This window comes from Malania oleifera, chromosome 8 (genome assembly GCF_029873635.1).
Source record: "Malania oleifera isolate guangnan ecotype guangnan chromosome 8, ASM2987363v1, whole genome shotgun sequence".
Classification (NCBI taxonomy): domain Eukaryota; kingdom Viridiplantae; phylum Streptophyta; class Magnoliopsida; order Santalales; family Ximeniaceae; genus Malania; species Malania oleifera.
The window spans coordinates 12,097,518-12,169,606 of NC_080424.1; the positions used below are offsets into that span (position 1 = coordinate 12,097,518).

Genomic DNA, 72,089 nt, shown 5'->3' on the forward strand with positions numbered 1-72,089 from the left:
CCCCGTTATCCACGAGTTCGAGTTAACCGATTATATGTGATTAATTATGTAGCAAGTTAAGCTGGTCGTTACAATAATAAAGTAATAATAATAATATTTAAAACTAATAATAATAATAATAATAATAATAATAATAATAATAATAATAATAATAATAATAATAATAAAACTTTTGTTATATTGGTCTCGAGCAAAAATAGGGTGTCTATGTTGTAGGAACTCTCCTACGTTATTTGTAGCAATAAGTCTGCAAAGAAAAAAGACACCTATTTTAACCAGACCAAACAACTGCCTAAAGCTTTTAGATCAACTAGATGCAGTTTGCTTTTGCCAACTAGGGATGAGAAAATTTAAACTAGAAAAATGAGAATGTGGCACAATTCTCTAGGAAGTTAGTGGATAGAATCTCTAAAATATGGTTACTCCATTGAGGATGATCAATCAGGTGTAAGATCCCGAGTATTCAGGTGTAGGGTCTTGAGTCTTTGAAAAATGGTTACTCCATTGGGAATGATCAATCGGGTGTAGGGTCCCAAGATCCTTTGAATGTTTGACTGCTCAGGTGTAAGATCTTGAATCTCTGGAAAAATAGTCACTTCATTGGGGAAGATCAATTGGGTGTAGGGTCCCAAGATCCTTTGAATGTTTGACTATTCAGGTGTAAGATCCTGAGAGTCTGTTGATTGCTCAAGTGTAGGATCTCAAGGACTCATCAGATGTTGGATTCTAAGAGTCTGCTAGTTGCTTGAGTGTAGAATATTGAGGACTTATCAAATGTAGGATTCTAAGATTCTGTTGGTTGCACGAGTGTAGGATCTCAAGGAATTCTTAGATGTAGGATTCTGAGAGTATGCTAATTTCTCGAGTGTAGGGTCTCGAGGACTTCTCAGATGTAGGATTTTGAGAGTCTGATGATTACTCGAGTGTAAAATCTCAAGAATTTCTCAGATGTAGGATTCTGAGAGTCTGTTGATTGCTCGAGTGTATGATCTCAAAGACATCTCAGATGTAGGATTCTAAGAATCTACTAATTGCTCGAGTGTAGGATCTCGAGGACTTCTTATATGTAGGATTCCGAGAGTTTACCGATTGCTTGAGTGTAGGATCTCGAGGACTTCTCAGATGTAAGATTCTGAGAGTCTGCTGATTGTTCGAGTGTAGGATCTCAAGGACTTCTCAGATGTAGGATTCTGAAAGTCTGATGACTATTCGATGGGAATTTTGGGCCAATGGTTAATGATGGCTCGAGTGTAGAATCCCGGTTAGCAAGGCTTTTGAGGAGGACTTGTGCCGAGTGTTGGATCCCGATGACTTAGGAAGTGACTACTCAGGTGTAGGATCTTGAGAGTCTAACGACTACTCGAGCGTAGGATCTTGAGAGCCTGATGAATTGTCTAATTGAAGAAGAATGCTCGGGTATAGGATCCCAAGAGCCAGATGAATTGTCGAATTGACGATGAATGCTTGGGTATAGGATCTCGAGAGCCTGATGAATTGTTGAATTGAAGATGAATCCTCGGGTATAGGATCCCAAGAGCCTGATGAATTGTCGAATTGGAGATGAATGCTCGGGTATAAGATCCCGAGAGTCAAATGAATTATCGAATTGAAGATGAATGTTCGGGTATAGGATCCCAAGAACTTCATGAATTGTCGAATTGAAGATGAAGGTTCGGGTATAGGATCCCAAGAGCCTGATGAATTGTCAAATTGAAGATGAATGCCCGGGTATAGGATCCTGAAAGCCTAATGAATTGTAGAATTGAAGATGAATGCTCGGGTATAGGATCTCGAGAGCCAGATTACCTAATTTGGTCTTAAAGACTGGTGCCCCAGTTTCAAAGTGGATGCTAAAATTTGGACTAGGTTTCATTGCCCCAGCTTCGGAGTGGATGGCTTGACTAAGACCTGGGCCAGTTGCTTAGTCTCGCAGTAAATGGATCGATTTGTACCTGGGTCAGTTGCCCTAATTTTTTTAGCGAGACATGGATTGCTTAGTCAAGGATGACAAGACAAGCATGAACGAATGATGCTATGTGGTGTATGCATGTTGCTACTTATGATGCTAGAATGCAGGGATGCACACATGCTATTTGATATGATACCAGAACATGGGGACATGTATGCGTGTTGCATGATATGACATGTATGCATTATTTTTCCTCTTTTTTTTAATGCAATGGAAATGCATGAAATGTAAAATGATGCATCAACTTTATCTAACATGCCTGTAATTAACAACCCAATCTCTGATCTTGACCAGATTTTTAAATTCCAAATCCAATATTAATGTCCCTAAATTGGCCCTCTTGAAACTCAGCCTGACATGTACCCCAATCACTTTTATTTGTCATGTTTTCAATTTTTACTTTTGATAGGAAAGCACCTAAACTGGCCCCACCGGAACTCGACATGGGATCTGCCCCTGTTGCATTTATTTAACACTGATCTTGGCCCTATTTTCAGTTTACACTCTGATATGAGGGTACCTGAACATGGAATTTGCCCAAGTTAAATGCATCTATAACCGTTTACTACCATGTTGTTAAATTCCTCTTGAAGAAACAAATCTCTGAATCAGTTCACGTGAAACTTATCATGACATTTGCCCCAAGTAGACTATCTAATTCTACCTACATCGTACATTCCCAATGAGAACCTTTCTCCACAATAAGCATACTGGTGATTCCGAAACTCTTCAACTATCCGTTCTCTTTTCAAGTTTGGAAGAGTAAGAAGGTTTTTTTTTTTTTTTCTTAAATGAGGAATTATTATGCAATTATGACATCAACTTGTTAAATCAAAAGGTCACCCGCACAAAATAAATGTTTTACTATGTTCCAATGCTATTACAAGGAAAATTCATATTAGTATGCAAAAGCCATATGACATTGATGTTAATTTACCACACTGAATGACTTATCTTCGACTGCCCTAGTTTTATCGAGGGCTACTTCTCCCCTTTTCGTCTCACTCTGCTGTGAAACCATTGGAAATCTCTCGTTTAACTGTTGCCTTTAGTTTAGTCAAGTTCAGTCCATGTTTTGATCACAAGATAGTCTTTAAGAATCAAGACGAAATGTAGGCTTGGGGATATAGGTTTTTAAAAGAAAAAAGGAAACTAAGGCTCAAAAATCCCATCTCATAATAACATTTTCTGCTCTAGTTTGAGGTGAGGCGCTTTGTGAGTACCTTTTTAGGATCAGGTTATTACGTAGTTTAGACTCAAGATTGAGTCTGACAAATCATTAGAGACAACAATATATACCAATCTGGTCAGGACTACCATAATATAGGTTGGGGGTATAGGCTAAAGAAGAAAAGGGTTAAATAAGGCTAAAAATTATCGATCTTATCAAGGGTAAATTGGCCTAAGATCACATATGAAATATGTCCCTTATTTCTTTCTTTCTCTTTCCTTCTTTTTCCCTTTTTTTTTTTTCGCATCTTCTTCTTTTACTACACTTTTTGCTTGTCCTTTCATGAAGGACTTTTTAGTATTTTATTTGGACCTCATTTGGGTCTGGTTTTTTAAAATTGCCCCAGTGTGGGGTGTGATCTTTTGACAGGTTAATCAAGAATTGAACTTTTCAGGCTCAAAAGGGCTTGCAAATTATTTCTTCTTTGACTTTCTTTTGGGTAGCAGAAAAATGGTTTACCATCCTTTTGATAATGATTATTGTCTCAAATGACTTGTCAAGCGCTAAGAGACCCAAACTCAGGTTAAATTTTCGATGAACTGACTTTTAAGGAAAAATGGTTTAACAATCAGGCTCAAATGGGTTAACAAATGGTAAATCAATATTTGGTTCTTTTTAGGGATACTGGTCGGCCAAGGATGGCCATCTATCATTTGATCAAAACATGAGTAACGAATTGACATGAAATTCTTAGCACAACATAAATATTTTACTGAATTCCTTCGAGATTCTTTATTTCTTCGTAACATCTAAGTTCATAGGGTAAGCAAAATTGTTTCATCTTCCTCTACTTCCACCTCCCGTGTTTTGCTTTTAAAATTAACATCACTTTCTGGCTTATGAATAATGATATTATTATTTTCCTTATCTTTGCACGAAACATCAGCAAACAAATTTTTGGCAACTAAACTCATGACACAAGTGATATGAGAAAATGCATAATTCATTGAATTGATGAAAGGGAAATTGTCCGAGACAATAGTGTGGACAGACTACTAGAAGAAAGGGAATTAAAATGACATCATTACATGAAATAGACTAGATAATCAAAAACTTGCCCCTTGTGTACTTTTGTTCCTGCGGTCAAAGAGTAAATCTATCCATTCAAGCTTCTTACGAGAACTCCAGGATCCATAAATGACATATTCTTTTGCCTGACCTTGGCTCCCAAATCTTCTTACAACATATTAACCATTTCTTTCCCCATGATTGGGTAGAGGATCATTCTGGATCCCTGACTGCTTATCATCAAAGACCAACCAACCGACATCCCTCAACAATTGTGCCTTGTGCTTAAATGTCCAACAACGGTAAACGGTGTGACTCGGAGAATTGAAGTGATATGCGCACCTAGCATTTGGGTCATACCATTGTGGTAGGGGATGTCCTACGACTACTCCAGGGATAGTTGAAATGAGCCTTTGTTAATTTAGGTGTAATCCCAAGAGGGGGGGTAAATTGGGTATTTTTAAAATTCTTTAAACTTATTTACCAATTAATCCCTATTTCTATGTTCAACAAATTAATTGTAAGGATTTGAAACCGATTCAACTTATTGTATCAATGAATTCTATTTTATCCAATTGATTATTAAGTGCGTTTGGGGTTATTCAATATACACAAATGCAAGATAAGTAATGAATTGTGTTGCATAAATTAAAGGAGTAAAGGAAGACAGAAGGCAAATACAACTTTTACGAGGTTCAGCCAACCCGGCCTACGTCCTCGCCTTGAGCAACCAACTGAAGGATTCCACTAAATCTCTGCTCCTTTAACTGGGACAGAACTTCCCTTACATCCGCTGCTTACAAGAGATATAACTTTCTCCTCACCCAGTTCACAACTTGAACCGTGATTACAATTAGAATTTCAAACCTGCAAACACAACTCAATATTGCTTCTAATAAAGCTAGTGAGTACAATTGAAAACCTAACACATATCCATATGATGAAGCTTGAAGTTGAGTATGTATGTAACGATATAATCGTTATATGAATCAATATGCTTCACCAAATTTTCCCTTTTATCAAATCTCCAAAAATAATTGTATAAGTAAATGCTTTGGAGAACTTAGAGTTCAATTTACTAGATGCACGAATACCAAATGTGATCTTATTAAAAGATTTGTCTTGAATATTATAAAGATCTAAATTAGTAAGCTTTATTCCAAATATCCAAAACACAACATGATTTTTGTATATGAATATGTATATATATATATATATATATATATATATATATATATATATATATATATATATGATATGTGTTCCAAAGATCAAAACCCAATATAACATTTTTCAAAAAATATCCCACAATAATATATATATATATATATATATATTTATATATTTATGAACTCTATGGGTATTTAATGAAGTGGTTTTGTAATATTGAAAATATCGAATCTTTAAATGAATACACACTGGAATCAATGAATAATGAACCAATGGCAAAACTTTTCTCAAGTAGTGATCTTGTCAAAACAATCTATATATGTATATTAACACTTAAGATCAATCTCTTAAAAAAATATGCAATAATATTTTTTGAGATGAAAAGCTCTTTGGGAAAAAGGTATTGACAAACAAACCGCTTTACCAAACCTCAATACCAAGTTGAATGCACAACAATCAAAAGAATGCCTTTTGAAGATCAATATAGCCTTAGCTCAAATCTGAAGTATAAGCTTTGAAATCCCAAGCAAAAGGTTCAGTAGTGTGTTTCCCAAAGTTGTGCTAATCGTTCAATATGCTCAAATGTATGCCAAATGTTATTTTTCTCTCTTTTCTCTTTTTTTCTTCTCTTTTTGTTCTCTTAGGGGAACAAGGGTTTAGATGTTGATTATATAGGTAACCCTGCCCTTAGGATGAGTTCTAACCATCAGATCAACTTGATGTAAAAAATAGCTTGCGTGTTCTCTCATTAAAAATCAAAATTTTAACTTTCCTGCAGGTTCAGACGATTGAGGGTTAGAGCTTCGATGACTGAAGTTCCTTAGAGTTTCAAAAAATTAACCTAGACACAGGGTTAGATAACTAAAGTTGGGATTCAGTCTTCTGAAGTGTCAGGTTCAGACGACGGAAGTTTGAGTTCCGTCTTCTGATGTGCTTCTGTTAGTTTCTTTGTTTCACCAATAATTTTTCAGACGACTGAACTAAATCTTCGGTCTTTAGAAGAAATTCTTCAGACGACTAAGCTTAACTTCGGTCTTCTGAAGTTAAATCTTCAGACGACTGAATGTGGAGTTCGGTCTTCTGAACTGATCATTTTCTAGATTTTTCCTTTTTAGTTTCAAAAATATCCTTTGCTTTCTTTGTTTGCTTTTTTATAAAATATTTTTTGGGGTTCTAAAAATATCTCTAAGTCCATAAATATCCTCTAAAGATGTTCATGAGATGCATGAGCCCTAAGGTCAATCTAGGGTATATTTTGAGTTTCGAATTAAATCATATGAAATGAAATTAGGATAGCTTCTCAAGAAAAGGGGGGGGGGGTGAATTGGATTTTTAAAAATATTTCAATTTTAATACTTTGTTTTTCAACAATCACAACAAGTAAATACAAAATCAATTCAACCACAACCAATCAACAAGACAATCAAAATCTTGATCTTTATATCAATAGCCTTGTATTAAATTGTAAAGCTCGCTGAATTTATGTAAGCCTTGTGTTTATTCCAAACTCACAATTCTTCTTTGTGTTTAGTTTTTAAACAAACTTTCAGATTAATAAGTTTAGAATGATCAACCAACGTAGTCCCTTTCTGTTCTCGCAATCAATGTCGATCAAGCCAAAATAAATTATCCTCTGGTCTATTTAACAACCATACACTCAAAATTAAATAATTTAAAGCATACACGCACGTTGTAAGTATTGCTGAAAAATAAAGAGTAAGGAAGAAGAAAGAGAGACACATAAGATTTTACGAGGTTTGTCTTATAACCAGTGAAATTAGGAATAGCTTCCCAAGAGGGGGGTGAATTAGATTCTTTTGAATTTTAATATTTTTTTTAAGATTTGCTTAAGACACCAAGAAAAACACAATAAATAACTAATAATCACACTTAAAAATACTGAAATTTAAATTCACAAGCCAATCGATTAAATTTAAACAATTTAACCACTCAAGCAAGAATCTTAGTACTTTTGTCAATTTCCCTATAGATGTTCACAACCTTCTTTAGATAACCTCTTTGTATGCAAATCTCTTGATCAAGATTTCCGCATATTAACCAACGTACTCCCTTTTGGGTTTCTCAAAGGTTAATCAAAACGTACTTTCTAAATATCAAGAGCCTTTATTTATTTCTCACTTTAGAACCTGCAACCTACACTTTAAATCACACATCAACAGCTTGTACAGAAAATAGAAAGTAAAGAAGAGAGAAAGACACAAGGTTTTTATGAGGTTTGACTTCAACACAACCTACATCCTCGCCCTTGGCAAAATACTGAAGGGTTCCACTATAGCAGTTCCATTACCGGGTGGAACAACGCCTATTTACAATCACTCATTTGCTAAGGTTAGAGTCCGCTTTCTCCAAACAATATACCCTTGTTTGGTCAACGATCCAACAACCTGGAATCGTCTAAAATCTACAAGAGAAATAACAAGAAGCTGGTGTACAAGAGATGCTCACACAAAGAGCAGGTTACTACAAATTGAAACTATATAGTTCAAAAGATAAATATCAAGAAAGAAATACACTTTTGAAGCTTAACAAGGATTTCACCAAATTTCTTTTCTCCAGATGAGAAATCAGCAATCTAACTTCAGGAATTGATGATCAAGAATATAAGAATCACAACACTTTCAACTAGCAAAAGATTGATCAAGGTAAGACTTTGAAAGCAAGAGAGCTTATGAGAGATTTTCAATGCTTGGTGTATTTTGATTCACAAAAACCATGTATTTATAGGCTTTCAAACAAGTTTCCTTGTTGCAAAAGTTTCCTTAGAGAGTTTCCCAAGTTATTAGAAAATTTGGAGCTCAAATGGCTATATTTTAAAAAATTTGTCTGTTGAACAGTGTTCAGATGACCGAAGAGTCGAGTTCAGTCATCTGAAGTTCTTGAAACCCTTTAAAAAATAAACTGGACACAGGGTCTGAGGACTGGAGAGTGGGTTCAGACATTTGAAGTGTCGAGTTCAGATGTCTGAAGTGTTGTGTTCAGATGTCTGAACAGCTACTGCCTGTTTCAATTTTGTCCCAGAAAATCTTCAGACATCTGAGCTTATTCTTTAGACGTCAGAAGTAATTCTTCAAACATCTGAACATGAAGTTCAGCCATCTGAAGTTACCACTTCAGTCATTAGAACTAAAAGTTCAGTCATCTGGATAGACAAAAAAGCAATTTTTTAAAAATATTTTCCATTAAAAATGATTTGCTCTCTTATTCTGATTTTTACAAAACTTGTTTCAATAATCTTAAATAGGTCTTTAGGCCCTCATAATCTCTTGGAAAAGCTTCAAAACATATTTCAAATGATATTTAACTTTTGAAATACTTACAATATGTTTCCTAAGACTTTATATGTCATGCTTGATATAATTCTCAATCTTTGCTCTTGAAAATCTTTGGATATTTTCTTGAGCTAGCTTTATCTGCAAATGCCTTAATTTCTCTTTGGATCATTTGTTAGTTTATCTCCCTGGATGACCCACACTTGATCCATACTTGATCTTCACTTGATCCATACTTAAACTTCACTTGATCCATACTTGATCCATATTTCTTGAAACACAAAAACTCAACCTTTCCTAATTAAATTGTCCTTTGTTTGTTATCACCAAAACCGATTGAAAGACCTTGTTAGGCCAACAATCTCCCCCTTTTTGCTGATGACAAATAAGGAGTAAAGATAAAGGTTTTACGTGAAATGAAGTACTCCCCCCTTACTATAAGCATTAATAAGCAAACCAAGGAAAGTACATCAAATATCCATGTTAAGTTCATCATATATCCATGTCAGTTTACATCAAATATCCATGTTAAGTTCATAATATATACATGTTAGTTTAAATTCACATGTGTGTTAGTTTACATCATTATATATCCATGTCAGTTTAAGTTCATGTGTGTCCATGTTAAGGTAATCATTACATATTTTATCTTCACTGAGCTTTCTCTCCCCCTTTGTCATTAGTCAAAAAGAGTAACAAGATTATGAAAATCCATCAAGATTCTTATAACAAGATGTAGTCAGTACAAAGAGTCATATAGAGATGTTTCAAAAATTCAAGTTCCCTTACAAATAGTAGAAATGTAACACAAAAAGCTGCATAACATCAGACATTTAAGGTACATAAGTTCTGATACTTTATTACAGACAAAAAGTTTCATAGTGACCTAGGGTAGGTAGTTTCTAACTATCTTAATCTTCTTCTTCAGAGCATCTGCTTGCTCTTCTTCTTCAATATTGGCTTCATCACCTTCTTCTTTAGAATCTCCTTCTTTTTCTGCAGAGTCATCATCATCATCTCCACTTTAAGGAGTGGAGCTAATATCCATGGGATCACTTCCCTTAGAAGATTTGGTCTGATATTGTTCTATATGAGTGACCCGCTTATCAAGTGATGTGACTTTTTCTTTAATGTTCTGAAGTTCAGTGAGTACTTCAGATGAAAAGCTGGAGAAATCCCTTTGAAAGGATATGAACCATGAAGGTGTGTCATGAGATGAATCAAGGTCCTGTGTAGAAGAAGATTGTGCTGCTGTTGATACTGGTGCTGAGGTTGAGGCTAAGGCTGATCCTGAGGCTGCTGCTGAGGTTGGTGTTGTATGTTGAGTCCTTCCTGATTTCAAGTACCATCTTGAACTCCCCTTGTCATACCCCATTTGCTTTAGGGAAGTCTCATTGAAAAGATCATATTGGGTTCCTTTTATGAAGAATTCAGAACTATTGGTAACATGAAGATGGTTAAAGAGAAAAGTAAGAATTCCTCCATAAGGAAGAACAACTCGAGAAGATTCTAGTTTGGTCCACATCCATCTAATGATTAAACTAGCCAAGTCTAGTTTCTTTCCTTTAAGAAGACACCAAAGAACAAAACATTCAATATAGGAAAGATGATCAAAGAACCTTGTTTAGGTAGGATATTGTTTGAAACGAGTTTGTGTAGAATCTGGCCTTTTAAGCTTAATTGTTTGTATAACGGAGGATGCCCAAAATAGATAGGTTCATTCCCCATGATCATTGGAAGAAAAGCTTCAGGAGTGAATCCTTGTTCTAGAATCTAGGATTGAGTAAACATGGGACAGTTAAAATCACCTGGAGTAATTTTAAAAATAGGAGACAATATTTTAGAATTTAGAAAAATTTTATTTCCTTTAACTTCCAAAGAAATAATCCCATTTTCATTTGTCATATTAGCATAGAAAATTTTGACAAGATGGGGAAAACAACCTTTGGGTTGTTGGGTAATGAAATCAAACCAACCAATGGCATGAAATAATGAAAGGATATCTGGAAACTTAGTATTGAAGAATGAAGCATCCAGAATTTTACCTAAGATTGGTTCTACTATACTTAGCGAAATGCGATAACAAATTCAAGCTCGAGGAGCCACTAGCCACTTGTCAAGATTTTGAGCATCTTTCCCCGATGGAGAACTGTTCTTGGCAGTTTGCTTGATTCGAGGCATGGAGATACTCGATTTTGGATGTCCTAGGTTTCGTGGGGTGAATCTTTGAAGAGTAGAAGCTTCAAATTGAAGTGAAGATGAGAAAATATGGAGAGGGAGGCGTTCGGATAAGTAGAGCAATCAACTTCAAAAGTATGAAATTAGGGTTTTGCCTGTTAGTTATATTTAAACCCCGCGACTTTAGATGACTGAAGATAACCTTAGTCGTCTGAAGATTTTAAAGTTCAGAATTTGAAGAGGTAGTAGCCTCCCAGACGTATGAAGTTCTAGGTTCAGTCATCTGAACCTATTTGCTACAATGTTCAGTCATCTAGGGTGTGAAGTTCAGACGTCTGAAGTTCTAATAAATGTTGTATTTTATTTTTTTTAATAAATCTATCTGCTATGGATTAGCCCAAGTTCTCTCCTAATATGTATAAACCTTTCCTCACTTAGGGGTTTTGTGAATATGTTAGCCCATTGGTCATTTGTATTTATAAACTCAAGAATTATATCCTCGTTCTGAACATGATCTCTTAAAAAATGATGCCTTACGTCTATATGTTTAGTTCTTGAGTGTGAAATTGAGTTTTTAGATATATTTATAGCACTTGTGTTATTACACTTTATTGGTATTGTTTTATACTCTGGATCGAAGTCTTTTAATTGTTGTTTCATGTATAAGATTTGTGCACAACAACTTCCAGCTGCCACATATTCAGCTTCGGCGGTTGATAAGGCTATAGAATTTTGTTTCTTTGAGAACCATGATACTAAGGATTGTCTTAGAAAGTGACATGTGCCACTTGTACTTTTTCTATCAATCTTACATATGGCATAATTAACATCAGAGTAACTTATCATATTAAAATCAGTGTCTTTTGGATACCATAAATCTAGATCAAGTGATCCTACCAAGTACCTAAGAATTCTCTTAACGGCTGTTAGGTGGGATTCCTTGGGTGCTGATTGAAATCTAGCATACATACACACACTAAATATAATATCAGGCTTACTAGCAGTTAAATATAGTAAACTATCAGTAATTCCTTTATAGTGTATTATGTCTACTTGTTTTCCTTTTTCATCTCTATCAAGGCTTGTGGATGTACTCATAGGGGTTCCTATGGGTTTACTTTGATCCATATCAAATTTTTTAAGCATGTCTTTGATGTATTTAGTTTGATTTATAAATGTTCTGTTTTTAGCTTGTTTAATTTGTAATCCTAGAAAATAATTTAGCTCCCCCATCTTACTCATTTCAAATTCTTTTTGCATACATGTGGCAAAGTCCTTGCATAGATCTTCATTTGTAGCTCCAAATATATTATCATCCACATATATTTGAACTATTAGCATATCTTTGTTTTTGAATTTAATGAATAAAGTACTATCAACCATTCCTCTTGTGAATTCATTTTGAAGTAGAAATTTACTTAACCTCTTATACCAAGCTCTTGGAGCTTGTTTCAAAACATAAAGAGCTTTTGTTAATTTAAATACATGGTTTGGACTTTTAGAATTTTCAAAACTAGGAGGTTGTTTGACATACACTTCTTCATTTATATATCCATTTAAGAATGCACTCTTTACATCCATTTGATATAACTTAAAATCCTTATGGGTTGCATAAGCTAAAAACATTCTTATTGCTTCCATTCTTGCTACTGGAGCAAAGGTTTCATCGTAATCAATTTCTTCTTCTTGATTATAACCTTGTGCTATTAACCTAACTTTATTTCTTACAACTAACTTTATTTCTTACAACTACTCCATTTTCATCCTTTTTATTTCTAAACACCCATTTAGTTCTTATAACTGATTTATATTTGGGTTTAGGTATAAGTTCCCACACTTGACTCCTTTCAAATTGATTTAGTTCCTCCTGCATAGCTATAATCCAAGAATCATCATTTAAGGCTTCTTCAATATTTTTGAGTTCATCTTGAGATAAAAAAAGCATAATGGTTGTAAATATTCCTTAATAAGGCTCTAGTGGTTATTCCTTTTGATATTTCATCAAGAATTTGTTCTTTTGGGTGATATTTATCATATTTCCATTCTTTAGGAAGTTTCATATTTTTTGTAAGGTTTTCATTTGGAGCATCATTATTAATTTCTTCTTTTATTTCAAGGTCTTCTACTTTTTGTGGAGTATCTTTTTTTCATCATTCTTATCTTTAATGTCATCATTATTTGATTCATCAAATGTCATGTGTATTGATTCCATAATGGTAAAAGTTCTTTTATTATAAACCCTATAAGCTTTACTATTTGTAGAGTAACCTAGGAAGATACCTTCATCTGACTTTGCATCAAACTTTCCTAAATCATCTTTAGTGTTAAGGATAAAACATTTGCATCCGAATACATGAAAGTAGGAAATATTAGGTTTTCTACCTTTCCAACGTTCATAAGGTGTTTTTCTATTTTTGATCTTATTAATACCTTATTTACAATGTAGCATGCTGTATTTACAGCTTCTGTCCAAAAGTATTTTGGTAGATTATTTTCATTAAGCATTGTTTTTTCCCATTTCTTGTAGAGTTCTATTTTTCCTTTCTACAACTCCATTTTGTTGTGGAGTTCTAGGTGCTCAAAAATTATGAGTTATTTCATGTTCATTACAAAATTTATCAACTTCCTTGTTTTTAAACTCTCTTCCTTGGTCACTTTTAAAACTTGTTGCATTATAACCTTTCTCATTTTGTAATTTCTTGCATAAAATTATTAATAGGTTACAAGTTTCATCTTTGTTTGTTATAAAAGCATATTGTTTACCTCCTAAGCTTAAAGTTCTAATTGGACCAAATAAGTCTAGGTGCAAGAGTTCTAGGGGTCTTTTAGTGGATATGTTTTTTTTTTTTTTTTGAAACTTGTTTTTACTTGTTTTCCCTTTTGACATGCATCACACATCTTGTCTTTTATGAATTTAGTATTTGGTAGTCATTTTACAAGATTTTTCTTTAATAATTTGGATAGTAGGTCCATGCTTGCATGTCCTAGTTTCCTATGCCATAACCAACTTACTTCATTCATTATTGTCAAACAAATTATGTTTTGATTAGCTAATTTCTCAAAACATATGTAATAGACATTATTTATTCTATGGGCTATAAACAGAGTTTCTTTGTTTTGAGGATTTTGGATAACACATTTTTCTTTCATAAAAATCATTTCGAACCCTTTGTCACTTAATTGACCAATGCTTAAAAGGTTATGTTTTAATCCTTCTACCAATAGCACATTATCTATTGTGAGTGAAGGTTTTTTCCCAAATTTTCCAATGCCAATGATTTTACCTTTGGCATTGTCGCCGAAGGTGACGTATCCCCCATCCTTTTATTTTAATGTAGTGAACTTGGTCTTGTCACCAGTCATGTGCCTTGAGCACCCGCTGTCCAAGTACCATTTGTCGGTTGACGTTGTTGTCCTAAGGCAAACCTACAATAAGGGATACTATGTGTTAGTTTTTGGAACCTAAATTCTTTTGAATTTCTTTGTTTTGTTGTTAGTTCCACTATTGACTTTCCATTCTCCTTGAACTTTAATATATTTTCTTTTTAATGGGCAATTAAACATCACATAACCTTTAGTCTTACACATATAGCAAGTGGTGTGTTCATATTTGTTGTTTGATGAAGTGTTAGCATAGTACTTAGCTTCCTTAACAAAGTATCCCATGTATAACTTTTTATTCCTTTTATTTGCTTTACCGTTGTAGCCTATTCCTTCTTTGTTCCCATGAAGCATTTGCTGTCCAATCATTTTTTCAAAGTTTTCTTAACCTTTGGTAAAGTTATAGATAATCTTTTCTTTATCTTCAACTGCCTTTTTGAGTTCATTTAATTCTAGATCTTTTTTATTCAAATTATCTTTATGAGTTTTACCTAACTCTTGTGTTGCTATATTTATTTCTTCTTCCAACTTCTTAATATGAGAATTTTTTTCTTCTTCAATAGTTTTGAATGATTCAAGTTGCTTCACAAGTTCTTTATTTTGATATTTTAAAGTTATATTTGTCTTAAAAATTTTTATGAATCTTTTATGTAGTGAGAATAACTCAGCTTGTAATTCCTTATAAGATGGCAAACTATCACACGAGATTCGGTTGAAGAGTAGTACGTAAGAATTTACCTCTTCGTCATTCGCCATGAAGCATATATTTGCCATCTCTTGTTCACTTGTTTCGATTTCTATTTCGTTGGAGCTTGAGTCATCCCAAGTAGCCTTCATAGCTTCCTTTCTTTTCTTCTTGTCTTTCTTGAGCAACAGATAGTCCAGTTTAATATGCCTTGGTTTTTTGCAATGATAACAAATTTGTCGTTCATTCTTACCTTTATTTTATTTCCTACTCGTCTCTCCTATCTTGGGTTTCTTTTTATTAAACTTTCTAGGAAACCTTTTATTTCTTCTGTAGAATTTTCCTAGTGTCTTAGTAATGAATGCTAATTCATCTTGATTTAAGTCACTTATTTCACTTTCTTCTTCACTAGTGTTGTGACTAGATGTTTTTAGTGCTATGGATATTTTATGCTTTGGTTCAGGATTCCTTTCTTTTAAGGTCTTTCCATAGGTGAGAAGTGAGCCTATAAGTTCATCTAAAGAGGTAGTCTTAAGGTTTCTACCTTCCGTGATAGCTGTAACCTTTGGTTCCCATATAGAGGGAAGTCCTCTTAGAATTTTTTTGATCATTTCATAGGTAGTATAGGTTTTTCCTAATGCGCTTAAGGAGTTTATTATGTGGGTAAATTTGGTGTACATGCTTGATATCGTTTCATTAGAATCCATCTTGAATGCTTCATATTCGCTTGTTAACATGTCTATCCTATTGTCTCTAACATTAACTATTCCTTCATAAGTTACTTCTAATTTGTCCCAAATCTCCTTAGCCGTTTTGCAATTCATGACTCTATTAAACTCATTAGCATCTAATGCTCAGTATAATGCATTTATAGTGCTTGCATTTATTTGAAGCATTTTATAATCTAAGTCAGTCATATCTTTCTTTTCTTTTGAAATTTGTTTTCCATCAACTATCTTAGTGGGAATAAGGTTTCCATCCATAACAACTTCCCATGCTTTCCAATCCATGTGTTGGAGATATATTTCCATTCCCTTTTTCCAAAAGGTATAATTGTATCCACAAAAGATAGGTGGACGGGTTGAAGATTGGCCTTCACCAAAGGGTGCTACTCCAATGTTTGCCATTTGATCTTTTTTATAGTTTCTTGTTAGGAATTTCTATAGCAGTTTCGTTATCGAGTGGAACAATGCCTGTTTACAATCACTCCTTTGGTAAGGCTAGAGCTCGCCTTCTCGAAACAATATACCCTTAATTGGTCAACAATCCAACAACCTGGAATCATCCAAAATCTATAAGAGAAATAACAAGAAGCTGGTGTACAAGAGATGCTCACACAAAGAGCAGGTTAGTACAAATTGAAGTTATGTACTTCAAAAGATAAATATCAAGAAAGAAATACACTTTTGAAGCTTAACAAGGATTTCACCAAATTCATTTTCTCCAGATGAGAAATCAGCAATCTAACTTTAGGAATTGATGATCAAGAATATCAGAATCACAGCACTTTTAGCTAGCAAGAGATTGATCAAGGCAAGACTTTGAGAACAAGAGAGCTTATGAGAGATTTTCAATGTTTGGTGTATTTTGATTTACAAAAACCATGTATTTATAGGCTTTCAAACAAGTTTCCTTGTTGCAAAAGTTTCCTTAGAGAGTTTCCCAAGTTATTAGAAAATTTGGAGCTCAAACGGCTATATTTTAAAAAATTTGTCTGTTGAACAGTGTTCAGATGACCGAAGAGTCGAGTTCAGTCATCTGAAGTTCCTGAAACCCTTTAAAAAATGAACTGGACATAGGGTCAGATGACTGAAGAGTGTGTTCAGACATCTGAAGTGTCGAGTTCATACGTCTGAACAACTACTGCCTGTTTCAGTTTTGTCCCATAAAATCTTTAGACATCTGAGCTTATTCTTCAGACGTCTGAAGTAATTCTTCAGACATTTGAACATGAAGTTCAGCCATCTGAAGTTACCACTTCAGTCATCTGAACAGACAAAAAGCTATTTTTTAAAAATATTTTCCATTAAAAATGATTTGCTCTCTTATTCTGATTTTTACAAAACTTGTTTCAATAATCTTAAATAGGTCTTTAGGTCCTCATAATCTCTTGGAAAAGCTTCAAAACATATTTCAAATGATATTTAGCTTTTGAAATACTTACAATATGTTTACTAAGACTTTATATGCCATGCTTGATATCATTCTCAATCTTTGCTCTTGAAGTTCTTTGGATATTTTCTTGAGCTAACTTTATCTTCAAATGCCTTAGTTTCTCTTCGGATCATTTGTTAGTTTATCTTCCTTGATGACCCACGCTTGATCCATACTTGATCTTCACTTGATCCATACTTAAATTTCACTTGATCTATACTTGATCCATATTTCTTGAAACACAAAAACTCAACCTTTCCAAGTTAAATTGTCCTTTGTTTGTTATCACCAAAACCGATTGAAAGACCTTGTTAGGCCAACACCGAGCCTACATCCTCGCCTTTGGCAAACCACCCAAGGATTCACTAGTTCAATTCCGTTGACGGGTGGAACAATACCGATTACAATCACTCCTTCCTTTAGGCTAAAGTCTACCTCTCCAAACGATATTCCCTCGTTTGGTCCAATGATTCTACAACCTTGAATTTTCTATAAACAATAACCAAGATAGAGAAAAGTTTGTGTACAAGAAAACACTCTCACAGCAGAGTAGGTTAGTATAACATTCAACACAAATATATTTCAAAGTAAATCAAATATAAAAGAGTTGAAGCTTAATACTGAATTTAGATCACCAAATATCTTTCAAGTATTGAAAGATTCAGACTTTGAAGGCTTTGCTTTGAAATTTGTATCAACAATAACTCAGTAGTTGAAGAAAAATAAACACAAGAGAGTTTGAAAGCTTTTTGAGAACTTTGATTGCTGAAAATTTCTTAGTGTAGAAATCTTTGAAGTTTGGGGCTATTTATAGAAGTTTTAAAAATAATTCCTTACTCCCCAAGTTTACCTGGAGTAATCTCCAAGTCTTTTAAAAGAGTAGTGCTCAAGAAATCCATTTAAAAAACATTCTCGTTAAAAATTTTTAAACAAACGTTCGAGTGGCAGTCGCTTGCCATGACCTGGCAGTCGCCTGTCATAGAAGGATTTTGAAACTCAGAACACTGACAGTCGTCTGCCATAACTCAGGCAATTGCCTGACATGACCACCCAAGCGTCTGGCTATGTTCAGGCAATCACCTGGCATGCTACTGTCTCTCTGAAAATTCTCCATTTAATTTGGGCAGCCGCCTAACATGTAGAGGCAGTCGCCTGGCCCTTCTGTTAAAAAACTTTTCTTTTATTTTTAAAACCCTTCTTTTCTATGATTTGAAAAACATATTTTAGAGTTTTTTTTCTAAAATATATTTCTAAGTTTATTTTGATTTTATGAGAGCTTTAATTCAGTTTATACTTGAATTTAACTTGAAGTACTTACAAACAATCAGCCTTAAAATTCTATTACTTTGATCTTTAAGTCCTTATTTTTCTATCATCTTTAAGTTTCTGATCTTTTCTTTGAGCTTTCATCAAGTTATCTTTAATCCTCATGCTCTTCAAGATCTTTTTGGATCTATAAACTTTATCATCCTTTTGAGCTTTGTCACTACCTTTAAGTTTTGTCTTTTTCCTGAAAAACTTTCACTTAAACCATATTAAACATATCATGATTTGTTATCATCAAAATAAGAATTGTAAGACTTGTTAGGCCAACATGAAATATGTAAATACATTCAATTCTAAATACTCATTCCCATGACGATCTTGAACTTGTCGCTTACATCTTCATTCTTATACTCTTTTAGTTCCATGAATTGTGCCAAGATGTGTATACTTTAATTTTCATGGCTTCCATGACTTGTTATCCTTCTGTGCATGTTAAATATTGTTCATGTTCATAATATCAATGCATAGATTAAATATCAAGTGATTTGTCATTATCAAAATAAGATTGGACTCATAGAGTTAACAATCTTCTTCTTTTTGATGATGACTAATACACAAGCAAAAATATAGAATAAATTACACCCAACAAGGCTCCCCCTCAAATAATGCATCAAATATTCAGCAAATAAAGATATGCTCATGCTCATACACAATTTACACAATTGGTTTTGTCAACTACTATTTTTGTTATAGCCCGATTCTTCTCACAATTGGTTTTAACAACTACTATTTTTGCTATAGCCTGATTCTTCTCCCCCTTTTGACATCAACAAAAAAGGTTTATAACAAGACATGAGTGGACATGATCTTATATTCTTCTCCCCTTTTAACTCTTAAAGATGTGAACTTATTCAACCAACATATTTTAAAGAATTGTACTATGAAACGTGTCTCCTTGTGTTACTTCAATTTACTTATCCCCCTTGCAAATGCATAAAGTAATGTTGTTGAATTTAAATTTCAATGTGAACATGCATAGTGTGACAAATGTCATATAAATGTTTAAGTAAATACAGTCATTAAAATTCAAAGATTATGTGAGAATTAACATGTGGAAGTTAATATGCTTTCATCAAGATGTGAGTTTAATGTCAAATGTTAACAAATGTGATACCGAATGGGAACAAATGAGCTAAAATTGAAAGTTTTAATCAATTTTGAATATTAAGTGATGTTGCTCCCCCTGAATTATGTCATCTAATAAAATTCGAGACAACTTCTCAACTATGCATCAAACCTAATTCACACCTAATTTGGATAAATCTATCATTCGAAAGTGGTTTCATGAATATGTCTGCCCATTGTTCATCAGTGCATATAAACTCAAGTGTCACATCCCCTTTTTGCACATGATCACGAAGAAAATGGTATCTTATTTCTATATGTTTAGTTTGTGAATGTAATATAGGATTCTTTGAGATGTTTATTGCACTCCTATTGTCGCATCTTATAAGAATTGTGTCATAGTTTAATCCAAAATCCGTCAGTTGTTGCTTCATGTATAGCGTTTGAGCACAACAGCTACCCACCGCTATATATTTTGCCTTTGTTGTGGAAAGAGCAACTGAATTCTACTTCTTGGAAAACCAAGAGACTAATGAATGTACTAAGAAATGACATGTACCACTCGTGCTCTTCCTATCCACTTTGCTACCAGCAAAATCAGCATCAGAATAGCTAATAATCTCAAAAGATGTATACTTAGGATAGCATAACCTACGTTTCACTGTTCTTATCAGGTATCTAAGTATTCGTTTGACAGCTAACAAATGTGACTCATGTGGTGCAACTTGAAATCTTGCGCACAAACATACGCTGAGCATTATGTTAGGTCTGCTGGCAGTCAGATATAGTAAGCTACCAATCATTCCACGATAAAGCTTGACATCAATTGGTATACCTTGTTCATCTTTGTCTAATTTCAAAGAATAGCTCATAGGTATCCCTGGTATTTTTCCATCTTCCATATTAAACTTTTTGAGCAGATCTCTAATGTACTTCAATTGATTTATAAAAATTCCATGTTTTGCTTGTTTGATTTGAAGTCTTAGAAAGAAATTTAGTTCACCCATAATGCTCATCTCAAATTCATTTTGCATAGTGTTTGCAAACTCATTACAACGGTCTTTATTTGTGTCTATCCTCCCTCTGATAAATCCATTGTCCTGTAGAAAGCCGCTTAATCTTTCATACCATGCTCTAGGGACTTGCTTTAAACCATATAAGGCTTTTGTTAGTCTATATACGTGATCTGCATTCTTATGGTTTTCAAAGCCTAGGGGTTGTTCTACATATACCTCTTCACTTATGTAACCATTTAAAAATGCACTTTTGACATCCACTTGATATAACTTGAAATCTTTAAAAGCAGCATAGGTTAAAAGAATTCGAATGACTTCCATTCTAGCTACAAGTGCAAAGGTTTCTTCAAAGTCTATTCCTTCTTCCTAGTTATATCCCTGAGCTACTAGTCTTGCTTTATTTCTAACAACAATCCCATATTCATCTTTCTTGTTCTTATATATCCATTTTATTCCAATAATGGTCTTATCCTCAGGTTTAAGAACTAATGTCCATACTTTGTTTCTCTCAAACTGGTTTAACTCTTCTTACATGGACATCACCCACAATTCATCCTCAATTGCTTCACTCACATTTCTAGGTTCTTCTTGAGATAGAAAGGAAAAATGTCTAATTATGTTCCTAAGTGAGGATCGTGTGGCTACTCCACGTAATGGTTCACCTATTATTTGATCAATGGGATGGCTCTATATGTACTTCCATTCTCTAGGTAGTTCATTAACCTCATTTTCAATTTGATTAGTTTTAGAAGATGGTTCCTTAATTTCATTTCTCTTTTCTAAATCATTTTGAATGGATAGTTTTTCAAATTCCTAATTTATCTCAATTTCATCTTCATCAGTCCTTTTAGAGAAGGGATTTGACTCATCAAACACTACATGCATGGATTCTATAACGATTAATGTTTGTTTATTATATACTCTATAGGCTGTATTATCTAAGGCATACCCTAGGAAGATATCTTCATTTGATTTCACATCAAACTTTTCTAAATGTTCATTATCTCTAAGCACAAAACATTTATAGCTAAAGACATGAAAATATGATATATTTGGTCTATATGACCATTCCATAATTCGTACGGAATCTTATTTAGAGATGGTCTAATCAAAACTCTATTTAGAATATAGCAGGTGGTATTCACTGCCTCAGCCCAGAAGTACTTAGGTAGTTTATGCTTGTTAAGCATAGTTTTGGCCATTTCTTGTATATACCTATTCTTCCTTTCAACTACACCATTCTGCTGTAGTGTTCTAGGAGCCGAAAAATTACGAGCTATTCCTAGTAAAGTGCAGTAGTCTCCCATGCTTTGATTTTTAAATTCTCTACCCCTATCACTTCGAATTTTAGTGACAGTATAACCCTTTTCATTTTGAATTTTCTTACACAGATTTATGAATTGTTCACATGCTTTATCTTTGTGACCCAAAAATAGTACCCATGTATATCTTGAATAATCATCAACTATGACGAATGCGTATGTGTTTTCTCCTAAACTTTGAATTGGGTTTGGACCAAATAAATTTAAGTGTAGCATTTGAAGTGGTCTAGTAGTAAAGATTACTTTCTTCTTCTTAAAGCTCGTTTTTGCTTGTTTTCCTAGTTGGCATGCATCACAGATTTTATCTTCCACAAATTTAGTCTTAGGCAATCCCTAAACTAATTCTCCTTTAACAAGTTTAGATATTAAGTCCATGTTTGCGTGTCCTACTCTCCTATGTCAAATCCAACTAATCTCATTTATAGCAGAAAAACAAGTAACATGTTGAGAAGTAAGGTTGTCAAGACTAGTGGTGTAGACATTTTCATGACGATCAATAGTGAACAATATTTTATTTTCAGATTTATTCTTTATAGTGCATTTGTCATGTTCAAGTGAAACTTTATAACATTTATCACATAGTTGACTTATACTTAATAAGTTATGTTTCAATCCATCAACTAACAACACATTATCAATGACAAGTGAAGGTTCCTCACCAACCTTACCAACTCCAATGATTTTACCTTTAGAGTTATCCCCAAATGTAACGAATCCTTTAATTTTGGATATGATAAATGCAAATTTAACTTTATCTCCTGTTATATGTCGTAAGCATCCGCTATCCATATACCACTTGTACTTTGAGGAGGACAATCTCAAGTATATCTATAGGAAATAATCAGATAATTACTTTTGGTATCCAGATTTTCTTGGGTCCATGGGAGCTAGTACTAGATTCTCTTTTGACTTTCCATACTTTCTTAATTTTGATATCTTTATTTTTGAAAGGATAGTCAAATTTTATGTGACCCAACCGACTCACTCGAAAAATGAGTAGCTCAAAAGCTATCCCAAGTATAGGAGTTACGTCGTGTAATATTAAGCTCAAGCACTAGATCGTCTCCTCAGGAAGTGTGTTTTAATCTCAAATTTTACGTTCTTCCAATCAAAATTAAAAAGTGACTGAATTTGGTTCAGATTCAAGATTTTCAAGATTGTTGAGATTCTTTTTTATCAATTAAAGTAACACGCAATTTAAATCCTAAAACTAACATACAATGAATTAACGAACAAAAAATGGAAACCCTAGTCTACTCAAAGAAACACTAAAACACGCGCAAATTATAGATGGTAACTGAGCATATGGAATTAAAACATGCAAGAATGGAAACTCAATTAGACACAAATGCACACACTAAAATCGAACATTTAACAAAACTACGAAATTAAAGCAAGCATCATAATTTAAACGCAAACACAAACTCAACGAGAATTTAAAACACGCAAACAATAACGAAACATGATAAAAACATAAGCTTTAATCAAACCGAGAATTTAAATTAAGAAAAAGATAAAAGCAAACAATTTAAAATTTTTAAATCTACTAACAGCAAGATAAGAAAATTTAAACATCAATAAAAAATTTAAAATAAAAAAAACCATCTTCTAAACATAGCAATAAACTTAAATAAATAAATAAAAATAAGTATTATTTTGCAACTAAAAGAAGGGGAAAAGAAAGAAACAAAAGAGAGAGAGGAAGAGAGTGAGAGAGAAAAGAAAAGGAATAGAGCAGCTGGGCATGGATCGGGTCACTGGTTTGCCTCAGGTTGCTGCTAGAGCATGGAGCACAGGCTGCTGTTGTGGAGTCGTGGCTGTGAAGCAAGGAAGGTAGCCGACTTCTTGTGGAGTCGTGGAGCTGCAGTCGTACGAGGACAGGGGCTGGAGTTGCTGCTGTGGTTGCGTGGCTTGGTGGCTCATGGTTGCAGCAGTATTGGGGTAGCGGAGGCTGGCTGCTGGTCTGGCTTTGTGTGGCTGGAGAAGAAGCTTGGAACAGGGAGTTGCAGGGCTCGGGAGAGAGGGATAAAGGGAAGGGAAACCAAAGAGAGAAGAAGAAGAAAAAAAGAGTAAGAGAGAAAGACAGGGCAAATGAGAAGTAAGGGAAGGAGAAGAAGAAGAAGAAGAAGAAGAAGAAGAAGAGAAGGGTGCGGCTAGGGCAGCGCCCAACAGGAGAAAAGAAGGAGAATAGGAAATTTAAATAAAGGAGAGGAGAGGCTTGCCCTAGACCTGGATGGAGATAACCTGACCCAATTGGGTCTGACCCAGCTTACACGGCCGGGTCACATCACATGACCTCATATATATATTTTTTTATTTTTTTTCATTCTCTGTTCATCGTCAAATTTGACCCTTCTGGATCCGGTTTCTCACAAAATTCAAAACACGAAAGTTGTAGATAATCTTTTCCTCTTTCTCCAAAAATTTGAATTGTCTCGATTGGAACTCGGAAGGAAAAGTTATGCACGAAATACGAATAGGTATTGGTTTTAGTTCTAGAGACTTTTCCCGCGACAAAAAATTATCAAAAATTCGTAAATTGCACAATAAAACTTAAGAATGATAATTTTGACACTTTATTAAAATATTGGACAAATTTGGATATGAAATCAAGAATAACTTCCCAAGAGGAGGGGGGAGTGAATTGGATTCTTTTGAATTTAATGATTTTTAAGCTTGTGTTTATAATATTCAGAAAACAACAATCAACGAATGATAAACACACCTAAAAATACTGAAATTTAAATTCACAAGTCAATTAACGAAATCAAAGTAATTCAATCACTCAACCAAGAATATTAGAGCTTTTGTTGATTTCACTGTAAGCTTTTAGTATGCACTTCTCTTAATCAAGATTTCCACAGATTAACCAACGTACTCCCTTTTGGGTTTCCGCAAACGGTTAATCAAAACGTACATTCTAAATATCAAGAGTTTTCGTCTCTTTCTCACTTAAAGACCTGCAACCTAGACTTTTAAAACATACAACAACAAGAAGTACAGAATATAAAGTAACGTAAAGAGAAAGACATAAGATTTTTACGAGGTTCGGTTGTTGGCCTTACAAGACTTAAAATTTTGTTATCATGTTTTGATGCTAACAAACAAGTAGAATTTAATGTATTTGTATGAGTAATGATATTTCAGGGCTCATATATGAGAAAGTAAGGTCAAAGTACTTACAAGGATCAAATGAAACTTAAAAGAGTCAAAGCATGAATTTAAAGATCATATATGAAATCTTGAAGAATATGAGGACATGAATGAGTTGTTGAAAGCCAAGACAAATTAAAGTCAAAAGAGCCAAAGAAAGGCAAAGTGAGAAAGCTCAAAGAATATGAAAACTTGAAGAAAAGATGGACTCAATCCAAGGACAAAACATGAAGACTCAAGAACCTAGAATGAGAAAAGTTTTAGAAGTTTTCATGTAAGTACTTTAAATTTTTAAAACATTGTTTGAAATAATTTTAAGCTCTTAGGTTAACTTGGACCTAGATACTTCTTAAAATACCTGAAAAATATTTTTATAAAGTCAAAAATTATTTTAAAAAGGTTAGAGTCATTTTTGGAATGAAACGCATCAAAAAAAGTTTTTCCATTTGCTGTCAGTTTTTATACAGCACATTAAGGTGACTTTTTATCTATAAAAAGATCATTATTTTAACAAATGGTCAATATGAAAGTTGTAGGATTTTCTCTTATCTTTCTTTTGACACCAAAACACCTAATTTTGAGTTATACAGAAAACATTATGGCTAAAACACTGAAGTGGGGCAACTATTGACAGAGAACAAGATAGAACAGGTAGAGAGTTTTAGTAGCAAGTTCAAACGACTGAACTTGCGACTTCAGTCATCTGAACCTGCGAGATCAGATGACTGAACCCTAATTTTAGACATCTGACCATGTATCCAGTTCTATTTTAAAGGGGTTTAAGGAACTTCAGATGACTGAACTTAAACCTTCAATCATCTGAGCACTGTTCAACGGGAAATTTTTTTTAAATTCTAATGTTTTAAAATATAGCCGTTTGAGCTTCAAATTTTCTAAAATTTTGGGAAACTCTCTAAGGAAACTTTTGCAACATGGAAACAAGCTTGAAAGCCTATAAATACATGGTTTTTCAAATCAAAACTCATCCAAGAATTGAAAAATCTGCTTGTAAAGCTGAAAGCACTCTTGTTCTTCAAAAGCTCTCTTGCTCACTCATTGCAAATCTATTTTGCTGAGATATTCTGAAGTGCTAATTCTTCCTCCTTTGAATTTCTACTGCTAATCCTCTTCTAAGAAGGATATTGATGAATTCTACACTTGAGTTTCATTGTATTTCATATTGATATTTTACATTCAAAGTATATAGTGCTGAAATTGTACTAACTTGCTTTTTGAGAGAGTATACTTGTACGCAGATCTTATCTTGTGTTTCTTATAGTTCTTTGACGTTCCAAGGGTTATTTGGATCGTTGGCTAAGCAAGGGGACATTGCTTAGAGAGGCGGGCTTTAACCTATGTAAGGAGTGACCGAACGAGGGAATATCGTTTGGAGAAGGCAGGCTCTAGCCTTAACCAAGGAGTGTTGTAATCGGTATTGTTCCACCCGTCAATGGAACTGAACTAGTGAATCCTTTTGTGGTTTGCCAAAGGCAAGGACGTAGGCTGGGTATAAGTCGAACCTCGTAAAAATCTCCGACCCATTCTCTTTTTCCCTTACTCTTTATTTTCAGTGCATATTTAAAATTGCGTGGATGGTTTAAATTTAGAAATCATATGAACTACATATATTTGGAAATCAAACAAACTTAAGGTTTAATTTTGATTTGGGTTACGGAAACCGAAAGGGAGTGCGTTGGTTACACCATATCTTGCGAAAACCTTACGGGAGTACGTTACTTGGTTAACATCCCAAAGATAAATTTACCAAGAGTTTATTTGAGTTCTAAATATTTAGAAAAAGTGATTTGATTCATCTATACAGGGCTTTACATCAGCAAGTATAAATTCTCATTCACTACAGGGCTTGGTTCAAATTTGGCAAATATAAACAAACAACCATCTTGAGTTGTTATATTACCAAAGTGCCGAATACTTTATGTTAGAATTGGTGTATTGCCAAGAGGGGGGGTGAATTGGAATTTTAAAATTTATCACCTAGGTTGAACTGGATAAACAGTAGTATATACACAACCTAGGGTCTGCCTATTCAATTTCCAAATGCGTAGATAAGTATAAAGTGAAATTTAAGTTATACGCATCATTCACCCATAACATACATGTGCAATAAATATAAAGTGCGGAAATATAAATGAACACACGATATGTTATCGGGGTTCGGCCAACCGTGCCTACATCCCCGCCTCAAGCTCGCAAGTTAGAGGATTCCACTAATAACTCACTTAAGGGTGGAGCGGCACCGTTTACAACCAGGTCAAATTAACACAGGGTTGACCTCAGCCTTAACCAGGTCAATTAGCGGGGCTGACCTCAACTTACACGCCTTAACAGGACGACGCACCTAGCTTTCCTAACCGGGTCTAAGCCAATCCGGGACTATTCCAGGGCTAGTCTCCCTCTTTAGACCCGTGCCTGGAAATACAACCAAAGTGTATTACAATGAAATGGTACAGTGATTGTGCTTTCAAGTAAAGCAGATATGTACCCAAATTCGCGCAATGATATACACCACAAATATGAAATAATTTGTAAGCTCAATGTGGTCTAAGATGTCAACTCTCAAATAGATTTACTATCGTTGTAATGAGTGCGTGAGAGTGCAAACCTAAATGATCTTTGTATCACAGGATATTCAATCTAAGTGCTCAAACAAAGATATTATCCAAACTTCATATATTTCAATCAATAAGTTTTCTCAATACATACATGTATATGAAGCTCTAGCAATATATGAGTTTGGTTTGCAAAAAGAATTTAATCTTTGTATTCAAGTATAGATATATATCAATGAATATTGTAACAAAGATTTTTCTCACACCAACAAACATCTCTTTAAAGATTTATCAAGACAAAGCACACTAGATATTTGAAAGTATTTTGAAAATGTTTTGCAACCAAAAACAAATACAATCTTCTTAAGATGTTGCAATGAAGGTGCAAATCTTAGAAGATCTATCAAAGTCTTCTTAGGATAGACTTATTAACAAAGTCTCCTAAGAATACTTGGGTTTAGCTCTCAATGAAAATAAAACAATCAAATATGAATGGGAGAGCAAACCTACTAAATAAGAACACTCAATCGACTTACAGAGGATTTAGGAGTTCGAAGAATGTAAGCATGAGTGAATGGGGATTGAATATGAGTATTATAGGGTTTTTATTTTTCAAAGAATTTTCCCTAATCAAAGTGGCTAATCCCTTCTACTAATTTTCTCAAATGAACTCATATATATAGGCAAGGGAAAAAATATGACCGTTGGGGACCTATAGGGTATTATTAGAAAAGTCTAATGATGTTCAAGGCATTTTAACCATGTTTAGAAAAATATTAACCACGGTAAAAGGACCAACCCGAGAGGTCCGGTCGACCAGAAATGGTTCGGTCGACCAGGACTCAAGTGGCTCGGTCGACCAGGGGCATTTTGAACTGAGTGGCTCGGTCGACCGGAGAGGGCGATTTGCCAAATTTTCGAGGTTCGGTCGACCGGGGCTATTTTGAACTACATGGCTCGGTCGACCAGACCGTTGGGAATCCTCCCAAGACCCTTCGGTCGACCAAGTAGTTGGAGTACAAAGTTGGTCGGTCGACCGGAAGGTCAAACTGTTGACTCCCAAGTGGTTCAGTCGACCGAAGTCAAATGACTTGTAAGTGCTCGGTCGACCGGGCCTGGGTCAAACAGTTGACCCGGACCGATTTCGGTCGACTGGGCCAAATTGAACTGAGTTGGCCGGTCGATCGAAAGTGCACCAAGTGTGCATTTCAGTCCCTTCTTGCAACATTCAAACCCTATTCAAGTGTCTATTACATACAAGTGCAAAAGTGAGTGTCCTAAGGTCACTTGGGTCCAATTTGGAAACACCGAAAAAGTCCGGTGTCGGTCGACCGATGGTTCACCCTAAGGTCTTTCTATGGTTTGGTTTGAGCTTGCAAATTAAATCATGCATGTGATGTGTGTGAGCTTATTACAAACCGAAAACCCTAATTACTATTACAAACAACTTCATTGAAAATTATTACAATTAAGAGTTATGAAATTGTCGTCTTTAAGCCTTTCTTGCTTTGTGCACATCTTGATCTTATCATTCTTGATTCCTGCACACAACTCAAATGCTTATTAGATACAATGAGTATTTGTCATAATCAAAACTGGGCGTGACCAATAAGGTCAACACTTTATATATTGGTTTGGTTGTTTGTTGTTTAACTTGTACTTGTCAAATAAATTGATTGTTTGGCTTGAAGATATTGTTTAATTGATTGGTTGTTTAATTGTGTTATTGATTGGATAAAGAAACTAAGTTCTCGATTGATTAAAGAATTAAACAAACAAGTCAAGAATTGGTTAAAAGAAATAAAGGAAGTTTAAGGTATCTCAAAAGGAATTAAAAGAAAATTTTAAAAGTCAATTCACCCCCCCCCCCTCTTGGGAAGCTATTCCTAATTTCAATTGGTTTCAGAGCGGGGTTATAGCAACTCTTAAACTAGAATCTATAAAAAGATCTAAATGACTAACTTAGGCGTAGCTCCCTTTAGAGTGGGACAATCTTCAATTAGGCCACCAATCTTTTACGGACAAAACTATACATTCTGGAAAAAGAGAATGCAAATATATCTTCAAACTATGAATTGGAAAGCATGAGAAGTTGTCATAGAAGGTGATCAAATTCCCACTAAGATAGTCGATGGAAAACAAGTTTCCAAAGAGAAAAATGATATGACCGACCTAGACTACAAGATACTACAAGTTAATGCTAGTACTATGAATGCGTTATATTGTACTTTAGATGCTAATGAATTTAATCAAGTAATGACTTGTAAATCAGCTAAGGAAATATGGGATAAACTAGAAGTTACTTATGAAGGAACAACGGATGTTAGGGATAATGGGGTTGATATGCTCATAAGTGAGTATGAAGCCTTTAAGATAAACCCGGATGAATCAATTACAAATATATTTACTAGGTTTACTCATATAATAAATTCCCTAAATGACTTAGAAAAAACTTACACTACTTATGAGATGATAAGAAAAATTCTTAAATGGGTACCAACCGTATCGGAACCAAAAGCCACTGCCATAACCTATGGTAGAAATCTGAAAAACACATCTTTAGATGAGCTTATAGGTTCTCTTCTCACATATGAAATGGCAATGAATGAAAAGAGTGGAAAAACCAAAGTCCAAGAAAAAATAGCCTTTAAAGTCTTAGAAGAAAACTCAAGTAGTGAAATGGATGAAGATGAAGAAGCCTTCATATCTAAAAAGCTAGCAAGGATACTAAGAAGAAGAAACAAATTCAAGAGAAGAAATCAAAAATATGAATCAGATGAATCAGAAGAAGAAGTTACCAAGAAATCAAAGAATAAAACTCCTAAATGCTACAATTGCAATAAAGCTGGACATTTAAAATCGGAATGTCCACTATTAAAGAAAGGGTCTAAAAATTTCCTTACTTAGGCATTAGAGCGATCCCCTAAAGTACACCCCAGGTCCTCAAAACATTTTCCTTACTTACTCACTATTTCTTTCCAAATTATTTTATGTCTACCCCTACCCCTTCTACTACATAATTTTTTTCGCCCCCATACCCGAACACAGCACCACTTTCACTCCACAACAGCAATGCCAGCTACTCCTTCTAGCAGACCTTCACAGCCTCCACACACCCTCTGCACAGCCATGGCCATGAGCTACAGCATCACCTTCAAGCCTCTGCTAGTCCAAGCCACAGCCAACCAGCAGCTCTTCATGGCTTTCTCCTTTTCTCTTTTTCTCCTTTTCTTTTCTTTTCTTTTCTTTTCTTTTCTGTTTATTTATTGCAATGAAATAATGTTTTTTTTATTTGTTAAAGTTTACTGGAAGTTTAGAGTTTAAGATTTTGTTAAGAGATTTTAATTTTTTTATTATTAAAGTTTAATTTTTATATATTTATGTTGCTATTAACTAATGTTAGTATTGGCTTTGAAGAATTTAAATTCACCACTTTTTATTCGTCGTTCTTCAGTTAGGATCGGTTTGATTAAAGTTCGTATTTTTCTTGTATTTCGTTATCATTCAAGTGCTGGGTTTGTTTTACTTTGTTTTATTGATGCAATGAGCCACCGTGGAATTAATTTAACTCGAAAATTGTGGATTGCAAGCATGGGTGGTTAAATTCGATAACTCGGGTTGTGGGTCGATGTCATTTCTTTTTCATGATTTATTAGTTCTCCTAAGAAATTATTGATAAACTTTTATTTGATTGAAACCAAAAATTTAAGGCATCGTTGATAAATCGCTAACTCTTATTTCTTGTTTTGTTGTTAACGTTCGGCACATCAAAACCTTAATTTAATCTAAGATTTTCATAAACTAATTTACATGACATTTGATTGATACTTAATGAGAATTTATATTTTCTTTCTTTTGGATGTGACAAATTTACTCGAACTTTAGTAATAAAATTTCATCTTATTAATGTCTTAATTAGATTAACAAGAAGAGGAATAAGGCCTAGGGAATTAATAAACGGTGGAAGCAAACATACATTGAACCCATAACCTGAGTGTTTGGTAAAATTATCTCAGTTAATCTATTTAGTTTTGGTCATGTTATTAGATTTATATTTTTGAAAAATTGATAAAATTTCAGTCTCATTTTGATAGTTTATTCAAGCTCCTCTCATTTTGTTTACTATTTTCAAAATCATAAAAGATCAAAAAGATTTTCAAACCTCATTTTACAGCAATAGGATTGCACTAAACTTTCATAAATACATTGATACGTAGTGGTCCCTGTGAAATACGATCCTGAACTCATCCTTGATACAACTTGACATTTCTGCACTTGAAAGCATAACTCAGAACGAGTCACCTAACTTACCACGAATATGTTCATTTCTTAATTTATTTTTTAATGATATATCACTCATTCATTTAAACATTTTCATTTCAATAACTTTTATTTTTTGTATATTTTGTTTCTTCATTATCCAATACGCGGTCTTATAGTTGTTTTATTAAACTTTGGCCATATTGTTAGATTTTACCATATTATAATATATTTTATGGTAAAATAATAAAATTGTGAGAAGAGGCGAGGAGGGTTCACGCACGCTCTCTTTCTCTCTCTCTCTTTCTCTCTTTCTCTCTCTCTCTCCCTAGGCATCCTTTCCTCTTCCCTAAACTCGATCTCTAACTCTCTCTCTTCATTAGCTTCGAGATTTCAGCCATGGATGTAAGCATGCGTGCGATGCTCCCGCTGTTAAGCGTTGCCATGGTGGCAGCGACCACCTGGCATGAGGTATGAATTGTGGTTTTGGTGGAAATCTGGCAGAGAAGAGTAAGAGATTGGAGTTTTTTCAGATCGCAATTCCGCTTGAAACAGTTGAAATCGGAGCCCTAATTTTTTGATTGCAATTTTAAGTTTCAAAGCTGTAAAACTGAAGCCCTACTGAAGTCTGGTTATTGAGGGCTAACAATGTAAGGCTTTGTTTGCATTCGTGAACAGGCCAAGTTTTATAAGGATTATGATGTTTACGGCGGGGGCTGACACTGTCAAACATAATAGAATCAGGGGGAGATCCACTCCCAAGAATTTTCTGACTTCCTATTAAACTTTTCACGGTCGTTATGTGCGGCCTCTCATCCTGTTGGAGCCACACTGTCGGAATGTCAATCGTCCGTCGCTTTATGACTAACAGCCTTCGTTGGACGATGACTGTGTGCTTCCCTATAAACCTCCCTCATTCATTTGATATTCTTCACACGTTTTGAAGCAAATTTCTGCACCGAGCAATCACTATCACGAAGAAGTGAGTCGAACCCTACTCTGCAGAAGAATCTCGATCATCAGGTTAATCCAATGCCAACCCTTCATCTATCCAAATTTATTTACACAAATTTTGATTGGCATATTCAATACGCGCTTTATGCCCGAGCTATACATTTATGCATGCATTTTGATTTGTATAAAATATAAAATAATTTCTAGCATACATGTTTTGATTAGAACACGATTATATTCTTGTAAATCCCATTATACATCTGCCATGTTTATCATATTCTTCGAAATGAAGAAATGCAGAGTGTGTTTGATGAAATGCTTGTGAGAAGTGAAGTGATTGGCTGTTTAAAATTCTTCATTTTCATTAAATGTTTTCATTTTGTTAATAACAAAAGCAATCCCAGGAAAGAAACATGCACCGCAATCATATAGATCCATGACAACAAGTAAACAGCAATGCTGGTGCTTCCAGCAGCAATACCCAATTGGTATACAATCCCATACTGAAATAAGCAGAAACGGAGAACTAGAATTATGTCAAACAACTTCTCTGAAGGCCAGTTGTTCTCAGATGATCCTGCTCCTCATACCACCACGCTCCCCCGCTTTGTTCAGCCTTTGCAAACACACTGCCACGGTACTAAATCCAGTTCATAAAATCATCAAAGTCACACACAGTTTTCAACCAATCAAAGCCTAAAAAAGGGGTCATGATCCAGGAAAATACAAGAAACCAACTTGAGATGGTCAGAACTATGTAAACAATAGTGTTGGTAGCTATGGGGTTGTGTGAAGCATAAATAGTAAGTATAAGCTGAAGTTCAATCGCCTCACAAAAGTGATGGTAGCAATGTTGCTCAAGCCTATGGTCACTGTGACTGTGGGTCTGTCAACATCATGCTTTTATTTAAAATTTTGATAATTTTGGAGGTACTAATTTTAGGGTCTTGGAGATCCAAGTAGGAGGTAGAAGGTCTGCTGTTCTGGGATGTGCCAGATTATTGGCATAACCATTTTCCTAAATTCTTGAGAAAATAATCAGTATAGAAGAATTAGCTTGAAACATTTTTATGATTGCAAAAAAATTATTGTAGGCATTAAGAAGCAATTTTGATTGTTAGGTTGGACAAGATGTTTCAGGATGCGTACAAGAGCCAACGAACAGGAGAGGCTTAGGGATGCGAGTGATAGTTCTTGTAAGTTACAATGTCACCTTCATTTTTTAAGTTGGTTCTTTATTTGGGTTTCAAGATATCCTACAGAACCACCTGAGGAAACCATAATATTTTATGATTTAAAAAAATATTTCAAGGCATTGGCTTAATGCCAATCCAGGTGGACGTAGCCTATTGGCAAGACTATTAAGGACCTATTATGTGAAGGGCTCTCTAGTTTGGAATTTTGCTAAAGGTTATTGCCATGGTTGATCTACAATTTCATGTAAATAGTGTGGGCTTCAGTTGATTCCTTCCTTACAAAATGGTGCTTTTGTATATGGGTTAGTTGTTTCGAGTGTCTTTCTTTGCATGGTGTGGTCTTCTCCTATGGATGTGACTTAAATCTAATTGGTTGGATTGGACTTTATTGAAGCACCCTTTTCTTTTAATTATCTAAGTATATATCAATATTTTTTTTTTCTATTTGGCAATATAGACTCACCTATGTGAGAACTGTGTAGTTTGATTAATGTTTATGATGTTATATTAATAACTTGAAGATCATCAAAACATAAGCTTATTTTAGCCATGATATCTTCCATCTAACTAGTTAAATTTCACGTTATCTCCTTGAAAGCCTCAAGGTTGTGGTTAACGTCTCTATGTAAACTTAATGAAACAAACATCGATTCCAGTCCTATTTGCAATAACGAAGCTGAAGTTCCATTCATTGTATGTGCTTGTTCATCATGATTCTATCACCCACCCCGTTGATCTCTCTATTTATTGTTGTCATTAAGTAATTTTATTCATCCTTGTAGCCCTTGCACTGAATCCCTACATACATGAGTGTAGCCTTTTATAATCTGCAAGAAGGCTCTCTCATTTTGGTTTTGTAACGTGCCTTCTTCTATTATCAAGTCAAAGGAAATATCTTTTACCCGGACAGTTTTGATGCAACCTTAAACTGTCGTTTATAGTTGCGTATACAATCTTAGCATGAGTTCAAGACCTAAAAACGTATGTGGTATGATCGATTGAAACTTAGTTTGTTTCTGATACCAATTGGTGCCCTCTATGTGATGTTAGGTGGATATGTTTTGTGTTTAGGATTAATGGATTTAATTGGTGTTTCAATGTTTCTTACTATTTGGTTTAGCAAAAATTGAAATTTGTATTACATTGTGTTTGTTCAATTGCAGAGATATTTTTATTTATTTATTTATTTAATTTTGGGCTTACATTCAACAGCTCAGCAAAGCCTAAACTAAGAAGCACATGTAGCTAGCCTAAGTTAGGCTACGAATCAGATCGAAAGTAACAATCTGCCAACCAAAAGCAAATTTCTCAAAACCCACGAAACAAACACCCTCTATTAGCAACACAAAAAACTCAACAAGACTAGCTTGACCCTCTTATAATTTTCAAACTCCAGGTTCTCAATCCATCGAGACGAGCAAGTAGATTATATATATATATATATATATATATATATATATATATAAATTTTCACTCCACAATTGATTAACACAGGCTGCCAAAACGGTTATTTCAAACATTTCTTAAATCCTTCTGTAGAACATGATTGATGATGCTCATAAAGCTTTTCGCCCACTCTGAACTGCCTGCATAGCTTGGCCTAATTCAGCCTCAGAGGTTCTTTTGGTAGGATGCTACGATGGTTGGGCTACACGGGGGGTTTGAATTCATCCTAAAACTATCAATTGGTGGGAAACAATGCTACTATGCAGGCCTACAGCAATGGCAATGCAGAAAAATTGTTTTTGGATCTTTTTTTCCATATTGTGTACTCCATGGTTCTCTTCTGATGTCAAATCGATTTTTCCATGGCTGCACGGGTATTTTGTACCCCATTTGCATTGTTTAATTGCACCTCTTAATATTCATTTAAAGCCAATAAAGATATAAAAACAACTCTTTCACTTAGTGCTTTGTAATCGTTCAAAATGCAGGTTACAGTCACAAGTTTAGAACTTAATTCAGTAATTTGCACTCAAACAGCTGTAAGTTATCAAATTGGTCGCTTGTTATCTATATATTTAGCAGATCCCTATCTTCAAGTGGGAGTGATACCTATCTACCTTTTGGATGGCAGTAACAGTGATTTGATGTGATCAACCGAGTGGCTTTGAGAAATTCGTGTAAAGGAGAGAGTGAACTTCTTATTGATTCTGATCGCATGCCATGTTATCTTAAAGCAAGAACAGATTTCTCAACTTATTGATTTGAGTGCTTACTGTTAGAAATCGAAAAACGAATCAGAGGATTTTTTTTAAACCGAGCCATTGGTTCACGGGATAATTATGAAAAATAATTAAATGATTAAAAAATTGGTTAAAAATCAAAAGAACTGTAACCGAATTGCCATTGTTCGGTTCTCTGTGGTGTAATATGGTAGGTTCAATTTTTGGTTTCTGTTCGGGAAGTTCAAAATCTGCACGGTTAGGTTCGATTTTCGATTTGGCCCATAATCTTGAATATCATAAAAATTGTAAAGAAAATTCAATTTGTCATTCTATAAAATGAATAAAATTAGAGATGTGACATGTACGTTTGTGCATATAATTGTCTCTATATAAATTTTTAATCCAAATTTTCAATTCTATTGAGTTTATTTTTATTTTTTTAAATTCTAAAAAATGATTTTTGTTATTGTTTGGTTTAATGGATTTGAATTTGACCTAGGTCAACTAGTAAATGCATAATAAAAATTATAATTTTACAGCCAAAAATTTGTAGATAAATAAATATTAAAGTGTGACTACGTAAACATGGAAATGATCTATTTATGATCTATACTTTTATAGCTAAGTAATTTAGAGAGAGAGAGAGAGAGAGAGAGAGAGAGAGAGAGAGAGAGAGAGAGAGAGAGCACATATTTAACAATAAATAAATATATTATACAAATATAAATATAGACATATAAATACATTTCTGAATATGTATTGATGTAAGTAGGGTCCTATTTAATAACTCATTTCAATAGTTGAATTTGAACTTCTATAAATATTGAATGGAAGAATAATAATCATATTTTAATTTTTTTTAAGAAAAAATTTAATATAGATATACAGTTTCATAAAAAATGACTTTTACTTTTCACATGTCATGGCAATTGACGAGATCTAATTGATAATTCTCGTTGATTCAAATGTATATATATAATATTCAAAATTTTAATTAAGACTTAGTTTATTTTATTTTTAAAAACTTAACAAGCAAAGTTGAAAAAATAAGTAAATGATAAATAAATGAAACAAAATATGTTTAAAATTAAATTCGTAAAGTGAATCAAACCAACTTGATTAGTCTAAATCAACTAACTAACAGTTCATGATAAATTAAGGAGCTCTACTATTATTTTGATTTTTTTTAAGATATAAAATTTTTTAAAAATATATTAGAAAATAATTAATATTATAATATTAAAAAATTATTTATATTAATTGGATTAAATCAATCAATTTGCTCAATCACATTAACTAATGTTATTTTGACCGAATTACCCTATAAAACATTGAGATTTAATGATATATGTTAGGGTCAATGCAATCTATATGCTTTACATTGAGCTAGAAAACCATTAGGTTAGATGGGTTGATGTGTTTAAGTTTCATGTCTCATATGTTTCATAGCAACCACATGTTTTACTTAATTTAATAATTAGTTTTCATACTTATTGGCATTTCTACCAGATATGTATGTATCTATGATTAGTGCTAGGATAAATTATATTCTTTTTCATATAAAGTAATTAAGACTATCTTAATATTGTGTAAGAAATTTTTAATAATTGATTAACCTCGAACTAGAGGGATGCAAATTTTTAAAAGAGATTCTTTAGGAAGTAAATGGGGCGACATTTTAAACACGACAAAGAGTTTGGTTGTGCTAGTGTTGGAAATTTGGTGAACGCCCTATTGCTTCTGAGTTTCTTGGGTATCTTTCTTAGGATGCTTATTTATATGTTTAAGGAGGGACATCTGGACAATTTTCTAGGGAGTCAGAATTCTCACATCCCCTGTAGAGGAGGTTAGTGTGAAGAGTATAGAAGTTCAGTAATTATTGAATAATTTTTTAACTTAAAATAGATTAAAGTGATCCGATTAATCAAGTTGATTTACATCAACCGAATCAATTAGGATAACACAATTTTATATGAAAAATAGATTAGTATATAGATAAAAATACTATTAAATTAAAAAATATATATTTAGAAATTATAGTGCTACAAATATTTGTTAAGCATAATTTTCATGTTAATTAGATGATTAAACACATCTTAATACAAGAAAAACATAGTTCAATATCTTTAAATTGTGACAATATAATAAAACATAGTATCAAGAAAAAACATAATTAAAATTTCAAAAATAAATTTATAAAGTTGAATGATAGTGCTCCTATGCTTAAAGCGTAAATTCTGAATGAGCAAAAAAAAAAAAACCTTTCTATAATGATTAATCAACATATTTAAAAGTATCGTAATTTATGTGAAACAAGAAAAAACTGGTAATTAGACAAATTCAAACTGTGTTCAACTAATAAACAAAAATTTGACCTGGCCAGTCAAATAAGTCAAGTGCAATCTTACCCTACAAGTTGACCCAAGATTAATTCAAATTTTATCAAACTAAACAACGAGAATGTCAAATTGTTAATGATCTAATTCATTAATTTAGAATGAAAAATTAAAATTCCTTTTGCATTTTTCATCATCATAGTCATCGAGCTTAAACCAATCTATAGGTGAGTAGGCCTAGAGGAAAACCAGCGACAGTTTCCCCTGTGACCACAAAACCATCGCCTGTTTTGTGGTTGACCCGCGCTGTTGACCTAAAACAAGCGACGACTTTTCTGCTGCTTAGAAAACCATCTACAATTTCGTCCTTGCATGCTCAAATCCTTCTTTTTTCTTTTATTTTCCTTTATTTTTATCTTTTATATATTTTTTTTCTTTTATTTTTTGGGTTCGAGTTCCTACAACCAAATTCATTTTCTAATACCTTCAGACCCAACCTCCTTTACGATCTCATATTCTCTCACTATTTAAACTACATTAAGCAGTCTCACCAAGAGGAACATTACAATGGTTTTTCATGTTGAAAACACAGGATATGGCTTAATTTGTCTTCATTTATATAACTAAGTTGTTGATGGGGATTTTTTTTTCCTTTTTGTTTTTAGCACTATAGAAAAGAGTATATTGTTAGTCTTCAATTTCTAATATTAGCTTTCATTTGCTGCGCAAATTATTAAAATACCAAAGTAATCTTTTATGAAAAGACTAATATTGCAAATTATATCTTAGTGTCTATAATAATATTTAACAAAGAATAAAAAAAAAAAAAATTCTTGTATCATATATGAATTAAAAATAAATTTAATGGAAAAAACATCTTTTAAATTAAAAAAACTAAAAGTAATAAATTTTCCAAAAAAATAATTTACCATTTTCAACATGAATATACTATAGGATATTTTTATTAGAGTAAAAAAAAATTAAAAAATATAATAATTAAGTACAATAATTGTAATTCTTTTCTTTTCATAGAATGTATTTACTTTGTATTCATTTGCATTTTTTTCAAACTATGATTGCTCCTTATCATTAACTGACAAAATTGTGTTATTCTACTTATTTGTTATACAATGGTTGGATTATAGATTGAGCCTCAGCCCGACTCTCCCTCTGCACATGCTCTAGATACGGAGGTAATTCTCCTATTCTCCATTCCTTTTAGTATTTAATTTTTTCTTTCTCCATACTTTATTGCACCAACTTCTACAATTGTAGTAAAGAATTTGCATGAGAGATGTGAGAAGAAGGCATACAATGAGCGTTGGTATTGGTGTATTCCCAATAGGGGGTGAATTGGGTGTATAAAATTTTCTTCTAGGTTCAGTTTCAATAACAAGCAGTATAGCACAACCTAGGGTTCGTCTAAACAATTGCAAAACCCAACACAATTTAACTGAGCAGATATTTAAAGTAGATACCGCAGGCTCAGTATTTCTCAATCATTAATTATCATAGTTTTCTATGCCAAAGCCAACTAGTTTCACTTATGGTAGCCAAGCATGTTACATCTTGAGAAATTAGACTTTCAAGGTTTATACAATACACATCATTAATTCTATAGGATGTGAATAGAATTTCATGATTTCTAAGATTTTGAACTATACACTTATCTTTCTTAAAGATTATGTCATGACCTTTTTCACTAAGTTGAATTATACTTAAAATATTATGTTTAGTCCATCAACTAACAGAACATCATCAATGGTAAGTAAGGGTTCCTTACCAATTTTGCCTATACCGATAATTTTACCTTTGACATTGTCACCGAAGGTCACATATCCTTCATCTTTTTGAAATAGGGTGGTGAACTTTGTTCTATCTCCCATCATATGTCTTCAACACCCGCTGTCCAAGTACGATTTTTATTTTGATGGAGTAGACCTAAAGCATACCTACAAGGAATGATTTATGGTGTTACTTTTGAAATCCAAATTTTTTTAATTCTTTTTAAATCATGTCTAGTTTTAGTGTTTACTTTCCACTCATTCTTAACTTTGACATATTTCTTCTTAAGTGGACAATTAAACATGTGTGTCCCTTATTTCTACACAAGTAGCAAGAAGTATGTTCATGTATATTTGTAGAGGATGTACTTGCATAGTGTTTTGCTCCTTTTACAAAGTAAGCCATGAATAAGTTCTTCTTTCTTTTGTTTGTAATTCCATTGTAACATATTCCTTCTTTATTATTAGCCATCCGTTGTTGTCCAACCATCTTCTCAAAATTCTCTTTTCCTCTAGTAAAGTTGTAAATGATCTTTTCTTTATCTTTAATTTGATTTTTGAGATCATTTATCTCTAGATCTTTCTTTCTATCATTATTCACTTGTAATTTCACTAATTCTTGAGACATATTGTTAATTTTCTTCATTAAATCATCAATGTGAGAATCCTTTTCTTTTTCAGCCAATTTAGAACTTTCTAGTTGATTCTTAAGATTCTCATTTTGTTCTTTTAAGGCTATGTTTCTCTTAGATACTTTGATGAACCTATTGTGTAAGTTAAATAGTTCATCTTGAATTTCTTTGTAAAAAGGCATAGTTTCACATGAATTATTACTAGATTCTCCACTAGACTCTTCTGAAGAACTATAATAAGAATTTACCTCAGCATTGTGTGCCATGAAGCACATGTTGGCCATCTCTTGTTCGCTTGATTCGTTCCCTGACTCATTTGAGCTTGTATCATCCCATGTAGCTTTCATTGTGGTCTTCTTCTTCTTCTTTTCTTTCTTAAGCCGTGGATAGTCAGGCTTTATATGTCCAACCTTTTTACAATGATAACAAGTAGGGAGATCATTTTTATTCTTGTTTTTGTTTTTACTTGTTTCTCCTTTTTCAGTTTTTGCACCTTTAAATTTTCTAGTGAACTTCTTGTTTCTTCTAAAGAATTTTCCAAGTCTTAAGTGATAATTGCAAGTTCTTCATCATCTAATTCACTTGTGTCATTATCTTCTTCACTTGAGTTTTCTTTAAATGCTTTAAGAGCTATAGATTTCTTTTCTTTTTTTCCAGTGTTTCTTTCTTTCATAGCCATCTCATAAGTGAGAAGTGATACTATGAGTTCATCTAGTGAGGTGGTCTTAAGGTTTCTACCTTCCATTATGACTGTAACTTTTGGTTCCCAAATGGGTGGAAGTCCTCTAAAGATTTTATGTATCATCTCATAGGTGGAATAAGTTTTCCCTAAAGCGTTTAAAAAGTTTATGATATGTGTAAACCTAGTATACATGTTTGTGATGGATTCATCGGGATTCATCCTAAAAGTTTCATATTCACTAGTCAGCATATTAATTCTATTGTCTCTAACATCAACGGTACCTTCATAGGTTACCTCAAGTTTATCCTAAATTTCCTTTGCCGTTCTACAAGCCATGAACCTATTAAACTCATTTATATCTAGAGCACAATATAAGGCGTTTATAGAACTAGAGTTGACTTGCAACATTTTATGATCGATTTCGGTTATGTCTTTTTCTTCCTTGGGAACTTTTTTTCCATCTACTAGTTTTGTAGGAATTAAGTCACCATGTGTGACAACCTTCCAAGCTTTCCTTTCCAAAATGTATAATTGAGTCCACAAAAGATTGGTGGTCTTGTTGAGGATTGACCCTCTCCAATGGGAGCTACTCCTATGTGGGCCATTTAGATTTTTATATAACTTCTTTTTAAGATTTGTTATAACACGACTACGATACCAATTGAAAGTTAGTCCCAAAAGGGGGGTTGAATTGGGTTATTAAAATTTTCTTTATAAATATTTTATGGATTCAAAACCTTTTGTTAATTTAGAAAACACACACAATGACACTTAGATATTTAACCAATCCACACAAAATCACAACAAAAGCAAACAATAACCAAATAATCCAACCAATCACAATAAACAAACTGCAGCACTTTGTTGATTCCACACACTCAAAGAAGAGTTTGGTTATAGCCCTGCGTAAATGAATTTGATTCAAGCCTTATTATGAATGAAATATATTTGCTCTCTTTCAACTAAGATTTTTCACAAATGATTAATCAACATACTTCCTTTAAGGTTTCTGCAAAGGATTAATCAATGTACCTTCTTAAGTTAAAAGTCTTCTCAATCTCAATTTTAGCTTCTTGCACTTTAAATACACACCACACAATTTATATAGAAAATAAAGAGAAAGGGTAGAGAGTGAGAACGAGATTTTTTCAAGGTTCGGCTTATACCTAGCCTACGTCCTTGCCTTAGGCCAATACCACCTAAGGATTCCACTATACCGTTCCTTTCCAGGCGGAACAAACCTTTTACAAACCCTCCTTTAGGGTAGAGCCCCCTCTTCAAGTGATACCCCATGCTTTGTCCAATGATCAAAACAACCTTGAACCTTCAAAAACTACAAGAACAAGAACAAAAACTTGTGTACAAAAATGCTCTCAGATAGAGCTGATTAGTACAATTTAAATCACTAATATACTTCAAAATAAATATCAATATGCAATGAAATAGAAGCTCAAAGTAAAATTATCACCGGGTTATTCTTTCTATGATTGAAAGATTCAGACTTTATGCCCAATTTTGGTGAATAAATCTCAGCAATACTTAGTGGAGAATGTCAGAAAGATGTGAATAAGAGAGCCTTTAAGAGTTGAGAGCAATTGAGAGTATTTGATTGATGAAAGTATTTCTTGGTAATTAAATATTTTACATTGGGGGCTATATATAGAGTCTAAAAAGTGTATTTCTTGTTCCCCAAGTTGACTTGGAGTATTTCTCAAGTTTACACAAAGTTTGAAGCCCAAGAAACTAATTTTAGAAACTTTCGCGCACTTAATTTTTTAAAATTATACGATTGTCAGTCACCTGTCAAAAAGGGGTTAGGCGCCTGTTGAGTTCAAAGTCAGTTTAAATTTAGAAGTTAGTATACTCTCAGTTGCCTAGGAAAACATGGTCAGGTGCCTCAGATTGTACAATTAGGTACTTGTCAGGACTTGTTGAGGTGCTTGACAGCATTCTATTTGCTAATCTTAAAAATCATATAAAGGTCAGTTGCCTAAGTGATTTTGGTCAAGCGTCGGAGCATTCAAATTCTTATTTTTTAAGACTTTTATTTCAAAAACTTTTTTTTTTTTTTGGACCTTTTAATTCGTTACTTTGAAAATCACTTTTTAAGGTCTTTAAAAATGGGTCTCTAGGTCTTTGATTTTTCCTAAAGAGCTTCAATGCATTGATATTGATTTTAACTTTGAGGTACTTACATAGAACTTCCTTAAGACTCTAAAATCTTCAAATCTGGAAGTCTTCATGTATATCCTTGCTTTGAGTCCATCTTGTCTTGAGCTTCAACATTCTTTGTGCTTTCATAGAATTTGACAAGCTTTTATTTGTTGAGCTTTCTTCAGATCACTTGATTTGGATGTAAGCTTTCAATGCATTCTTTTGATCATTTGATGTAGGCTTTTTAACATACTCTTGAGATTACTTGATCTTTAGCTTCTAATATTTGTTTCCTAAAACATCACCACTTGAACCAAAGTATGTTAAATTCCCTTGATTTGATATCATCAAAATAAGAGTCGTAAGCCTTGTTAGGCCAACATGCTCATTTCCAGATTTCACATAACCAGGAGGTTGATCGATAAATACCAGTTCCATCAAATCTCCATGGAGGAACACCGACTTCACGTCTAGCTGAAAGATAGGCCATGAGTTCTGAGCTGTTAATGCAATCACCAATCTGATTGTGTCAAGCCTTGCAGATGGAGCAAAGACTTCTTTATAATCAACACCGCACTTTTGCTTATAGCCCTCGGCCACCAAGCATGCCTTGTACTTGTCTACTTCACCATTCTCCTTCAGCTTTGTCTTGTAAACCCACTTCACGCCAATTGTTTTGTGTTTTTTTGGAAGATTAGATAACTCCCAAGTGTCATTCTTTTTTATGGCTGCAATTTCGACATTCATAGCCTTCCATCATTTTGATTCTTTGACAGCATTTTCAAACACTGTAGGATCACAATTTGAAAAAAAAAAAAAAAAAAGCAAAATGAATGATTTGGTCTTTTAATTGATCAATTTCGGTTACCTCATAATCTGACATCCATGCTGGCCTCCTTCAAACACGATGAGATCGTGATTCAGCTGCTGCTTCTGGTGCTATTGGAGTGACTTCAAAGGCTGCAGGAGTTTCATTTTGAGGATTCTCAAATACATCAGTTGCTGGAGCAAGGTGTTGCTGTAGCTGGTTTGCTTCATCACCATCTTCTCCATCAAAACTAGTTGGAATTGGCTCTCCAACTATATTTTTGCTCCATTCCCATATTTGATCTTCATCAAAAATGTCTCAACTGATAAATATTTTCTTAGTATTAGGATTGTAAAGCTTATAAGCTTTTGACTAATCACTAACACCAAGAAAAATACATTTTTCTCCCTTGTCATCCAGCTTCTTCCTCTTCTAATATGAAATATGGTCGTATGCAACACGCCCAAAAATTATGAAGTGATCAACAACTGGTTTCCGTACGCTCCATACTTCCTCTGGTGTCTTAATTTGAACATCAAGTATGGGACTTCTATTCAATATATGAATTCTCCAGTTAACTGCTTCAAGCCAAAGGCTCTTTGGAATACAACTTCTTATTAAAAGACTTCACACCATATTTAGAATAGTACGATTCTTCCTTTCAAAAACGCCGTTTTGTTCGGGTGTGTTGTAAGCTGCTGTAAGCTGCCTCTTGATTCCATGAGTCTCACAGAAACTTGCAAATTCATGTGAGTTATATTCTCCACCACGATCTGTGCGAAGAATTTTTATGGGACTGCCAACTTCTTTCCCAACTAGCACTTTATAGATTTTAAAGGTTAGAAAGGCATTAGACTTCTCTTGCAAAAAATAAACCCAGCTTTTATGACTAAAATCATCAATGAAAGTAAGTATATATCTCTTACCTCCATTAGAGCATGGAGTTATTGGCCCGCAAATTTCAAAATGAACAAGCTCCAGTGCAGCCTTCTCCCTCCATGATTTCCCTTGTGGGAATTGATTACGGTGATGTTTGCTAACAACGCATTCTTCACAAACTTCATAAGGAGTTGTAATTTGAGGAAGACCTGTCACCATATTCTTCTACTATAAAGTCTTCAACCCACCAAAGCTAAGATGCCCATAGCGAAAATGTCATAGTCATTCCTTCTCTACCAATCTTGCAGAAAGACATGAGTGAGCGGTGTCATGGAGATACAATGAAATCATTCAGTTGACTGTCATGTTGACTTGAGCTATCAAGCCCAACTTCTCATCTTCAATTCTGCAGACTCCTTTTTTGATAGAGATTCCATATCCCTTTTCTTGTAGCTAACCAACACTAAGTAAGTTTGTTTTCAAATCTGGAACAAAAAGAACGTTAGAAATAGTTTGAATAGAATTTTTGTTGGTTTGAATTGCTACCTTTCCCTTTCCTATAACAGAGACTGTAGAGCCATCACCGAACTTCACAACATCACGAAAAGCTTCATCCAATTCAAAGAATACAAACTTCTCTCCACTCATATGGTTGTTGCAACCAGTGTCTAAGTACCACGAGAATTTCTTGTGGGTTTCCTTCTTCATGTGACAAGTCATCAACAAAGACACTTCTTCTTCCTTCTGATCAAAATTGGACTGCTTTCCACCATCTCTCCTTAGATTAGTACGGCACTTTGACTTGTACTAGCCAAACTTGTGACACCTGTAGCATTCAACTCGTGATTTGTCTGCTAACTTTGACTTAGAAGGCTTTGAATGATTATTGTTGTTGTCATGGTTTTTTCCTCTACCTTGAGAATCAGAATCTTCAGATTTCTGATTTGAGTGTCTACCATCATTGCCACCTCTGCCTCTACCTCTTCCTCGTCCATGACCTCCTCCTTTTGATGCGGAGGCTTGTAACGCTTTCTCCTTTTGTCTTGCCGATTCATTTTCTGCTCATGAACCGACAAAGAACTCTGCAATTCATCAATGGACATACTGTCAATGTCTTTAGATTCCTCAATCGAACAAACAATATAGTTGAATTTTGTTGTCATCGAACGAGGAATCTTCTCAATGATAGTGACATCTATCATTTGGTCACCATGGATTCTCATCTTATTTGCGATTTCCATCGTCCTGGAGAAGTAATCAGTCACCGATTCTCCATACTTCATGTGTAAAGTTTCGAAATCGCCTCGAAGTGCTTGCAGTTGTGCCCTTTTCGCCTTTGATGTCCCCTCATACTTCTTCTTCATAGAGTCCTAGATCTGCTTGGAAGTTTCTTCACAAAGAATGGTTTCCAAGATGGAACGATCAATTGCCTGAAAGAGATAATTCTTTACTTTGAGATCCTTCAACTTCTACCCTACAAGCTCCACCTTTTATGCATGTGTCAGCACAACACCTGCTGCTGGTTTTGCTACTCCAAAAACAACTATCCAATATTCTTTGGACCTCAAAAAATTTTCCATGAGTATGCTCCAATGGTCACAATGACCATCAAAGCGTGGAATCGCTATCTGCACAAAATTTTCAAAAGTCATTGTGGAACTCTAACTTGGCTCTGATACCACTGATGTAAAATGGAAGAAGAAAATGATAAATTTAAAAACAAAGGGACACAAAGTTTGATTGAAAACTCTACTACTTCATTGATAAGGAAGTGGTCATTATATAGGCTAAAAACAAATAGTTACAACCACAAAAATAGGCACCACTAACATCTTACTAAACAACTTCTAGGCACCACTAACATCATGCTACCACTAACATCATGCTAAACAACTCCTAAGCACCACCAACATTATGCTAAACATCTTCTATGCATTACTAACATTATGCTAACTAACTTCTACAAATTAGGCGGAAAATAAAACACATTTGCTGCTATTAATTTATTCAACAAAATTGAATTATAGACAAGTACACCCGATACCCCACCTTGGGTTCGGGTCATTATAGTTGTGGTATCAAAGATATATGTATGGAGAATAGTACTCCGGGCCCACTGGGTTCAAGGCGCTACACGTGGCATGCACCTTTTTAACATAATATTAACCCACTTCTTATTGCTAATGTAGAATATCTCATCACTAATTCATAATCAAACTATAATTATAACTCTTCCTTTGCTTTTTTTTAATATCTCAAAGGAAGACTCTATTGACACTCCTAAAAAGTACTATTACCACTCCATTTTAATTTTTTAATGTATTCAAACCCTGTTTGAAGCTACTTAAAAATATATATATATATATATATATATATATATATATTGTACTTATCACTTAAAATAAGTGTTGAAAAAGTATTATTTGGCTTGCACAAGCAAAAAATACTTTTTTGTTTTTTTCAAAACTTCTTTTTCTAAGAAAATGAGTGTTTTTGGGAAGCAACTAGGGTTTGCTTTTCTTTACATATAGTTAAAAATGTTATCCTAAATTTTAATCAAAATTGTTCATTAAAAATGTAAATTAAATTTGTTAATTAGAGAATATTACAAATGTCAATGAAAAGTATTATTCAATACAAGCGTTAATTAATTTTTCTATTTTATGAGTAGTTATAATTAGACTAATTTTGGACATAACCATATAGTATTTATGACATTCAACATGTATTATTAGCCCTTTATTAAATTAAGTGATTTCAAATAATTTTTGAGCAATAGAGAATTTGATTTCTTGATTTTCACTTTGCAAGAAAATAAGGGGAAAAAAAAAAAAAAACACTCACTCATTTTTGAGTGTCAATAGCACTTTCTTATCTCAGAATACCTTTCACTTAAACGAGCTTGTCCACTGCCTAATAATTCATAATGACAGAAAACAAATATTAGAAATATATAGAAAGAATCAAATTATAAAAATAAATGAAATACATAGATGTATAAAAGTTCATTAATTACTATTACATGAAGGAAAAAAAAAAAAAAATTACTATATAGTTCTTTGTATCCAAAATGTCTGCATTAAGCCAATTCATTGATGATGTCCAAGGAGTTGCTTGTTCCCGCGTTCTGTTGGGTTAATTTTTCTCGCTAAGTTAATTAGCTTTCAACCCAGAAAAGAAACAGAAGCAAGAGAAGATGAGGATGACAAAACTAATTTTATTTAATAGGGAAAAATAAAAGGGGAAAGGAAGAACATTTGAAAGATAACAAAAAGTGCACTAAAAAACTCTATGAACCGTTCTACTGCAGCAAATGCAACGAGGTGGAAATCTAGTTTCACAATGCCTCTGATTCATCACTTATGCTGAGGGCAAACACAGTTCTCACGCCCTATATTTGCTGCAAGACATGGAGGCCGAACCTTCTCATTGTACCAAGTGGAGCGTTTTTCCACTAGCTCATTCAAGAAAACATCCAACTTCTCAATGGTGACATTGGGCATGACCACCACATGCGCAATATTTCCCTCACATGCTAGCTGCCACCGACGAACGAACTCTTCATCCATGGGCCTTTCGAAAACAACTGTGCTGCTGAGCTCGTTTAGCATCGCACTTATGCTGGCATCCCGAAGGCGATCCTTCAGATAGTGGGCATTCCTAAGGCATTTCTGGACTTCTTTCTGGAATCCTTTGTAACCTTTCCTGTTCAGGGTGTACCAGAGGAAGATTGGAGCATGGCCATTTCGGCTTCCCATGATCGTGGCATCCCTTGAAGCAAGGTACTCGACATTTCTTGACAGGGCATTTATGTGCTCTATCCTTGTTATCTGAACACCGCACGGCATAGGGCACCCCACAAACTTGTGCCCGGATACACTCACACTTCCGATGGGCTTCTTGAAGCTAACTTTCGGTGCCTGCACAGAGTCGAGAATAATGAAGGCCATAAGAGAGTAGAGAAAAAACAGAAGGGGATTTTCTCTATTCTTTATAAACACGAGAGTTAAAACTGCCTTGACTTACGCGTTTGACAAATGGCATCATAAGTCCAAATAAAGCTCCATCACAGTGAATGTAGAACCGGTCATGTGTAAATCCGCTTTCCTCCAGGGTTTGTATGACAAGATCAAGGTCATCAACAGCTCCTTTAACAGTTGTTCCTAATATGCAAACGAGACACTAAATTAATTCCATGGAGGTGTTAGTCTGTATGATTGCATGGGTTTGAATTCGTGTGTGGGGGAGAGAGAGGGAGAGACCTATGTTAACATTGATGATGGCAGGTTTGTCCCTTTTCAGCTTGACTTTGAAATCACTGCAATCAATCTCACCGGAGAGCAGTGTACCAACCTTCACACATTCCATTCTGTACATCCGTGCTGCTTTAAAGACAGAATAATGCGACTCTTGCGATGCGTAAAGAACTCCATCCGGAAATACTTCTCTCCTGCAAAATCGAATTTTATTTTCCTACTCCTAAAAAAAAAGAGAATAGGGCACGTCTTCATTGAAGAGAAGAAGGCTATATGTTCATGATTTAAAGAGCAAAAGAAAGCCAAAGCTTGACATCACTAACCCAACAAGGATGCCATGAAGATTTCCCTCTGTACCACAATTTGTAATATATCCCCAGTATTCATTTTTCTCCAACTCCCATAAACGAGCAAACCAATCCAAAACACCAACTTCAAACTGCCTTGAGTGGACTCCATAATTACTCTCAATGAATGGATCCCCCAGATTGTTGATAGAAAAATGCTGCAACTGTGCCAAAGCACCATAATCGAAGTCCAGATTATAAGGATAACCTGAAACAGATATTAGCAGCAGAACATAAGAGCTTGAAAATTCCTAGTATGGAAGCCAAAGCCAAAGAAATGTCTTCAACATCACCAACTAATGGAAGATCTCACCATATCAAAAAGGGAAAATAAAAAATACATAAATTAGATTCAGTGTTCAAGAGCCAGGGTAATTCCAGCCATAAATTTAAAATTATGTGAAACAAGAAAATTCAATATATTTTTGTTTTTCTGATTCTGTCAAAACCTAAAGGTCACATGTCAAGCCACGAAAATAACTTCTCCGACGCCAATGCTCAGCCCCAAGCTCCAACACACAATTTCAGGGCTTTCACCAAGTATCCACTAATCCAATCAAGTGCAAGTTGAAAAATTGCAGGGGAATGCAGTAGCCATGAATCCTAGTCTTCTCCCAAAAGTTGTAAGCAGTGCCAATTGCTCAACGAAGTGGTTGAGCAGGCGTCCCATCAATCAATCGGATGATTTTTCGAAGTATTAGGTGTAAATCGTTGGTAAGGATGGCCATGACTTTGCTCAGATTTACAAAATTAGTTCAAATGCATGCTGAGAGAAGCAAGGAAGAGTACATAATAGAGCTTTTTAAAATACTACAACTAATTGGATTAACACCCACTTAAACCTTTCCTTTCTTCTTCCATATATATATTTTTTTTATCAAAACGTGACGCAAGAGATCAATTGACATCCCCCTATCCTGTGCTATAATATTTGCTATAACTCCGCACCAAAATCTCTGTAATAACTGTTAGATTCAAAAGAATAAAATGAAAACTTCTTCATTTACCTAAATGATGCTTGCTCCTGTCCATTAGTGTTTTTCTGTACCTAGCCAATACGCCTGCCATGTGCGCTTCCTTATCGCCAGTTAACTCATCATTTGCAGCCGGTTCAGTTACAGCAAGGCACGAGGTATGCACGTTCCTTCCAAGCACAATCTCTCTTCTCGTCTTCTTTTCTTCTCCATCAAATTCACCATTTATGCTTGCATTGTTCTCAACCACCGGAGGCAATGGCTCTGCAACTACCGCGGTGGGATCAAAATTATCTGTCAATGCTTCAGCCTTTCCATTCAAATGGCCTGAAATTTTCGCAGCTTCGGCACTTCCAACCATGACTCGACCACAATCTCAAAATTCGAATACCCTAGATCTTCTCCTTCGACGTTTTCTCCAGCTCGCAACAAACAATAGCAAGCCAAAGATGCGAAAGTTTCAGCCTCCAATTAAGACTCCGATCTGAAAACACAAAGTAGAAATCTACGATTAAATCTGAATAAATACGGAAATCGCACCGTAAATTCGCAACAAAATCAAAACATCCATAAATCACCAAAAAGAAAACAACTGTTAGATTGAGACCCCGCTCAGTGTGCTCAGGGAAGTTGAAATCATGCAAATTCTAACTTAGCAACCAGCAATTACTCGCAAATGCAGCTCTTTTCGGAGCACAACGGTACAGGCAGCGGCCTCGTTGAGCTCATGCTATCTAAATTCTTGAGTAATGCAGCAAAGGATAAATCATTTTTATATTGAACAAAACGCATCTCTTTTCTCTGATCTCGCTTTCTCCCGAAACAAAAGGAGTTCAATCGAACAAAGAGTTGAACCTAAAATCGTATCTCAATTTGGAAGAATGGATCGAAGATGAAGACGGACAATGAGAAAATTTATTCACGTCAGAAGAGAAATTCACCTGGACGACGACAAGACGGTTGATGCGCTCAAGGGGCGAGCTCAGGATCACGCCCAAAGCAAAGACAGAGCGACAAAGTCAGAGAGAGGACATGGCTTCCCATTTATAGCCTCAAAGCCGCGAACCCTGAGCCCTTCCTTTCTCGCCTACACTGAAAATGTCTGTGTCACAGCCCGTCATTTTATAATAACCTACTTATCTTACCCGCGAATCCAAAGATTTTTTTGGATATTTGATATTAATTTATTTAAAAATATTTAAAAAAAAAGTTCAGGAAAAAATTAATTTTCCCATCTAATACGTTTTAAAAAATGCTAGATCATTTATAATTTTTTAAATAAAAGACGTTGGTTGATCCAGCATCTTTTAATCTAGAAGAGTTCATTGTCTACTGACTTGTGGCGCGCCAAACATCCAACGTTTTTTAAACAATTTTTTTTTTTTTTTTGAAAACGCTACATCAAATAGCATTTTTTTCTCTATTCCTAGTTTTCGTTGTTGTCTATATTGACAGCAATTGGGGCACATGCACTTGTAGTGACTCCTCAGATTTTCCCTTCCCTCCACTTGCTTCTACCTATAGTTTCTCCAATTGTACCCATCCTCGAACCTTCTTTGTTCCTTCACAAACTTATACGGCTGGTGTTGATAGATGAAAGAAATAATATATGAATAAAAGGATTTGACCTCAACACCAAACCAGTCCACGTATTGATTTATTTATACAACACAAGTTGTTATAATGATACATTTGAAATTTGATATACAAACAATAAATATTGAGTACAAGATATGCGGAAGCAAAAATTAAAATTAAATCATGTTGTGGGAGTCGATATGTTTGTTGCAGATATTGAAGCCATTGGAGAGAAATTTGTTGTGTCAAGATTTGAGGAAGTGGACTAATTCTCTTGCTTAACATCCCCTTGCAACCTGGAAGGGGGTAGGCACACTTGCAACTTGTGTCGAAGCTCACAAAATCGACCTGTGCTTAATCTTTTTGTAAAAACATCTGCAATCTGGTCTTGGGAACAAATAAATTTGAGTGTAATATCTTTATTAAGAACTTTCTCACAAATAAAATGGTAGTCCACTTCGATATGTTTGGTTCTAGCATTAAAGACAGGATTAGAAGCTAAGGCTAATGCACCAATGTTGTCACACCAAATTGTGGGAGGGATAAAGAGAGGTATACATAGTTCTTTAAGAAGCATTCTAACCCAATAGAGTTTGGCTGTGGTTGTAATGACCCAAAAATATATACCATTTTTTTTTCAATTAAACTTTACTATATACTAAAACTTAATTTACTCTAATACCCTTGGATTATCTACTATAACATCTTAGACCCCAAATGAACACTAAGGAAACCCTGTTCATTTTGCACACCTATGCAGCGAAAAACATAAAACTGTACATCCATACTTACAATGCCAGAATTCAATAATTCCCCAAAATATACAAACACAAAAACACATCTCCTAGTAACATCCACCAAAAACCTTGGAAAACTACCCAAAAACACATCTCCCTGAAAACACTTACCCCACAACTAGGAAAGTGCAACAATCCCTCTATCGGCGAGCCTGATCTGCTCATCTATCTGGATCACCTGAAAAATATTAAATCACTAGGATGAGACAATACTCAGTAAGAGGAAATATGCTATTACTAGTGTGTGGCAACTGAATTCCATAAATACTATACAGATAAATGTCTGAAACTTTAAGAGCTGATAAAATAATATACAGTACAACTTGCATCTATTATAGTTTAAAATGCAACTATAATATCTGAGTTTTCTACTTTTTCATACTTCTAGTATCATAATATATTTGCTGATATTATGTAATCTATATACATATATATAACTGTGATATTTACCTTGAAAAATCGTACGTCATGATTTAACCCCTCATGACAAGGTTATGCGGCCCATAAGCGGTACTTAACTCTGGTTGGCCTACCGGGATAAGTCAACTATAACTCTACCAATCCTTAGCCCGACCATTTGCGATCCCTCCAAGGTATGGTACTGGTATCTACCTCATCAAATTGGCAACTAAAATTAGGAATAACTACCTAAGAGGGGGGGTGCATTGGGTTTTAAAAAAATTGTTCCTTTAGAATTAGTTCTTTTAAGTTGCAAATCTTAGAAACAATCACAACAAGATTAAACTCTCAATTTAAGTAACAATATATGTGAAAATTCGCTGCACTCTGTATAAGCCCTGTATCACAATTATTGTTCTTCCCAACGTTCAATTTTTAAATAAACTTTCAGGTTAATAGATCAAGGATAATCAATCAACGTAGTCCCTTTCAGTTTCCGCAATCAATGCTTATTTATCCAAAACAAATTACCTTCCGGTCTATTTAACAACCAAACATTCAGACTTGATATTTAAAGCAACCATGTAGATTATATCCTTGAAAAATAAAGAGTAGAGTAGAGAAAGAAGGACACAAGGATTTTTACGAGGTTCGGCTTCAACACAGCCTACATCCTCGCCCTTGGCTAAATTGCCAAAGGATTCACTATTAGCGTTCCTTTGTCAGCCGGAACAAAAACAATTATAAGCACTCCTTGGGTAAGGCTAGAGCCCTCCTTCTCCAAACAATCTCCCCTCGTTTGGTCCAATGATTCAATACTCAAATCGTCAACAAGTCATGTTACAAAGATAGAAAAACAATATGTACAAGAACTTGCTCCTCAAAGAGCTGATTAGTACAAGTTTAAAACACTAATGCACTTCAGTAAATTTAGAATATGAATTTTAGAATGAAGCTCTTATAAATTTATCACCGTGGGTATCTTTCAATGTACAAGTTTATTGATTTCTTCTTTTATTTCAAGATCTTCTTCTTTTTGTGAAGTATCTTCTTTTTCATCATTCTCATTTTTATTGTCATGATTGTTTGATTCATCAAATGTTATGTGCATTGATTCCATAATAGTAAAGGTTCTTTTATTATAAACCCTATAAGCTTTACTATTTATAGAGTACCCTAGGAAGATACCTTCATCAGATTTTGCATCAATTTTTCCTAGATCATCTTTAGTATTAAGGATAAAACATTTGCATCCGAATACATGAAAGTAGGAAATATTAGGTTTTCTTCCTTTCCAAAGTTCATATGGTGTTTTGTCCATTTTTTATCTTATTGATACCCTATTTATGCATGTTGTATTTACAGCTTCTACCCAAAAGTATTTAGATAGATTATTTTCATTCAACATTGTTCTCGCCATTTCTTGTAGAGTTCTATTTTCTTTCTACAACACCATTTTGTTATGGAGTCCTAGGTGCGGAAAAATTAGGATTTATTCCATATTCATTACAGAATTTTTCAACATTTTTTTTTTTAAATTCCTTACCTTGATCACTCCTAAAGCTTGTTATATTATAGCCCTTTTCATTTTATAATTTCTTACATAAAGTAATAAGCATGTCATAGGCTTCATCTTTGTTTGCGAGAAATAATACCCAAGTGAATCTTGAATAATCACCCACTATTACAAAAGCATATTGTTTACCTCCTAGACTTGAGGTTCTAGTTGGACCAAATAAGTCTAGATGCAACAATTCTAGGGGCCTTTTGGTAGATATGTATTTTTTCTTTTTGAAACTTATTTTAACTTGCTTTCCCTTTTGGAATGCATCACATATCTTGTCTTTTATGAATTTTGTATTAGGTTGTCCTTTGACAAGATTTTTCTTTGATAATTTGGATAATAGGTCCATGCTAGCATGTCCTAGTTTCCTATGCCATAGCCAACTTATTTCATTCATTACTGCGAAACAAGTTACATTCTGATTTACTAAGTTCTTAAGATTTATGCAATAGACATTGTTTATCCTATGAGCTATAAACAAGGTTTCATTGTTCTTAGGATTTTGAATAACACATTTTTCTTTCTTAAAGATTATTTCGAACCCTTTATCACTTAATTGAATAATACTTAAAAGGTTATGTTTTAATCCTTCTACTAATAGCACATTATCTATAGTGAGTGAAGGTTCTTTACCAATTTTACCAATGCCAATGATTTTACCTTTGGCATTATCACCGAAGGTGACGTATCCTCCATCCTTTTGTTTTAATGTAGTGAACTTGGTCTTGTCACCGGTCATGTACCTTGAGCATCCACTATCCAAGTACCATTTACCCATTGACGGTGTTGTCCTAAAGCATACCTACAATGGAGGATTTTTTGTGTTAGTCTTTGGAACCCAAATTCTTTTAATTTTCTTTGTTTTGTTGTTAGTTCCATTATTGATTTTCCATTCCCCTTGCACTTTAACATACTTTCTTTTTAGTGGGTAGTCGAACATTACGTGACCTTTAGTCTTGCACATATAACAAGTGGTGTGTTCATGCTTGTTGTTTGATGAAGTGCTAGCATAGTGCTTGGCCTCCTTGACAAAGTATCCCATGTATAATTTCTTATTCTTTTTATTTCTTACCATTATAACATATTCCTTCTTTATTTCCATGTAACCTTTACTGTCCAATCATCTTTTCAAAATTATCTTTTCCTTTGGTAAAGTTATATATAATTTTCTCTTTATCCTCTACTAATATCTTAAGTTCATTTACTTCTAAATCTTTTTTATTCAAACTATCTTTATGAGCTTTTCTTAATTCTTGAGTTACTTTATTTACTTCTTCTTCTAGCTTCTTAATACAAGTGTCTTTTTCTTTTTCAATGATTTTGAATTATTCAAGTTGCTTTAATAGTTCTTTATTTTGATCTTTCAAAGTTATATTTCTCTTTGAAATTTTTATGAATCTCTTATGCAAAGAAAAAAACTCAACTTGCAATTCCTTATAGGAAAGCATGCTGTCACATGACTCATCACACGACTCATTGTAAGATTCTATAGAAGAATAGTAGGAGTTTACCTCTTCATCATTCGCCATGAAACATATGCTTGCCATCTCTTGTCCACTTGATTCATTTTCTGTCTCGCTGGAGCTTGAATCATCCCACGTAACTTTCATAGCTTCCTTCTTTTTCTTCTTGTCTTTCTTGAACAATAGACAGTCTGGTTTGATATGCCCTGGTTTCTTGCAATGATAACATATTGGAGGTTCATTCTTACTTTTATTTTCCTTCCTACTTGTCCCTCCTTTTTCAGGTTTCTTTTTATTGAACTTCTTAGGAAATCTTTTATTTCTTCTATAGAATTTGCCTAGTCTCTTAGTGATGAATGCTAATTCATCTTGATCTAAGTCACTTGTCTCACTTTCCTCTTCACTAGAGCTGTGGCTAGACACTTTTAGTGCAATAGATCTTTTTATGCTTTGGTTCAGGATTCCTTTCTTTTAAGGCCATTTCATAGGTAAGAAGTGAACCTATAAGTTCATCTAAAGAGGTAGTCTTAAGGTTTCCACTTTTGGTGATAACTATAGCCTTTGGTTCCTATATTGAGGGAAGGCCTCTTAGGATTTTTCGGATCATTTCATAGGTAGTATAAGTTTTCCCTAAGGCACTTAAGGAGTTTATTATGTGGGTAAATCTGGTGTACATACTTGATATTGTTTCATCAGAATTCATCTTGAATGCTTCATATTCGTTTGTTAACATGTCTATCCTATTGTCTCTAACATCAATAGTTTCTTCATATTTCACTTCTAATTTGTCCCATATTCCTTTAGCCGTCTTGCATGCCATGACTCTATTAAATTCATTAGCATCTAAGGCACAGTATAAAGCATTTATAACACTTGAATTGATTTGAAGCATTTTATAGTCTGAATCGATCATATCCTTTTTTCCTTTTGGAATCTATTTTCCATCAACTATTTTAGTGGAAATAAGGTCTCCATCCATAACTGCTTCCCATGCTTTCCAATCAATGTGTTGGAGATAGATTTGCATTCTCTTTTTCCAAAAAGTATAATTATGTCCACAAAAGATTGGTGGACGAGTTGATAATTGGCCTTCACCAAAGGGTGCTACTCCTATATTTGTCATTCGATCTTTTTATAGTTTCTTTTTAGGAATTACTATAACTAGGCTCTAATACCAATTGAAATTAGGAATAGCTTCCCAAGAGGGGGGGGGTGAATTGGGTTTTAAAAAAATTGTTCCTTTAAAATTAGTTCTTTTAAGTTGCAAATCTTAGAAACAATAACAATCAATCACAACAAGATCAAACTCTCAATTTAAGTAACAATATATGTGAAAATTTTGCTGCACTCAGTATAAGCCTGTATCACAATTATTCTTCTTCCTAATGTTCAATTTTTAAATAAACTTTTAGTTTAATAGGTCAAGGATAATCAACCAATGTCCTCAAATTGTGATTTCCGCAATCAATTGTGATTTACCTAAAACAAATTACCTTCCAGTCTATTTAACAACCAAACATTCAGAATTTATATTTAAAGCAACCACGCAGATTATATTCTTGAAAAATAAAGAGTAGAGTAGAGAAAGAAGAACACAAGGATTTTTACGAGGTTCGGCTTCAACATAGCCTACGTCCTCGTCCTTGGCTAAACCGCCAAAGGATTCACTATTACCATTCCTTTATCAGCCGGAACAAAAACAATTACAAGCACTCCTTGGGTGCTAGAGCCCGCCTTCTCCAAACAATCTTCCCTTGTTTGGTCCAACAATTCAATACTCAAATCGTCAACAAGCCCTGTTACAAAGATAGAAAAACAATACATACAAGAACTTGCTCCTCAAAGAGCAGATTAGTACAAGTTTAAAAAACTAATGCACTTTAGTAAATTCAGAATATGAATTTCAGAATGAAGCTCTTATAAATTTATCACCATGGGTATCTTTCAATGAAAGAATCAGCAACTCAATGATTAAGCACAGTGAGATTCAGTAAGAACTATTCTTAATTTCGAGCAAGAATAAGAGCAATATGAAGCACTTTCAGAATTTCAAAGTGAGAGAGAGTATGACAGCAGATTGTGAGTTCTTAATGATCTTGGTGATTAAAACAATGTGTCTTTAGGGGTATTTATAGATGTATAAAACCTTCTTGCTTGTTCCCTAAAGGATACTCAGACTTGTTTTCCATATATTAAACTTATTTGAGTTTCCAAATATTTGAATTTCAAAAATTATATCCGTTGGAAAATAGAAAAATGTCGCGAGGCAGTTGACTGTGAAGACCCGACAATCGTCTGCCCATTAAATATAACTATGGAAATCATAGGCAGAAAGGTGACAGTCGACTGTCCCTTGAGTGGTAGTCGTCTATCATCAGAATATAATGTGACAGTCATCTGTCCATATGATGACAGTCGTCTGTCTATGTATACTTTTAAGCTTTTCAATAACATAGAGGGTGGACAGTCGACTGGTGAAACTTTCACAATCTTCTCACTTTTCATTGACAGTCGACTGTAGGAGCCTTGACAGTCGTTCAGGCTTCTGTGTTTCAATTTTAAGCCTTTAATTTAGTCAGTCGTCTATCTATTAACACACAGTCGTCTGTCAACTAAATGATTTTCTTTTCTAGTCCCTTTTTGATTTCTCTCTCATTGTTACTTGGAATATAAATTTGTTTTAACTTTGAAAACATGTTCCAAGTTATTATCTTAAGGTCTCTAAGTCTCTTTGTCTAATGAGCTTCAAAATGAAAACTTCATACTTGAATAAACTTAAAGTACTTACAAAGACTTGTCCTAAGTGCTCAAAAATTCTCCTTTGCTCTGAACTTTCTTTGTTGCTAGTCTATGATCTTTTAGAATAATCTGATCTTTCATATCTTTACATCCTCTTGATCTTTCTTCTTTGAGCTCTCATATTGATCTTCTTTAACCATCATGCTCTTATGGTCTTCATACTTTGATCCATACTGTCAGACATTGATTCATGCTACATGAGTACCTTCAATATGGATTCCCGAGAAAACACAACACTCAACTAAAGCATGTTAAATCCTACTTGTTTGTTAGCATCAAAATGGAGTATTAAACCTTGTAATGCCAACAACAACCTCAACCTAGTCTCTGGGGATCCTGCAATATATCCAAGCATGATTGATGGAATCCTCCACACATTATCTGAGATGTGTGATTGCACTCTGATCCGTAATAGCAACGTTACCGTGCTCTACTGATATCTGAACTGATTCATCAGGGTATGATACTATATAATACTATTTTCTATATACACTTCTTACTATTTCAACATGATTCCAAAATAACCATAACACCATAAACTGTTCTGAAAATATTGTAATATCTGAACTATAATAGCTATAATAACTGATCTGTAATATCTGAATTGTATAAATTGAAATATCATACTGTTATGACTTTAAAATTCTGGGAATCTAGGTAATCTATAAATGCTATAAAATATCTGTCTGTATATACACTGTAATTCATAATTCTGTAAAATCTGGCATATTTCTATGCCAAAATACCATAAATCACAGTATTCTGAAAAACTATATAAATTCTGAATTATACAAATATCTACTCAGACCACACAATTAATAAAACTAATGTTCTAAAATCTGTAAGGCTATATAATTAATACTCCATACCTAATTAAACAAATACTATAATTTACTGACAAAATTCTTGAATTCCTAGTATAGCATATTTCTTTTACCTATTTGACTGGGAGGCTTGCCTCCAATTCAACCCTCACGCCCTCAGTGTACCAACCTCAAAATCCTATAATTACATATATATAACTCAAAATCCTATAATTACATATATATATATATATATATATATATGCAAATTCTCCAGTAAAACACTGAATTTCCTAGAAAAATCATCATAATCGCATTTCCTAAATCTGCCTATTCGTAATTTTCTAAACTATAATTTACCTGGGTTCTTGGAAAAATAACCGCTGAGGTCCTCAACCCATGCTTGTAGGGTCCCAAAAACACCCTAACCTTGAAATCATAACACCATAATTTTACTCCACAAAATACCAGTATAATCTGTTGATTCTACGAGTTCAATCTAGTTTTGATAATGACAAATCACTTGGTATTTGATCTATGCATTGAGTTTGTGAACATGAACTATATTAAGCATGCATGAAAGGATAACGAGTCATGGAAGCCATAAAGCAAAGCATACATATCTTGGCAAGATCCATGGAACTCGAAGAGTATGAGAATCAAGATGCAAGCAGCAAAGTTCAAGAACATTATGGGAATGGGAATTTAGAACTCATATATTTACATTTTCGTATGATTTAATTTGAGGCTCAACATAACTTAGAATGACTTTAGGATTCATGCATTTCATGTATATCATTAGGGAACTTTCATGAACTTAGAAATACTTTTAAAATCATGGAAAATATGTTTTATAAAAGACCCAAGAAGGAGAGCAAAGTAAAATTTTAAATTAGAAAAGAAAAATTTAGAAAATGGGGACTTCGGTTGCCTGAACTCAACCTTAGTCACCTGAAGAATTCTTTCAGGAGCCTGAAGATTGAGTGCACTCGCCTGAAGATTTAATGGAAAACGCAGAACCTAGCCGGGGCACTTCGATCGCCTAAACTTGGGACTTCAAGCACCTGAACTTGCTACTTCAGGAGCCTGAACCACACCTTAGGCACCTGGCCTTATTTTCCAAGTTAAATTTGTAAAGCTTTAAGGGACTTCAGTCGCATGTGCTTCAACCTCAGTCGCATGAACTTGCGGGAAAACTTAATAATTTGATTTTTATTAATAGAACTCGCGAGCTATCTCTTTGATCCAACGGTTGAGATCAATCCTAAGGGTAAGACACTATATATACTGAATATCTAAACCCTAGAATGTAAGCTAAGACACACAAGAAGAGAAGAACACATCTTATTGAAAGAGAATAGAGAAACTTGAGCTAATTGCTATTGCCTACACTTCACTCTACATTCATCTACTTTGGGAAAATCTACTCAGAATATCTAAGGGGAACTCAGTCACTCATTTGGTTTTTCATTCTAGTATTGAGGTTTAATAAATCATATTTTTTGTTAAGAGTTAGTTGGATAGAGTTCTTCATATATAAGTTGATCTACTTGTTGATATCCATTTTTCATAGAGTGTATCATTGCAAAATCTACTTTTGAATTCTTGTTAAGAAGTTGATCTTGTTTTTGCATATAGAAAATCATTTTTTTTAGAAGATTATCACTTGAGAAGAGATTTAGTTATTGATTAAACACTTTTTTGGTTCAAGTGAGATTTCATTCAAAGAGTTGATATTTTCAATATAACAAATCTACTTATTTGAAGATCTTTTATGTTTGTAACTATATATATATATATATATATATATTGAAGGATATTTTTCTGAAAATCATATAGTAAGTGTGTTGATCTTTGGTATTATCATTTTAAAGATACATATACATATACGTTAAGTTAAATATTACCAAAATCATATTGAGATTGAAATATTTAGAGAAATAGTTTTTACAAAGTGGGTGTAACATCTTTGCAATCTTCATAGTTGTTTTTATATTCAAATATTTAACTTAAGCTCTCCAAAGCATTGAGTTATACAAATATTTTTGGAAGATTTGATAAAAAGGGGTTTGTGTGTTGAAGCATATCATTCATAAACGATTATATCGTTTCATACATTCTGAGCTTCAGATTTTATCATATATTAATGTATTAAGAATTTAAATTGTACTCACAAGGTTTTTTTGAAAGCAATTTTGAGTGTTTTATAAATTTCATTGTATTCACGGTTCAGAGTGTGAACCAGAGTTTTGAGGAGAGAGTTGTATCTCTTGTAAGCAGCGGAGCAGGAAGGAGTTGTACCTCTTGTAAGCAGTGGATTGTAAGGGAAGCTTCGTCCCAATTTAAAGAGTAGGGATTTTTGTGAAATCCTTGAGTGGTTACTCAAGGCTAGGACATAGACCGAGTTGGCTGAACCTCGAAAAAAACCGCGTTTGTCTTCTCTCTTTCCTTTACTCTTTAGTTTCCGCACTATATTTAAATTGTTCATATTGCATGTGTAGGTTGAATAACATTGCACACAATTAATTGGGTAATAAGAACTCATTTCTAAATATACAAATAGGGATTAAGTGGTAAATAGATTCAAAGATTTTTAAAATACCCAATTCACCCCCTCCCTTCTTGGGATTACACCTAATTCAACAATTGGTATCAGAGCGGGTGTACATAGACTTAATAGTTCTTGTATAAAAAGATCACATGACACACATTGGTGTAACTCCATTCGGTGAGCGACACTCATCTACTAGACCACCAATTTTTTGTGGTGTAAATTACACCTATTGGAAACATAGGATGAGCATATATCTATTGAACGTAGATTGGAATGTTTGGAAAATAGTGACTAAGGAAAATCACATTCCCATGAAAGTAATTGATAAGACTAATGCACCTAAAACTGAAGATTTATATACAGAAGAAGACTTGAAATCAGTACAAATCAATACTACTGCCATGAACTTGCTTTTCTATGCATTAGATGTAAATGAATTTAATAGAGTAATGACATATAACTCAGTTAAAAAAATCTAGAAAAAATTAGAAGTTACATATGAAGGCACTAAGGAAGTCAAGGATAGTAGGATAGACATGCTCACCAGTGAATATGAAGCATTTAGAATGAATGTCGATGAATCTATACAATCTATGTATACTAGATTCACACACATCATAAATTCTTTAAATGCACTTGGAAAGACTTACCCTACTTATGAGTTAATCAGGAAAATACTCAAGGGATTACCTCCAGTGTGGTTAGCGAAAGCTATGACAATAGCATAAGGGAGGAGATGTCAGTGGACGAACTCATTGGATCGCTCATCACCTATGAGCTAGCAATAAACGAAAGGAAAAATGAGCAAAGTAAAGCAAAGAAAGCCACAACACTTAAGGCAACATCTTACAGCTCTAGTGAGGAAAGTGACTCAGAATCAGATGACAACATGGCCTTACTTACAAAGAAGTTCGTAAAGTCCCTGAAAAAGAATAAGAAGTTCAACAAAAAATTTTGGAATTCTAAATCAGAAAGAGGAGAGTCTAGCATGAAGAAAAAGAAGGAAGATCTTCCAACATGCTACAACTGTCGAGAGGTTGGACACATAAAACCTGAATGTCCCAAACTAGTGAGAGCCTCAAAGAAAAAGAAGAATGCGCTAAAAGTCAGCTGGGATACACACAACACTAGTTGTTCAGAATCTGAATCCAGCGACGACGAGGTTGCCAATCTGCGTCTAATGGCACATGATGACCTTGAGGTGCAATCATCATTTTCATCCTCTTCGTATTATTCTAGTGATTCCGAAAATGAAAATGATATGGTTTCATATGATGAACTGAAACAAGAATACCTATACTCTAGTAAAATGCTTGAGAAGAAAACAAAGAAAATCTCTGAGTTGAGAAGTAAAGTGAAAGAAGTTTCGAGTTTAGTTGAACACCAAAATGAATCTCATGCATCTTTCATAAAAGATAAAGATTTGAAAATCGAGAAGTTAGAAAAGGATTTGAAAGATAAATATGAAATTATTTGTAAATTTACTGAAGGACAAAACAATTTTGAAAAGCTCCTAGGATCTCAAAGAAATTCCCTAGAAAAAGAAGGGCTCGGTTTTAATGGAAAGGAAAATCTAAAAAAAAAAGACATCTTTACATGGGTTATTTTATAAGAGAGTTAAAGTCATATGTTCCAACTAAAAATTATTATAGAAATACTACATGCTTTAAATGTAGAAAGTTGGGTCACATACAATTCGACTGTCCTTTTAAAAATAAAGATGTCAAAATTAAGAAAGTATGGAAGGTCAAAGGAGAATCTAGCGCTAACCCCCCTGGACCCAAGAAAATATGGGTACCAAAGCTAGTTGTTTGATTGTGTCTTGCAAATATGCTTAAGATCAGCATCCTCAAAAGACAAATGGTATCTAAATAGCGGTTGCTCATGTTATATAACCAGGGATAAAAAGAAATTCACATCCATCACACCCAAGGATGAAGAGTTTGCTACTTTTGGAGACAATGCTAAGGGAAGGATCATAGGTATAGGTAAAGTTGGTAAGGACTCTTCATTAATTATAATGTTTTATTAGTTGAGGGTTTAAAGCACAACTTGTTAAGTATAAGCCAACCGTGTGATAAAAGTTACAAAGTATCTTTTGAACATAACAAGTGCATAGTTGAACACAAAACTGATAATAAGGTATTGTTTACGGTTGAACGTCATGAAAACGTATATACCACAAGCTTTGATAACTTAACCTCACAGAGTGTAACATGCTTCTCTGGTATGAATGAAATTAGTTAGATTTGACATAGGAGACTAGGACATGCAAACATGGATTTAATCTCAAAACTAGTTAAGAAAGAATTAGTTAAGGGACAGCCTAAGACTAAATTTGTGAAAGATAAAATCTTTGATGCATGCTAACTAGGAAAACAAGCAATAACAAGCTTTAAGAAAAAGAAAAATATTTCCACTACTAGGCCACTTCAAATGCTACACTTAGACTTATTTGGACCAAACCCAATTCAGAGTTTAGGAGGAAAATCATATGCCTTTGTCATAGTTGATGATTTTTCAAGATATACATGGGTATTATTCTTAAGTCATAAAGATGAAGCATGTGAACAATTTACAAACCTGTGCAAGAAAATCCAAAATGAAAAGGGATAAACAATCACTAAAATTAGAATTGATAGGGGTAGAGAATTTAAGAATCAAGGCATGGAAGACTATTGTAATTTATTAGGAATTACCCATAATTTTTCAGCTCCTAGAACACCACAACAAAATGGTGTAGTTGAAAGGAAAAATAGATCCATACAAGAAATGACCAGAACTATGCTTAACGAACATAAACTACCTAAGTACTTCTAGGTTGAGGCAGTGAATACCGCCTACTATATGCTAAATAAAGTTTTGATTAGACCATCACTTAATAAGACTCCGTACGAGTTATGGAATGGCCATAAACTAAACATATCATATTTTCATGTAGGGCTATAAATGTTTTGTGCTTAGAGATAATGAACATTTAGGAAAATTCGATGTGAAATAAGATGAAGGTACCTTCCTAGGGTATGCCTTAGATAGTAAAGCCTATAGAGTGTATAACAAATGAATATTAACAGTTATAGAGTCTATTCATGTAGTGTTCAATGAGTCAAATCTCTTCTCCAAAAGAGCTGATGAAGATGAAATTGAGATAAATAAGGAACTTGAGAAACAATCCATTAAGAATGATTCAAAAAAGATAAATGAACTAAAAGAACCACCCACTGAAACTAATCAAATTGGAAATGAGGTTAATGAACCAACTAGAGAATGGAAATATATAAAGAATCATCTCATAGATCAAATAATAGGTGAACCATTACGAGGAGTAGCCATTCGATCCTCACTTAAGAATATGATTAGTCATTTCGCATTTCTATCTCAAGAAGAACCTAAGAATGTGAGTGAAGCTATAGAGGATGAGTCATGGGTGTTGTCCATGCAAGAAAAGTTAAATAAATTTGAGAGAAATAATGTATGGACACTAGTTCCTAGACCTAAGGATAAATCAATCATTGGAACCAAATGGATATATAAGAATAAGAAAGATGAACATGGAATAGTTGTGAGAAATAAGGCTAGATTAGTAGCTCAAGGATACAACCAAGAAGAAGGTATGGATTTTGAAGAAACCTTTGCATCTATAGTTAGAATGGAAGCCATTCGAATGCTCTTAGCATATGCAGCTTTTAAGGATTTCAAGGTATATCAAATGGACGACGAGAGCGCACTTTTAAATGGCTATATAAATGAAGAAGTGTATGTAGAACAACCCCCAAGTTTTGAAAATCATAAGAATCCAGAGCACGTGTATAGACTAACAAAAGCCTTGTATGGTTTAAAGCAAGCTCCTAGAGCTTGGTATGAAAGGCTAAGTAGTTTTCTATTAGAAAATGGATTTATAAGAGGAAAGATAGATACAACTCTGTTCATAAAGACTAAGAAAGAGGATATTCTCCTAGTTCAAGTATATGTAGATGACATTATATTTGGAGCCACGAATAAAGAATTGTGTAATGAATTTTCCAATACAATGCAAAATGAATTTGAGATGAGCATGATGGGAGAACTAAATTTCTTCCTAGGACTTCAGATCAAATAAGCAAAACATGGAATATTCATAAATCAATCAAAGTATATTAGAGACCTACTCAAAAAGTTGAATATGGAAGATGGAAAAATACTAGGTACACCTATGAGCGCTTCATTGAAATTAGACAAGGATGAATAAGGTATACCAGTAGATGTCAAACTTTATCGTGTAATGACTGGTAGCATATTGTACCTGACTGCTAGTAGATCTGATATAATGTTTAGCGTATGTTTGTGCGCAAGATTTTAGTTTGCACCCAAAGAGTCACATTTGTTAGCTGTTAAATGAATACTTAGATACCTGATAGGAACCGTAGAACTTGGGTTATGGTATCCTAATTACACATCTTTTGAGATTATCAGCTATTCAGACACTGATTTTGCGGGTAGCAAAGTGGATAGGAAGAGCACGAGTGGTACTTGTCATTTCTTAGGACATTCCTTAGCCATTTGATTTTCCAAGCAAAATTTAGTTGCTCTTTACACAGCTAAGGCTGAATATATAGTGGCAAGGAGTTGTTGTGCTCAAACGTTATACATGAAGCAACAACTGAAGGATTTTGGATTAAGTTATGAAACAATTCCTATAAGATGCGATAACACGAGTGCAATTAACATCTCAAAGAATCTCATACTACATTCATGAACTAAGCATATAGAGATATGACATCACTTTCTTTATGATCATGTACAAAAAGGGGATATGACACTTGAGTTTGTATGCACGGATGAACAATGGGCAGATATATTCATGAAACCACTTATAGAGGATAGGTTTATCCAAATTAAGAGTGAATTAGGCTTGATACATAGTCAAGAGGTTGCTTAGAATTATATTAGATGACATAATTCAGGAGAAGTAACGTCACTTAAGAGGTAATCACTTTGTATCAAATCAATCAACTTTTAGTATCACGTTAATTCACATTTGGTATCAAATCAATCAACATTTGTTCTCATTTGATATAAAATTAGTCCACATTTGGTATCACATCAATCAATATTTACGATCCTCACATAATCATTGAAACTTATGCATTAGCAAGGGGGATGGTTGATGTAAAAAGGGTCTGTAAAGTTTGTTAAAAATCTAATGGTTGAAGAAGATTAAAACTTTAAAATTTCAAAGGGGAGAAGAACATAAGGTTATGTCCATTCATGTCTTATTATTTTACACATTTTTGTTGATGTCAAAAGGGGGGAGAAGAATAAGCAACAACTGTTATTGATATTATGCAAAGGGGGAGAAACTATTGTTGATGTCATGGTTGAAACATCATGAGCATATTCATTATGAGCATATTTCATATTTCATTTGGATTTAGGCTAAACACTTTGTGTTCATACATGAGCATATTGTCATTCATTGAATATTTGATGCATTAATTGAGGGGGAGCCCTGTTAGGCATAACCCATTATAAATTTTTTGCTCGTGTATTTGTCATCATCAAAAAGGGGGAGATTGTTGACTCTACAAGTCCAATTCGGTTTTGATAATGACAAATCACTTGGTATTTGATCTTTGCATTGAATTTGTGAACAAGAACTATATTAAGCATGAACAAATGGATAACAAGTCATGTAAGCTATAAAGCAAAGCATACATATCTTAGCAAGATCCATGGAACTCAAAGAGTACGAGAATCAAGATGCAAGCGGCAAAGTTCAAGAACATCTTTGGGAATGGGTACTTAGAACTCATGTATTTACATTTTCGTATAATTTAATTTGAGGCTTAACATAACTTAGAATGACTTTAGGATTCATGCATTTCATGTATATCATTAAGGGACTTTCATGGACTTAGAAATACTTTTAAAATCATGGAAAATATGTTTTATAAAAGACCCAAAAAGGATAGCAAAGCAGAATTTTAAATTAGAAAAGAAAAATTCAAAAAATGGTGACTTCGGTTGCCTGACTTCAACCTCAGTCGCCTAAATAATTTCATCAGGAGCCTAAAGATTATGTGCAGTTCCCTGAAGATCTAATGGAAAACACAGAACCTGGCCGAGGCACTTCAGTCGCCTGAACTTGGGACTTCAGGCGCCTGAACTTGGGACTTCAGGCGCCTGAACTTGCCACTTCAGTAGCCTGAACCACACCTTAGGTGCCTGACCTTGTATTCCAAGTTAAATTTTCAAAACTTTAAAGGACTTCAGTCACCTAGGCTTCGACCTCAATCGCCTGAACTTGTGAGAAAACTTAAAAATCTGATTTTTATTAATAGAACTCATGAGCTATCTCTTTGATCCAACAGTTGAGATCAATCCTAAGGGTAAGACACTATATATATTGAATATCTAAACCCTAGAACGTAAGCTAAGACACACAAGAAGAGAAGAACACATCTTTTTAAAAGAGAATAGAGAAACTTGAGCTGATTGATATACGATTGCCTGCACTTCACACTACATTCATCTACTTTGGGCAAATCTACTCGGAATATCTAAGGGGAACTCGGTTACTCATCTGATTTTTCATTCTAGTATTAAGGTTTGATAAATCATATTTTTTATTAAGAGTTAGTTGGATAGAGTACTTCATATATAAGCTGATCTACTTGTTGATATCCATTTTTCATAGAGTGTGTCATTGCAAAATCTACTTTTGAATTCTTGTTAAGAAGTTGATCTTGTTTTTGCATATAGAAAATCATTTTTTTTTTAGAAGATTATCACTTATGAAGAGATTTAGTTATTGATTAAACACTTTTTTGGTTCAAATGAGATTTCATTCAAAGAGTTGATATTTTTAATATAACAAATCTACTTATTTGAAGATCCTTTATGTTTGTAACTATAAATATATATATTGAAGGATATTTTTCTAAAAATCATATAGTAAGTGTATTAATCTTTGGTATTATCATCTTAGAGATACATATACATATACAAAGACATTAAGTCAAATATTATCAAGATCACATTAAGATTGAAATATTTAAAGAAATAGTATTTACAAAGTGGGTGTAACATCTTTGCAATCTTCATAGTTGTTTTTATATTCAAAGATTTAACCTAAGTTCTCCAAAGCATTGAGTCATACAAATATTTTTGGGAGATTTGATAAAAAAGGGGTTTGTGTGTTAAAGCATATCATTCATAAACGATTATATCATTTCATACATTCTGAGTTTCAAATTTTATCACGGGGTTTGTTTGGAAGAAATTTTGAGTGTTTTACAAATTTCATTATATTCACGGTTCAGAGTGTGAACCGGAGTTTTGAGGAGAGAGTTATATCTCTTGTAAGTAGTGGAGTAGGAGGGAGTTGTACCTCTTGTAAGTAGCGAATTGTAAGGGAAGCTCCATCCCGATTTAAGGATAAGGGATTTTAGTGAAATCCTTGAGTGGTTGCTCAAGGTGAGGACGTAGGTCGAGCTAGCTGAACCTCGTAAAAACCGCGTTTGTCTTCTCTCTTCCCTTTACTCTTTACTTTACGCACTACATTTAAATTGTTCATATTGCATGTGTAGGTTGAATAACTTTGCACACAATTAATTGGGTAATAAGAACTCATTGCTAAATATACAAGTAGGGATTAAGTGGTAAATAGATTCAAAGAATTTTAAAATATCCAATTCACCCTTTCCTTAGATTACACCTAATTCAATATATTCTCATACAACACAAAATCTGGGCTCAGATAAACCTGGTAATACTATAAATACCAAAATAATCTACTTACCCTGAAATTGGGATGGTGCCTAAACTTCTCAAATCAACATTCTGCTCCTGTTAGGCTGTAGAGAATCTCCCCAGGATCATCGTGGTAACTTATGATTGTCGAACCAGGGAGAAATGGAGCCGAAAATCTAGAGAAAAGGAGAGAAAACCGAATTCCAGTGAGAGAAAGGGGAACAAAACAATTTTTTCACTGAAAAGTGAATTTTTGGCTATATACAAATGGCTAGCCACATCGCCTCGTCAAAGATACCAAGAAGGAGGTTCGTCAACGAACACATAACCATCGTCGATGAATCTCAGGCCCTGAAATCAGCCCTCTCGGTAAGTTTTCATCGACGGGACGCGTGTCCCCGTCGACGTGCCCAAGAAGACTACTCATCGACGAACGCTCTGCGTTCGTCGACGAGACCCTACTGAGTCCCCCCTTTGAAATTTTCTTTTCTCTCCTTCCTTTTATTATTTAATTGCAATAATTCTTTGAGTCTCTACATTTTCCCCTCATTATAAAATTTTGTCCCCAAAATTTGCTGTCTGTACTACGCATCATCCTCTAGGGACAAATTGGCTACTTATTTTATTACTTACCCTCACTTATGGCAGAAGAATACCGTGGTTACAACTAGGGTTTTGGGAGATTACATATATATATATATATATATATATATATATAAAAGAAAAAAATTCCCCCAAAATCAAAAAAACTATTTATCCTTTAATCTAATACACAATTCATACCTTAATTGTTCTACATTGAAAATACTGATTTTCTCTAAACTATCACCCCTAACTACTACAGATTCCCACCAAACAACTGTGGGTACCTCTGTCGTATCTCCTCCTTTGGCTCCCACAAAGTCTCCTCTACTGCGTGATTTCTCCACAAAACTTTTACTAACATAATTATCTTAGTGCACAATACTTGTTCTTTCCTATCTAGGATTTGCATTGGTGTCTCTATGTCAGTGAATCATTGAGCTCTATCTCTGCATAACTAATCATATGGGAAGGGTCTAGGACATATTTCCTTAACATGGAAACATGAAATACATCATGTATTCTAGACAATACTGGTGGTAAAGCTACCCTATAGGCTACTGGACTCACTCTCTCTAATATCTCAAATGGGCCAATAAACATAGGGCTTAACTTACCCTTCCTCCCAAATCTCACAGCTCCCTTTAATGGTGCTACTTTCAAAAATACTTGATCTTCAACATCAAAATCCGATTCCCGGTGGTGCGTATCATCGTAACTTTTCTACTGGCTCCGAACTACACTGATTCTATCTTTAATTAGTCAGATTTTATCATCCACTTGTTGCACCAACTCTGGTCCCACAACTTGCCTCTCACCCATTTCATCCTAGTACAAAGGTGAATGACACCTCCTACCATACAACGCATCG

General features: G+C 34.1%; 2 protein-coding genes and 1 long non-coding RNA gene across 6 annotated transcripts; 1 reads left to right on the forward strand and 2 right to left on the reverse strand.

Annotated features, from left to right (window-relative positions):
- The first annotated feature begins 32,032 nt into the window (after positions 1–32,032).
- Positions 32,033–36,191, forward strand: LOC131162511 (uncharacterized). Of its 2 annotated transcripts, XR_009138844.1 has the most exons (3): positions 32,056–32,801; positions 35,863–35,913; positions 36,006–36,191. It is a non-coding gene; the product is annotated as an uncharacterized LOC131162511 (long non-coding RNA). The 2 variants fall into 2 exon arrangements; XR_009138843.1 differs by lacking the exons at positions 35,863–35,913; positions 36,006–36,191 and adding an exon at positions 33,854–34,849 and having other exon boundaries at positions 32,033–32,801.
- A 9,659-nt stretch (positions 36,192–45,850) lies between these two features.
- LOC131162583 (uncharacterized) lies at positions 45,851–46,735 on the reverse strand. The gene is made up of 3 exons (XM_058119197.1): positions 46,286–46,735; positions 45,918–46,178; positions 45,851–45,856 (listed from the first exon to the last, which is right to left on the reverse strand). Exons 1-3 carry the CDS (start codon positions 46,733–46,735, stop codon positions 45,851–45,853), a joined length of 717 nt encoding a protein of 238 aa, XP_057975180.1.
- A 1,836-nt stretch (positions 46,736–48,571) lies between these two features.
- On the reverse strand, positions 48,572–52,057 carry LOC131161335 (serine decarboxylase). Of its 3 annotated transcripts, none has more exons than XM_058117042.1 (6): positions 51,890–52,057; positions 50,982–51,432; positions 49,951–50,182; positions 49,634–49,821; positions 49,398–49,534; positions 48,572–49,291 (listed from the first exon to the last, which is right to left on the reverse strand). In XM_058117042.1, the coding sequence occupies exons 2-6, from the start codon at positions 51,307–51,309 to the stop codon at positions 48,728–48,730; spliced, it is 1,449 nt and encodes a 482-aa protein (XP_057973025.1). In that variant the 5' UTR covers positions 51,310–51,432; positions 51,890–52,057; the 3' UTR covers positions 48,572–48,727. The 3 variants fall into 3 exon arrangements, with proteins under 3 accessions (XP_057973025.1, XP_057973023.1, XP_057973024.1); XM_058117040.1 differs by having other exon boundaries at positions 51,619–51,953; XM_058117041.1 differs by having other exon boundaries at positions 51,527–51,908.
- Between the last annotated feature and the right edge of the window lie 20,032 nt (positions 52,058–72,089).

Coding starts and splice junctions, on each gene's coding strand:
- LOC131161335 (XM_058117042.1), bottom strand. CDS start 51,309: ATGGTTGGAAGTGCCGAAGCTGCGAAAATTTCAGGCCATTTGAATGGA. Junction 49,535..49,633: donor CATCATCAATGTTAACATAG/GTCTCTCCCTCT, acceptor TTTGCATATTAG/GAACAACTGTTAAAGGAGCT. Junction 49,292..49,397: donor TGATGCCATTTGTCAAACGC/GTAAGTCAAGGC, acceptor GACTCTGTGCAG/GCACCGAAAGTTAGCTTCAA.
- LOC131162583 (XM_058119197.1), bottom strand. CDS start 46,735: ATGAAGAAGAAGTATGAGGGGACATCAAAGGCGAAAAGGGCACAACTG. Junction 46,179..46,285: donor TGAAGATTCTGATTCTCAAG/GTAGAGGAAAAA, acceptor AAGTTTGGCTAG/TACAAGTCAAAGTGCCGTAC.